The sequence below is a fragment of the Zea mays genome, chromosome 7 (genome assembly GCF_902167145.1).
Source record: "Zea mays cultivar B73 chromosome 7, Zm-B73-REFERENCE-NAM-5.0, whole genome shotgun sequence".
NCBI lineage: Eukaryota > Viridiplantae > Streptophyta > Magnoliopsida > Poales > Poaceae > Zea > Zea mays.
The window spans coordinates 181,163,345-181,234,370 of NC_050102.1; the positions used below are offsets into that span (position 1 = coordinate 181,163,345).

At 48.0% G+C, this 71,026-nt stretch overlaps 3 protein-coding genes across 20 annotated transcripts; 1 reads left to right on the forward strand and 2 right to left on the reverse strand.

The window, feature by feature from the left end:
* Positions 1–31,459: 31,459 nt before the first annotated feature.
* On the reverse strand, positions 31,460–33,165 carry LOC100193688 (Zinc finger CCCH domain-containing protein 54). The gene is given in 2 exon segments (NM_001138780.1): positions 31,460–31,820; positions 31,969–33,165. A coding segment is annotated over 1 exon segment (957 nt). The 5' UTR covers positions 32,956–33,165; the 3' UTR covers positions 31,460–31,820; positions 31,969–31,998.
* A 1,949-nt stretch (positions 33,166–35,114) lies between these two features.
* LOC100280204 (uncharacterized) lies at positions 35,115–42,494 on the forward strand. 17 transcript variants are annotated; one of them, XM_035960544.1, is made up of 11 exons: positions 35,115–39,006; positions 39,226–39,340; positions 39,795–39,910; positions 39,999–40,064; positions 40,179–40,226; positions 40,368–40,435; positions 40,550–40,622; positions 40,715–40,876; positions 40,978–41,172; positions 41,257–41,333; positions 41,928–42,494. In XM_035960544.1, the coding sequence occupies exons 4-11, from the start codon at positions 40,005–40,007 to the stop codon at positions 42,139–42,141; spliced, it is 897 nt and encodes a 298-aa protein (XP_035816437.1). In that variant the 5' UTR covers positions 35,115–39,006; positions 39,226–39,340; positions 39,795–39,910; positions 39,999–40,004; the 3' UTR covers positions 42,142–42,494. The 17 variants fall into 17 exon arrangements, with proteins under 17 accessions (XP_035816437.1, XP_020396064.1, XP_035816438.1 ...); XM_020540475.3 differs by having other exon boundaries at positions 39,795–39,874; positions 39,999–40,079; XM_035960545.1 differs by having other exon boundaries at positions 39,229–39,340.
* Positions 42,495–43,217: 723 nt separating this feature from the next.
* Positions 43,218–48,205, reverse strand: LOC100279284 (uncharacterized). 2 transcript variants are annotated; one of them, NM_001152305.2, is made up of 5 exons: positions 47,895–48,205; positions 45,772–45,971; positions 45,432–45,621; positions 44,778–45,160; positions 43,218–44,672 (listed from the first exon to the last, which is right to left on the reverse strand). In NM_001152305.2, the coding sequence occupies exons 1-5, from the start codon at positions 47,989–47,991 to the stop codon at positions 44,157–44,159; spliced, it is 1,386 nt and encodes a 461-aa protein (NP_001145777.2). In that variant the 5' UTR covers positions 47,992–48,205; the 3' UTR covers positions 43,218–44,156. The 2 variants fall into 2 exon arrangements, with proteins under 2 accessions (NP_001145777.2, NP_001347888.1); NM_001360959.1 differs by having other exon boundaries at positions 44,778–45,166; positions 47,895–48,126.
* Between the last annotated feature and the right edge of the window lie 22,821 nt (positions 48,206–71,026).

The following is a 71,026-nucleotide window of genomic DNA, read 5'->3' on the forward strand; positions in this document are numbered from 1 at the left end:
GAAGGAATGTACTTCATGAGGACTCCCGATGCACCTCTTCTATACAGTGTGTCCCCAATGAGGGTGTAGTGTGCTGACTGTCTTGCAATGTGTTCTGCCGCAGCTTTATCATCCGGCTCCTCTTCATTCTTTATATACATAATAATAGGCTCCCTCCAGTCATTAGAGTCTGACTGTGGCTGGCTTAAAACATTGCACTCTTCTACCCGATCTGAGGAAATACTCGGGTGTGGTACCTCTTGGACGAAAATTCCGGGTGGAACCTAAGTCCAACTGGATCCTAGCTTTGACAATGCGTCTGCCGTAGCGTTGTGTTCTCTTTCCACGTGATGGAACTCCAGCCCTTCAAATTTGTCTTCCAGTTTTTGGACGGCTGTGCAATACTTGCCCATGGAGTCATTCGAGCAATCCCATTCTTTATTTATCTGACTTATGACCACCAGTGAATCTCTGTATACCATCAATCTTTTAATGCCCAATGATATAGCAATGTTCAATTCGTGGATCAAAGCTTCATATTCTGCTGCATTATTGGATGCTGGGAATAATAATTGGAAAGCATATTTGAGTTGATCACCTCTAGGAGCAATGAAGAGGATTCCTGCGCCTGCTCCTTACAATTTCAGTGAGCCATCAAAATACATCCGCCATACTTCTGCAGTCTCCGGGTTATCTGGTACTTGTTGCTCGGTCCATTCTGATATGAAGTCAACTAGTGTCTGAGTCTTTATTGCAGTGCGAGGCCGAAACTCGATGTTGTGAGCCCCCAGCTCGCAGGCCCACTTGGCTATTCTTCCAATGGCTTCTTTGTTGTGGAGAATATCCCCTATTGGAAATCCAGTGACTACTATGACTTTGTGGTCATCAAAGTAGTGACGGAGCTTGCGCGTAGTTAGAAGTACTGCATACAATAGTTTTTGAATTTGAGGATACTTCTTCCTTGATGGTCCCAGAACTTCACTGATGAAATAAACTGGGTGCTATACTGGATACTGAAAGGGAAATGTGCCCTTGGGCCATTTCTAAGTATTTTGGTGATTGAGCGCCAACACAAGTGCTTAAGTGTTAATCTATGCCAATTGATGGACAAAGTGCAAATCAAGAGTAAAGGTATGTTTCTAAGACTTAGTACATTGTTTTGGAGACTAATGTATAGTGTCTAAGTGCTAGAGATAGGAAAAGACCAATTTGGAAAAGACTTGGCTATGCAGCCAAAACTCTGCGCAGTCTGGGTGCACCGGACTGTCCGGTGGTGCACCGGACAGTGTCCGGTGCGCCAGACTGGCGACTATCAACTGGCTGCTCTTGGGAAGTGGTTAACGGTGTACGACTATAAATCACCGGACTGTCCGGTGGTGCACCGGACTGTCCGGTGAGCCATTCACAGGCGAAGTCGTCGCTCTCGGAAAGTGATTAACGGCGTATGGCTATAAATCATCGGACTGTCCGGTGGTGCACCGGACTGTCCGGTGAGCCAACGATCGGCCGCGTAATCCGCGCACGACGCGTGGCCGAGCCAACAGTCAGAAGGGGGCACCGGACTGTCCGGTGTGCACCGGACAGTGTCCGGTGCACCAACGGCTCTGAATCTGCAACGGTCGGCTTCGCCAAATAAGGAAAGAGATCCGCACCGGACAATGTCCGGTGGTGCACCGGACTGTCCGGTGCGCCAGGCAACAGAAGGCAAGAATTGCCTTCCTGGAATGCTCTCAACGGCTCCTAGCTGCCTTGGGGCTATAAAAGGGACCCCTAGGCGCATGGAGGAGTACACCAAGCATTCTCTAAGCATTCCTAAGCACCAAGACTTCAATTCCGCACATTTGATTCTTTGTGATAGCAACTAGAGCTCCGTTTGAGTAGAGAACTCTTTGAGTTGTGTTGAGAGCTCGTGTTGTAACTTGTGTGCGTGTGTTGCTCTGATTTTGTGTCTTGTGTGCGTTGCTCATCCCATCCTTACTTCCGTGCTTCTTTGTGAACATCTTTGTAAGGGCGAGAAGCTCCAAGTTGTGGAGATTCCTCGCAAACGGGATATAGTAAAGTGAAAGCAAAACACTGTGGTATTCAAGTAGGTCTTTGGACCGCTTGAGAGGGGTTGAGTGCAACCCTCGTCCATTGGGACGCCACAACGTGGAGTAGGCAAGTATTGGACTTGGCCGAACCACGGGATAAACCATTGTGCCATATCTGTGTTGATCTCTTTGTGGTTATTGTGTGTTGCTAAGACTCCTCTCTAGCCACTTGGCCTTATTGTGCTAACTCCTAATCAAGTTTTTGTGGCACTAAGTTTCAAGTTTTACAAGATCACCTATTCACCCCCCTCTAGGTGCTCTCAATTGGTATCGGAGCGATTCTCTTCAAGAAAGGGACTAATCGCCCGAAGAGATGGATCCTAAGGGCAAGAGGATGGTGGTCAATGATAAGGAGAAGGAGTGCTTCGTCAATGATCCAAAGGATGACAAGCCTACTAACTCGGGGTCGGGCCACAAAAGAAAAGACAGGAAGAAGAAGAAAACGAGGCGCATCAAGGAGATCATCTACTACGACAACAGCGACGAGTCCTCTTCTTCCCAAAAGGACAACGACGACAACGACTACGAGAAAAAGAAAACGGTCAATTCGAACTTTTCTTTTGATTACTCTCGTATTCCGCAAAGTACCAATGCTCATTTACTCTCTATTCCACTTGGTAAACCTCCTCACTTTGATGGAGAGGACTACGGATTTTGGAGTCACAAAATGCGTAGTCACTTGTTCTCTCTCCATCCAAGCATATGGGAGATAGTAGAGAGTGGAATGAAATTTGATAGTACTGATAGTCCCATGTTCATTAATGAGCAAATTCACAAAAATGCACAAGCTACTACTGTTCTTCTAGCTTTATTGTGCAGGGATGAATACCATAAGGTGAGCGGCTTGGATAATGCCAAGCAGATTTGGGACACCCTCAAGATCTCACATGAGGGGAACGACGTCACCATGCTCACCAAAATGGAGTTGGTGGAGGGCGAACTTGGGAGATTCACAATGATCAGGGGCGAGGAGCCAACCCAAACGTACAACCGGCTCAAGACCCTCGTCAACAAAATAAGGAGCTATGGAAGCACACGATGGATGGACCACGACATCGTCTGCCTAATGCTAAGGTCTTTTACTGTCCTCAATCCACATCTTGTGAACAATATTCGTGAGAATCCTAGGTACACCAAGATGTCGCCCGAGGAGATACTTGGAAAGTTCGTAAGCGGGCGGATGATGATCAAGGAGGCTAGATACGTTGATGATGCGTTGAATGGCCCAATCCAAGAGCCTCAAACCATTGCTCTCAAAGCAACGAGGAGCAAGGATGCACTACCTAGCAAGGTGGCACAAGTTGAGGCGGTCGGGCTTAATGATGAAGAAATGGCCCTCATCATCAAGCGGTTCAAGACGGCGCTAAAGGGTCGCAAGGGGCATCCCAACAAGAACAAGACAAAGGGGAAGCGCTCATGCTTCAAATGTGGTAAGATTGGTCATTTTATCGCTAATTGTCCCGATAATGATAGTGACCAGGAACAAGGGAACAAGAGGGGAAAGAAGAAGACTTACAAGAAGGCTAAGGGCGAGGCACACCTTGGCAAGGAGTGGGACTCGGATTGTTCGTCGTCCGACTCCGACAATGAAGGACTCGCCGCCACCGCCTTCAACAAATCGTTCCTCTTCCCCAACGAGCATCACACCTGCCTCATGGCAAGGGAAAAGAAGGTAAGCACTCGTGATACTAGTACTTACGCTTCCTCAAGTGATGAAGAATCTAGCGATGATGAAATAGACTATTCAAGTTTATTCAAGGGCCTAGATAGAACTAAGGTTGATAAGATTAATGAATTAATTGATGCCTTGAATGATAAGAATAGGTTATTAGAAAAGCAAGAGGATCTTTTGTATGAAGAACATGATAAGTTTGTAGAGGCACAAAAATCCCTTGCTTTAGAAATTAAAAGGAATGAAATGCTCTCTTGTGAATTGTCTACATGCCATGACTCTATTTCTAGCTTAAAGAGCACAAATGATGATTTGAATGCTAAGTTAGAAATAGCTAATAAATCAACATCTCGTGTAGAACATGTTGCAATTTGCAATAGGTGTAAAGATTTTAATGTTGATGCTTGTAGTGAACACCTAGTTTCAATTTCTAAATTGAATGATGAAGTGGCTAGTCTTAATGCCCAACTTAAGACTAGCAAAAGTGAATTTGATAAGCTAAAATTTGCAAGGGATGCCTACACGATTGGTAGACACCCCTCAATTAAGGATGGTCTTGGCTTCAATAGGGTAGTCAAGAACTTAACAAGCCATAAGGTTTCCATCTCCGCCAAGGAGAAAGGGAAGGCCCCTATGGCTAGTAGTGCTCAAAATAACCATGCTTTCATGTACCATGACATGAGACATTCTAAGAATGCTTATAGAAGTTATGATAATTTTGATTCTCATGCCATGATTGCTTCTAGTTCTTCTATTATGCATGATAGAAATTTGGCTAGGAAAAATGCTATGCCTAGAAGAAATGTTGTTCATGTTACTAGGAAAGTAAACAATGAACCTTCTACAATTTTTCATACTTGCAATGCTTCCTTTGCTATTTGTAGAAAGGATAAGAAGGTGATTGCTAGAAAGTTAGGGGCAAGATGCAAGGGAGATAAAACTTGCATTTGGGTCCCTAAGACCATTGTGACTAACCTTGTAGGACCCAACAAGAGTTGGGTACCTAAGACCCAAGCCTAAATTTGCCTTGCAGGTTTATGCATCCGGGGGATCAAGCTGGATTATCGACAGCGGATGCACAAACCACATGACGGGGGAGAAGAAGATGTTCTCTTCCTACGTCAAGAACAAAGATTCCCAAGACTCAATCATATTCGGTGACGGGAATCAAGGCAAGGTGAAAGGGTTAGGAAAGATTGCTATTTCATCCGAGCACTCCATTTCTAATGTATTTTTAGTTGAGTCGCTTGGATATAATTTGTTATCTGTTAGTCAATTATGCAATATGGGATATAATTGTTTATTCACAAATGTAGGTGTGTCTATCTTTAGAAGAAGTGATGGTTCATTAGCTTTTAAGGGTGTATTAGACAGCAAACTCTATTTAGTTGATTTTGCAAAAGAGGAGGCCGGTCTAGATGCATGCTTAATTGCTAAGACTAGCATGGGCTGGCTGTGGCATCGCCACTTAGCACATGTGGGGATGAAAAACCTTCACAAGCTTCTAAAGGGAGAACATGTGATAGGTCTAACTAATGTAACTTTCGAAAAAGATAGACCTTGTGCAGCTTGTCAAGCAGGTAAATAGGTGGGAAGCTCTCATCATACCAAAAATGTGATGACCACATCAAGACCTTTGGAGTTGCTTCATATGGACCTCTTTGGACCCGTCGCCTATCTAAGCATAGGAGGAAGTAAGTATGGTCTTGTTATAGTTGATGATTTTTCCAGCTTCACTTGGGTATTCTTTTTGCAGGATAAATCTGAAACCCAAGGGACCCTCAAGCGCTTCCTAAGAAGAGCTCAAAATGAGTTTGAGCTCAAGGTGAAGAAGATAAGGAGCGACAACGGGTCCGAGTTCAAGAACCTTCAAGTGGAGGAGTACCTTGAGGAGGAAGGGATCAAGCACGAGTTCTCCGCTCCCTACACACCACAGCAAAATGGTGTGGTAGAGAGGAAGAACAGGACACTCGTAGACATGGCGAGGACGATGCTTGGAGAGTTCAAGACCCTCGAGCGGTTTTGGTCGGAAGCCGTGAACACGGCTTGCCACGCCATCAACCGGGTCTACCTTCACCGCCTCCTCAAGAAGACTTCATATGAGCTTCTAACCGGTAACAAACCCAATGTGTCTTACTTTCGTGTATTTGGGAGCAAATGCTATATTCTAGTGAAGAAAGGTAGAAATTCTAAGTTTGCTCCCAAAGCTGTAGAAGGGTTTTTGTTAGGTTATGACTCAAATACAAAGGCGTATAGAGTCTTCAACAAATCATCGGGTTTGGTTGAAGTCTCTAGCGACGTTGTATTTGATGAGACTAATGGCTCTCCAAGAGAGCAAGTTGTTGATCTTGATGATGTAGATGAAAGTGACATTCCAACGGCCGCAATACGCACCATGGCGATTGGCGATGTGCGACCACAGGAACTCGAGGAGCAAGATCAACCTTCTTCCTCAACAATGGTGCATCCCCCAACTCAAGACAATGAACAGGTTCATCAAGAGGAGGCATATGATCAAGGGGGAGCACAGGATGTCCAAGTTGAAGAGGAAGAAGTACCTCAGGCCCCTCCAACTCAAGTTCGAGCGACGATTCAAAGGAATCATCCCGTCGACCAAATTTTGGGTGACATTAGCAAGGGAGTAACTACTCGTTCTAGATTAGTTAACTTTTGTGAGCATTACTCCTTTGTCTCTTCTATTGAGCCTTTCAGGGTAGAAGAGGCCTTGCTAGATCCGGACTGGGTGTTGGCCATGCAGGAAGAGCTCAACAACTTCAAGCGTAATGAAGTTTGGACACTGGTGTCGCGTCCTAAGCAAAATGTTGTGGGAACCAAGTGGGTGTTCCGCAACAAACAGGACGAGCATGGGGTGGTGACAAGGAACAAGGCTCGACTTGTGGCAAAAGGTTATGCCCAAGTCGCAGGTTTGGACTTTGAGGAGACTTTTGCTCCTGTTGCTAGGCTAGAGTCCATTCGTATTTTGCTAGCATATGCCGCTCACCATTCTTTCAGGTTGTTCTAAATGGATGTGAAGAGCACTTTCCTTAACGGGCCAATCAAGGAGGAGGTGTACGTGGAGCAACCCCCTGGCTTCGAGGATGAACGGTACCCCGACCACGTATATAAGCTCTCTAAGGCGCTCTATGGACTTAAGCAAGCCCCAAGAGCATGGTATGAATGCCTTAGAGACTTTTTAATTGCTAATGCTTTCAAGGTTGGGAAAGCCGATCCAACCTTATTCACTAAGACTTGTGATGGTGACTTATTCGTGTGCCAAATTTATGTCGATGACATAATATTTGGTTCTACTAACCAAAAGTATTGTGAAGAGTTTAGCAGGGTTATGACTCAAAAGTTTGAGATGTCGATGATGGGCGAGTTGAACTACTTCCTTGGGTTCCAAGTGAAGCAACTCAAGGACGGCACCTTCATATCCCAAACGAAGTACACGCAAGACTTGCTAAAGCGGTTTGGGATGAAGGACGCCAAGCCCGCAAAGACTTCGATCGAAACTGACGGACACGTCGACCTCAACAAAGGAGGTAAGTCCGTTGATCAAAAAGCATCCCGATCCATGATAGGTTCTTTGCTTTATTTATGCGCTAGTAGACCGGATATTATGCTTAGTGTATGCATGTGTGCTAGATTTCAATCCGATCCAAGGGAGTGTCACTTAGTGGCCGTGAAGCGAATTCTTAGATATTTAGTCGCTACGCCTTGCTTCGGGATCTGGTATCCAAAGGGGTCTACCTTTGACTTAATTGGATATTCAGACTCCGATTATGCTGGATGTAAGGTCGATAGGAAAGAGTACATCAGGGACGTGCCAATTCTTAGGAAGGTCACTGGTGTCATGGAGTTCTAAGAAACAAACTTCCGTTGCCCTATCCACCGTTGAGGCCGAGTACGTTGCCGCAGGACAGTGTTGCGCGCAACTACTTTTGATGAGGCAAACCCTCCGGGACTTTGGCTACAATCTGAGCAAAGTCCCACTCCTATGTGATAATGAGAGTGCTATCCGCATAGCGGACAACCCCGTTGAGCACAGCCGCACAAAGCACATTGACATCCGGCATCACTTTTTGAGAGACCACCAGCAAAAGGGAGATATCGAAGTGTTTTATATTAGCACCGAGAACCAGCTAGCCGATATCTTTACCAAGCCTTTAGATGAGAAGACCTTTTGCAGGCTGCGTAGTGAGCTAAATGTCTTAGATTCACGGAACTTGGATTGATTTATAGCATACATGTGTATTATGCTTTGATCATGTTCCCCTATGCATTTTGTTTATTTATGGTGCTCAAGTTGTACAAATGATCCCCGGACCTCACAAGTCCATGTGTGAGTAATGCACATATTTAGGGGGAGATGTGCTACAACTTGACCCTTTGAGACTAACCGTGTGCTTGAGTTTGCTTGATTTAGTCTCAAAGGTGGATTGAAAGGGAAAGGTGGACTTGGACCATGAAAGACTTCCACTGCACTCCGATGAGAGGGTAACTTACTCCAAGTCCATCTCAATATCCTTATTGCCTTGGTACTCTTATTTGAAGACTTTGGTGAGGCAATGGGGTTTAAGGGCCAAGATTGATCCTGTTTTGGTGCTTGATGCCAAAGGGGGAGAAAATAAGGCCAAAGCAATAAATGGATCAGCTACCACTTGAGAAATTTTGAAAATGGTAGAATAGAGCTTTTGGTTTGTCAAAACTCTCTTGTTGTCTCTTTTGTCAAAAGTTGGCCTCTTGTGGGTAGAATAGTTGACTATGGGAAAAAGGGGGAGTTTTTGAAATCTTTGATCAATTTCTCTTGGAACAACTCTCTTTGTGTCTCAACAAGTGTGTTTGACCTTGAGATAGGAAATTGAGGTTGATTTGCAAAATCAAAACCAAGTGGTAGCAAAGAATGATCCAAATATGCTAGATATGAATCAAAACAAATTTGTGTTCTCATTTGCATTGATGTTGCACTTCTTTAGTTGCTTTTTGTTGTGTTGGCATAAATCACCAAAAAGGGGGAGATTGAAAGGGAAATGTGCCCTTGGGCCATTTCTAAGTATTTTGGTGATTGAGTGCCAACACAAGTGCTTAAGTGTTAATCTATGCCAATTGATGGATAAAGTGCAAATCAAGAGTAAAGGTATGTTTCTAAGACTTAGTACATTGTTTTGGAGACTAATGTATTGTGTATAAGTGCTAGAAACAGGAAAAGACCAATTTGGAAAAGACTTGGCTATGCAGCCAAAACTCTGCGCAGTCTGGGTGCACCGGACTGTCCGGTGGTGCACCGGACAGTGTCCGGTGCGCCAGGCTGGCGACTGTCAACTGGCTGCTCTCGGGAAGTGGTTAACGGCGTATGGCTATAAATCACCGGACTGTCCGGTGAGCCATTCACAGGCGAAGTTGTCGCTCTCGAGAAGTGATTAACGGCGTACGGCTATAAATCACCGGACTGTTCGGTGGTGCACCGGACTGTCCGGTGAGCCAACGGTCGGCCGGGCCAACGGTCGGCCGCATAATCCGCGTGCGACACATGGCCAAGCCAACGGTCAGAAGGGGGCACCGGTCTGTCCGGTGTGCACCGAACAGTGTCCAGTGCGCCAACGGCTCTGAATCTGCAACGGTCAGCTTTGCCAAATAAGGAAAGAGATCCGAACCGGACAGTGTCCGGTGGTGCACCGGACTGTCCGGTACGCCAGGCGACAGAAGGCAAGAATTGCCTTCCTGGAATGCTCTCAACGGCTCCTAGCTGCCTTGGGGCTATAGAAGGGACCCCTAGGCGCATGGAGGAGTACACCAAGCATTCTCTAAGCATTCTCTAAGCATTGCTAAGCACCAAGACTTCAATTCCGCGCATTCGATTCTTTGTGATAGCAACTAGAGCTCCGTTTGAGTAGAGAACTCTTTGAGTTGTGTTGAGAGCTCGTGTTGTGACTTGTGTGCGTGTGTTGCTCTGATTTTGTGTCTTGTGTGCGTTGCTCATCCCATCCTTACTTCCGTGCTTCTTTGTGAACATCTTTGTAAGGGCGAGAGGCTCCAAGTTGTGGAGATTCCTCGCAAACGGGATATAGTAAAGTGAAAGCAAAACACCGTGGTATTCAAGTGGGTCTTTGGACCGCTTGAGAGGGGTTGAGTGCAACCCTCATTCGTTGGGACGCCACAACGTGGAGTAGGCAAGTATTGGACTTGGCCGAACCACGGGATAAACCACTGTGCCATCTCTGTGTTGATCTCTTTGTGGTTATTGTGTGTTGCTAAGACTCCTCTCTAGCCACTTGGCCTTATTATGCTAACTCCTAATCAAGTTTTTGTGGCACTAAGTTTCAAGTTTTACAGGATCACCTATTCACCCCCCTCTAGGTGCTCTCAGATACGCGTGCCCTTCCTCTGCCCGCTCGACTACCAACGTGATGCTCACCACGTGAGTCGTGCAAGAGATGTATAATAGCAGATCTTCAGCCGGTTGATTTGGCATAGCTCGACGTGGCGGCTTTAGCACTGGTGGCATGGTCAAGAACCTTTTTAGTGCATCAAGAGCTTCCTGTGATTCTATGGTCCACTGGAACTTGTCCACCTTCTTGAGCAATTTGTAGAATGGCAAGCCTTTTTCTCCTAGTCTTGATATGAATCTGCTCAGAGCTGCCATGCATCCAGTAAGCCTCTGTACTTTTTTCTGTGATCGTGGTGCTTCTATTCTCATGATAGCTTCGATTTTCTCTAGGTTGGCTTCAATTCCTCGGTGGCTGACAATGAATCCTAGCAGCTTCCTAGCTGGCACTCCAAAGACACATTTTTCTGGATTGAGCTTCCACCGATACCGCCTCAGACTGTTGAAGACCAGCTGCAAATCTTCAATGAAGTTTTCTGAGTTTTCTATTTTGATTACCACATCATCAACATAAGCTTCCACTCGCTTGCCCTAGTGATCGGCGAAGCATGTTTGAATAGCTCTCTGGTAAGTCGCTCCAGCGTTTTTGAGGCCGAACGACATGGAGGTATAGCAGAAAGCTCCAAATGGGGTGATGAATGCAGTTTTTTCCTCATCTTCTTTTGTCAGGCTGATCTGGTGATACCCGGAGTAGCAATCCAAGAAGGACAACATAGAACACCCGGCTGTCGAGTCTATCACCTGGTATATTCTAGGAAGCCCAAAGGTATCCTTCGGACAGTGTTTGTTAAGATCTGTGTAGTCGACGCACATGTGCCAATCCACTTTATTCTTTTTGAGTACAAGAACAGGATTTGCTAACCACTCAGGATGTAGTACCTCTCTAATGAATCCCGCTGCGACTAGGTGAGCTAGCTCAGCGCGGATGGCTTTTCTTTTGTCGGGTGTGAAACGACGCAACTTTTGTCGGATCGCCCTCGCCTGGGGATAGACCTTCAGTTTGTGCTCGGTCAGTTCTCTCGGGACTCCCGGCATATCCGTAGGTTGCCATGCGAATACATCTCGGCTATCTTGCAGGAACTGGACGAGCGCGCTTTCCTATTTGTCATCCAGGGTGGAGCTGATGATGGCAGTCTTGCGTTCATCAGCGAACCCGAGGTTGATTCTCTTGGTTTCCTCAGTCGGCCGCATAGAGGTCGCGGCTTGAGCTTCATTCGCAGGTACTGAGAGGTCCTCCTGAGGCTTTGAGTTCGCCTGCGCAGAAGAAGTCGTCGATGGTTTGGTGGTGAGGACCGCCTGAATGTCCACTCGGAAACACTCCACGACGCCTTGGAAGTCAGCGCGTACAGTGATGATTCCTTGTGGTCTCGGCATCTTTAATATCATGTACGTATAATGCGGGATGGCCATGAATTTTGCCAACCCCGGTCTACCAATGATGGCGTTGTATCCACAGTCGAAACTCGCCACTTCGAACCTCAGGTACTCGGTTCTATAGTTGTCCGGAGTTCCGAAGGTGACTGACATGTAGATGTGTCCGAGTGGGTACTCTCCTTCAGTCGGCACGATGCCAAAGAAAGGAGTGTCTGACTCTTGGAGCTCTTTGAGTGCAACCCCCAAGCCACGAAGTGTCTGGGGGAAAGTGACATTGGTGCTGCTTCCCCCGTCCACTAACACCTTTTTTACCCTACTCTCTCGGATCACCGGGTCGACGAGGAGTGGGTACTTACCTGGATTGTCGAAGTTGAGCCACTGATCCGCCCGAGTGAAGGTGATCGGGTGTTTGGACCATCGATACGGGGCGGGAGGACCGGTGGTCGCCACCAATATCTGACGGTTGTTGAGCTTCTGTTGCCTCTTGCTCTCTTGAGATTCGTGTCCATCGAAGATGACATTGACTTCTCCATCGACATGGGGGAATACCCCACCTCCTCCCCCTTCCTGCTGTTGAGGTCGCCAAGGTTCTCCGGGTCCTCCTCGTGGCAGGGGAGGTGGTAGAGGCTGGAAGGGGCGGCCGTTCCCGACGAAATGCTTGAAATCTCTGCAGTTCCGGAGGGTGTGGCGCATGTCCTTATGGTATGGACATTGGGCGTCGAGGATGTCGTGCAACGTTCGCTCGCCTCCACGGGGTGCCCCTTGGGCGCGGGAGACGGGTGGTCCGGCGGCGTGGACTTTGTCGCGAGGCCTCTTCTCCCAATGTTTGTCGAGTTGCTGGTTTGCGTCGCGCCACGGTTCCGGTGGTGCAGGCTTTGTTCCCCCGATGAGGTCCTGAGCCCGCTCGTCGGTGGTGATGTAGAGGTCCGCCTCCCTGAACAGCTGATCGGAGGTAGTCGACACCTTTTGAAGTATGGCTCGGACGAAGGCCGAGTCATTGGATCCCCGATAGAAGTCCTCGATCACCACTGCTTCCGCAACCTCGGGGATACGATTTCTGATGGTCTGAAATCTTTTGAGGTACGACCGGAGAGTCTCATCTCCTATGTGCCTGATGGATTTGAGGTCCCATGGCTATGTCGGTTTGTCGGAGAGAGATTGAAAGTTGGCGATGAAGCGCCGACTGAAGTCGCTCCAGTCGTCGATGCAGTGTCGGGGTAGGTGTCGAAGCCATTGTAGCACATCCTTCCTGAGGACGATGGGCAAGTACGCAGTCATCACATCTTCAGTCACCCTGGCGGCTTGGGCAGCGGTGGTGTAGATAGCCAACTAGCCTCCTGGGTCCTGCTTAGGTTCGTACTTGTCGACGCTGGAGACTTTGAAGTTAGGGGCCACTGAATGGCCCTAAGACGAGGGGTGAGCGCCGATACTCCAGACATATCCTCTTGTGGATGATGGTGTTGTTGGTCCCGGGGAGGGGAGTTGTCGACGTGCTGCCTCGACCGTCCCCGGGTGGTGCCGCCAGTTGAAGCTGTTGCCGACTCAACCCTGGTGGCTTGACTTCACACAAGGATGTCGTGATCCCGGTCATACTCTTCTCGACGCCGGATCTTGTTCTCGTGTCATCGTTCGCGCAAAGCATTAATGGAGCTCTGCGCGTCCCGCCGACAATTGATGGCGTGTCGTAGGTCGCTCGGAGGGTGAGTGAGAGGTAGAAGATGATTAGCGGCCCGATTGAGCAGCCACCGATAGCCCTCGGTGTCTGGAGTCCGGGGAGGCCATCGGCTATCCGAGCCAACACTCCACCGACTTCACTCGGTGTGTTCATGGCTCGGGCGAAGTCGGGGTTCAGGTTTCGTCCGAGAAGAGGGTTCTCTCGGCGTTGTCTCGCCTCCTATTCGACCTGCTCTTGAGTTTGCCGACGATCATGTCGTCGGGAATTCCTTCTTTCTCTGAAGACCCGTTCTTCTAGGGTTTCTCCCATCTCTAAGATCTCATCTCGTGATACAGGCTGCGCCGGGTCCCGCTCTCCGGCTTCGTGATGTCGCCGAATATTTCGACGTCGGTTCCTTCATCGGCAAGATTCCCGCTAGAGAGGTTCTTCTCCCGGCGCGGTTGGTTCATCGTCAGAGACGGGAGTCGATTCCACTCTTCCCTCGATGAAGAGGACGTCGGGGTAGAAAGGAACTGTCGTAGCGACGAGCTTCTTTCTGTTCTCCTTTGAGGGCGGAGGTATTAGAAGAGCAGCTCGATGAGCCTTCACCTCATTTGTTTCCTTTTTCCTTGTGATTCGCATCCATCTTTCCATAGAAGAGGTGGACAATGGGGTTCTTCGAGCAGATCTCGGTTCCTGGCTTGCAGGAGGTAGTTTTCGCTCGGAGCATTGGAGGTTGCGCTTTTTCCTGCTTCGCTCTGACTTTTCTGGAGATTGTTGAGGAAGGTTCTCTTCGGCGGGTCCGCAATGCGATGTAGAGTTCCCTCCTTGTCTACCACGGATGAAATGGTTCCAAAGTGGAATACGGATCCAGGGTGGAGGATGATCTTGTGCTGGAAGGTGACGGCCATTGAGCTAGCTTAGATCAGTGACACACCCCCTACCTGGCGCGCCAGCTGTCGGTGTTTTGGGTCCGACCGCACACCTGGGGTTACCCCTCGAGGTGCTTTTTGAAGTAGGACGGTGTACCCGACTGTAGCTCAATGGTTCGTGCTAGATGCACGAGAGACAGTAGACAATTTTGCACAGGTTCGGGCCGCTTTGAGACGCATAACACCCTACGTCCTGGTGTGGATCTTTTATGGGGTAGGTTACAGAGGAATTCTCTAGTAGGAGGGATGCTAGAGAGCTAAGTGGATGACTAATGAATAAGATGAAGATGATTCTTTTTGATGGGGTGCCCCTAGGCCTTATATACTCGACCGTGGGGCGATACATGCGGATATGATAACAACGTGCGCCTAAGCAATAGTGAACCGACTAAACTTATCTTCCTATGATCCTGCCGACTTATCATCGATTAGTTCTGACGTCTGAGGGTGCTGTGCGGGAGAATCGGATCACTGCTGCAGATAGCGCTTGAATCCAGCGAACCACATGGGCTTGAGTTGATCCGATCTCGTGTTGATCCAATCTGCCGAAAGTTCCTCCCCTAGCCCACGAAGGGATGGCCTTGCGAAATAATGGGCCTGAGGCCCTTCGCGAGGCCTTCTTGCCTTCTAGTGGACCCGGGGGATATCTGTCCCCCACACCAACCACCGGCGTGTGTGACAAGGAGCATCTAAATCTAGCCTCCTTTATGCAACATTGATCTTCGGTTAGAGGCACACCCCTGTCACTTGGCCCTATTACGACACGTGGTCAAGGCTCGCGTGCGTGAACCACATAGGAGGGGGACCATAAAAGTTGGTTCAAGTGTGGAGATTGGTTTGTAGGTAATTTTTGTTCTATAATTTGAAGAAATTAATTTAATATCAAAGTTAGGCATTTCTAAACTAAAAAGGTTATATTGATGGCACAATTATATACTCTCTGTTCACTGCAACATGAGGAACAAAATCCATAGATTTAGCAATCACTTATCCTGATTGGGTAGAAGCCATAGATGTAGAGCTTGAAGCATTGAACAAGAACAAAATTTGACACCTTGAGTTTCCACCAAAAGGGAATAATATCACTGACTATAAGTAGGTCTACAAAGCTAAGAAAAGAGCATATGGGTCTATAAACAGATACAAAGCATGATTAGTTGGAAAAGGGTTTAAACCAAAATATAGCATTGATTTTGAGGATACTTTTAGTATTGTTGTTACAGTTGCTATTGTATGACTTATTTTTTGTCACTTACAATATCTCAAGTCATGTTGTCACTTACATGCACGATGGTGTTCTAGAAGAGGAAGTGTACATGAGACAACCTCGTGGGTGCGATGACAAACAAAATCCATTCCATGTTTGCAAGGTTGATAAAAGCATTTTATGGATTAAAACAAGTGCATAGGGCATGGTATTCAAGGTTGAGCAGTAGTTTGCATGAATTTAACTTTGTCTCATTTAAGTTTGATGCATCTTCTTTCATCCATCAAAGATCAGACATTACTATGTATATGCTCATTTATGTAGATGATATTATTGCTTTTAGGTCTTCTAATGAGGTAATAACTATATTATTAAAATATTTGAAGGATAACGTTCCTTTAAAAGAAATGTGTTACTTGTATTATTTTATTGGCATATAAGTTAAGAAATCAGATCATCATGTCTTAAGAGAAATGTAACCATGAATAATTGCAACATGCTAACATGAGTGTGAACACAAGGTTGACTTGTCTCTTGTGGTTTGGGTTGATGATGAGTGATTGTCAACGCATAGCACTCTAGGGTAGTTAGTCAATTGACCAGAGTGTGAGATTATATATGTGCAACCATGTCGGCCGATTTGTGGTGTGCAAGTGTGGAGCATAGGGACAGTGGTCGACAGTTGAGGTGAAGGTCATGTGGGCTCATGCTAATGGACCGGGAGCGGTGACAGAGGAGTCCTGGGTCTTGGCTGATGGATCAGAGCAGCGGGGTGACCAGTCGTGGTGGCTGACACCTGGGACATGTAATCGTGTGAGGACATGGTGGAGTGGACCGTGTTGTTGGCTCGGTCGAGGACTAGCAAGACACACGTTTGGTCGTGGAGGACGCGCACGCGGTGCGATACTCACAACGGTTTGGTGGTTGAACCTCAAAACCACCCTATGCTACGGATGTCAGGTTTTTGCTGAGTTTGGGCCACAAAACTCGATGGCGGCACTTCCGGAGGGAACCAGCGGCGACACTTGGCGTCAGCGAAGGGTGCGTCAAGGCGAAGCAACTTCGTGTGGAGCGCATGGCCATCAGATCGAAAACCTAGGGGTTGGTCTATTTTGCCCATGACGGAGTGGATTGTCACACCCGGTTTTAGAAGGCAAACCGAATGCGAACCATGTACGTGCCATGATCAAAAACTCAAGTACACAACGATTACACAGTTGGACATCATCACCCATTGCTCAAAATAACATCGGAAATAGTACTTTATTACATCAAGATGTCCAAGACATGCATAGAGTCATTATCCTAAGTCATAATCATAATCAAAGTGCGAATATGAAACATAGTATGAGAAGGCCTTCACAAGCAGCTGACTGGGGGTTTGCCACTAAACAAAATTAGAACTTAACGAAGTCCTGAAACTCCTGAAAGTCCTCCATGTTGCCTTCATCTTTCCTGAGCACTGATTGCAATGGGTACAACCTGGGGCTGGGAGTTTTTAAGCAAGGGTGAGTACACATCAACCTATTTTTCTAAATAAACACAACCCCGGGGTTCCCTCTGCAAGAAACCAGGGCACGACTATAAGAACTAATGACAGAGGGTTCTATTTCCAGGGAACTGAGGGTTCCTTTTACAAAACGACAATCTGAAGGGGTATCGGGTTTCCTTGGCTGTTGGATCTCGGATCAACGGTTCAGAATTGAAATTGTGGGCGAGCGCACGGGCGCGCGGGTGTCTAACGTGCGGGGCCCTGTCACACCCGGTTTTAGAAGGCAAACCGAATGCGAACCGTGTACGTGCCAGGATCAGCAATTCACGTACACAGCAGTTACATAACATGGACATCATCACACAGTGCTCAAATAGTATTAAAAGGGGAAATAATAGTCGATTACATCATACGTCTGAGACGTCCACATAGTCTTTACAATAAATCAAAGTGCGAAAACGAAACGTAGATAACCGCGGCCTTCATAGGCAGCCGACTGGGGGTTGCCGCTAACCCACACCTAGAACTCGTCGTAGTCTTGGAACTCCTGGAAGTCTCCTTCCACAGCTTCATCTTCGCCTGAGCAGTGGTTGCAATGCTGACAACCTGGGGATGGGGGGGTTTGGTGTGTAGAGCAAGAGTGAGTACACATCAACATACTCAGCAAGTATCCTGTTTGGTTGTAGTGGACTAGCTTTATGTGGGGGGGGGGTAAGTCAAGCAGTTGCTTTTAGTTGGTCAGATTATTATTTACTAGTAGAGAAAGCCAAGTTTTAGAATTAACCCACGTTATTAACCCAAACGTACTCTTTCCAAATGGAAAAAATACCACTTACCATTACCATAGTCAATACTAGAAACCATCGATCTCATTGCCATCTGTAAACCAAAATGTCTCTGATCAAGTACCACTAATCATTGGAGCTCCCTTGGCCGCTCATAACCGCGAGCACGGCTGATATATCAGTTTTCAAACACTCTGCAGAGGTTGTGCACTTTACCCACAAGCCGTGATTCCCTTTCTGCCCAGAGAGAGCTACTCCCCATTGACCACTACCTAGGTGGTCCAGCAGGGCATCACTACGTAGCCTTTACAAAGATTCCCCGGGGCTGTAGCCGCCCATTAGGTTTCCTAAATGTACCGCACTCCTCCCCAAGGGACAAATCAACCTTGGCAGAGCGAGCCGCATACACCGAGCCCCATTGACGACACAACGGCTAAGCGAACTACGCCCCGGTTCCTCTAATTATTCAGCTAAGGGCGTCCCACTCCACCCTCATGGTTGTACTGTTTTCCCGGGCGGTCATCCATCGAACAGGTCCTTACGGAGAGGCACTCGAGAAACCACTCGAGCCCCCTTGAAGACCACAACTACAACATCATAATAAGAGAAGGGAAAACAGCGTATCATATATAATCTCATCATGTTCATTGATTAGAGTTTGAGCAATAGCATAGAGCTAAATAATACTAATCCGACCCAACTAGGTAAACAAGGACATGGATAACAAAAACTAGTCAATCCTTAAGTATAAATGTGTAATGCGGGAGGTGAATTAAAGAATGAATAGGACAGAGATAGGTCAAAGGACACTTGCCTCCACCAACCGACTGCTGCTCAGGGGCTTCTCCTGCGAGCTCTTCGGGTTCCTCGACCAGGTCGCTCTCTATGCGAACACAATCATACATTCACATTTTAAAACAGAAGGGTAAACAATACACCATATAAGAAGGTGAAACCCATAATCATACACACGACATATGGCTTAGCGCTAACGACCATTTGAAGTAGTGAAAATAACATAACCCTTACCGTTCTCGACAACTCGCTATATTCATGTTAAGGGAAAGAACGAACTCAGCCACTACATTTCATGTAGTCATACTAACAGATATTTAATATAGGTGTAAGGATAGCTATTATCTAGGCATAATTAACCCATGCCTAATTATTGCCGCTTCTTGACACAGTTCAATTAGTACTAACACTTTTAATTGGCGAAGAACATCGTAGCGCGACAATTCGCACCTAAAAGATAAATGACCAAGCGTGATGGTTAAGCGTTGTACGGGCGAGCAGACTACGCGGGTGAGCGAGCGGGGCCGCGGACCACTGCCGCACACACGAGCGAGTGAGCGAGGCCGCCACGAGCAAGTCGCGCGGGCTGCCGCAAGCGAGCTGGGACGCCCGGGGGCACGCCACGCCGCGACGTCGCGGCCGAGCCACACGAGCAAACCATGCCGGGCGGGGCTGCGCAGGACGTCGGGCGTTGGCCGGGTCGGGCCGCGGTCGCGGACGGGCAAGCCACGCCGCGACGTCAGATAGGGCGGGCGCAAGGCCGCGCCGAGCCGCAGGCAGGCGGGGCGCCGCGCGGGCGGGGCGGGGCGTCGTGGCCGAGCTCCAGCCGCCACGGCCGAGCTGGGGACAGGCGAGCTGCGCCGCCACGCCATGCCGCGCGCAAGGCTGGGGCCAGGCCGACCACGGGCGGGCGAGCCGCCATGGCCGCGCGCAAGGCCGAGCCGGGGCCGCGGCGGGCATGCCGCGCTGGGCCGCGCCAGCCGGACGGGCGCGAGGGAGAAGGGGGAGGGGGGGTCGGGGCGAGCGCGCCCCGCGCCGAGGCCGGGATGCCGCGCCTCCATGGCCGAGCGCCAGAGGCCGGGTCGGGGGAGCGGGCAGGCGAGCGAGCCACGCGCCGCCACGCCGAGGGGAGCGGGCGGGCGCGCAGGGGCCGCGCCACTGCGAACTCGCCTGGCTGGGCGCAGGGCAAGGGGGAAGCGGACGCCAGACCAAGCCGGGGAAGCGGGCGGGCGAGCCGCGCGCCGCCACGCCACGACATCCGCCGCGCCGAGCACGCCGAGGTGAGGAACGGAGGGGGAAGGGGACGGGGCGAAGGGAGCAAGACGGGCTCACCGTGGGCGAGGGCGCATGCGGACGGCGGTGGTTTTCCTGCAGCCGGGCGATGGAGGAAGAGGGGCGTCGGGGGAGCGATTTGCGCGCGAGAGAGAGAAAATCGCGAGTTCGTGGGAGAGAGGAGATGAACAGGGGGCGACTACGGAGACTTACAGGCGGGCCCCACGGGGAGGGCGGCGGCGGCTGGGCGATTGCTCAGCGCGCACGCGCGCGACGGATGCGGGCAAGCCGCTAGGCAGCTGGGCCGCGAGCCAGCCGGCCTGTGGGCCGCGCAGGGGAAGAAAACGGGGGCCGACTGGGCCACACCAGTCGTCGAGTTGGGCCGCCAGCCGGCCCAGGAGAGGGGGCGCGAGGGGGGGGGCGCGGGAGAAGAGGGGGGCGTGCCAGATGGGCCGCAGGAGGAGAATGTCGGCCCAAGGGAGAGAGGGGAGAAAGGGAAGGGAAAAAGAAAGGGTCTTTTTCCCATTTTAATCATTTTTCTAAAAGCAGGATTTCACAAATTCAATCCACACCAAAAAAAATATGCAGGGACCGGCATGGTGCAACAATCCAAATAAAATACTCCTAGGGTTTATTATTATTATACGATTTGGAGTTTTGGAAATAGGTAGGGTCTTTGCGAAAAGAAATGGGAAGCGATAGAGAAAAGAAAAAAAATTCAACTCAAAAATTCGGGGCGTTACAAACCTATCCCCCTTAAAAGAATCTCGCCCTCGAGATTCAAGGTTGGCTAGCAAAGAGCTCAGGGTATTTAGCCATCAGATCATCTTCACGCTCCCAGGTTGCTTCTTCCTCTGAATGGTGATCCCACCTGACTTTGCACATTCTGATGGTCTTCCTTCGGGTGACTCTGTCTGCAACCTCAAGGATTTGCACTGGCTTCTCAACATAGGTCAAGTCCTCCTGGACTTCAAGACCTTCCACTGGCAACTGCTCTTCTGGCACACGCAAGCACTTCTTCAACTGAGACACATGAAAGGCATCATGCACTACGGACAAATTCTCTAGCAGACTGAGCTGATAGGCCACTTCTCCACGCTTTGCGAGAATCTGGTACGGACCAATGTAGCGGGGTGCTAGCTTGCCTTTGACTCCGAATCTTCTGACTCCTCTAATCGGTGACACTTTCAGATAGACAAAGTCTCCGACTTCAAAACTCAGCTCTCTTCTTCTTGTGTCTGCATAGCTTCGCTGCCTCGATTGCGCTATCTTCAGGTTTTCTCGAACCATCTTGATGTTCTCTTCGGCTTCAAGCAAAATGTCTGGCCCGAACACTTGCTTTTCCCCAGGCTGATCCCATTGCAACGGAGTTCTACAACTCCTCCCATAGAGCGCTTGAAATGGTGACATCTTCAAACTGGCCTGGTAACTGTTGTTATAGGAGAACTCTACATAAGGCAATCGCTTATCCCATCCGGACTGATCTTGCAGCGCACAGGCTCTCAACATATCTTCGAGAATTTGATTGGTCCTTTCGGTCTGGCCATCTGTCTGCGGATAATAAGCTGAACTGAAATTCAGATGTGTACCCAAGGCTTCATGCAACTGCTGCCAGAAATGAGAGGTGAACTGCGTTCCTCTGTCTGACACTATCTTCTTTGGCACACCATGAAGACAAACGATCCGAGACATATACAACTCTGCCAATACTGCACTGCTATAGTTGGTCTTGACAGGTATGAAGTGGGCTGACTTGGTCAAACGGTCCACTACTACCCAAATAGAATCGTAGCCGGCTCGAGTGCGAGGCAATCCAACTATGAAATCCATATCGATTTCATCCCATTTCCACTGAGGAATTTGCAACAGTTGCAACAATCCAGCTGGTCTTTGGTGCTCTGCCTTAATTCTTCGACAACTATCGCACATAGCCACATGCTCTGCGATTTCCCTCTTCATTCCGTGCCACCAGAATTTCTTCTTCAGATCCTGATACATCTTCTCACTACCAGGGTGAATCGAATAAGCAGTCTCATGAGCTTCCTTGAGAATCAACTCCCGAATGGATTGGACATTGGGAACGCACAAGCGGTCTTTGAACCATATCACACCTTCTGCATCTTTACGAAAATCTTTGCCTCTGCCATCTAGAATCAGTCGCCGAATCTCACTGATCTTTTCATCATTCTTCTGCGCTTCTTTGATTTCTCGCTCCAAGGTAGGTTCCAACTCAACTGTGACTCCTCGCGAATTGTTCAGAAACCCGAGACTCAACCTGTCAAACTCCTTGGCCAACTCATAAGGTATCGGACGAGCGACCATCAGATTGACTTGACTCTTTCTGCTCAAAGCATCTGCCACTACGTTTGCTTTGCCTGGATGGTAGTGAATCTCCAACTCATAGTCTTTGATCAACTCTAACCATCTTCGCTGCCTCATATTCAACTCTGACTGAGTGAATATGTACTTCAGACTCTTGTGGTCTGTGTAAACATCACATTTCTGTCCATACAGATAGTGCCTCCATGTCTTCAGTGCGTGAACCACTGCTGCCAGCTCTAGATCATGGATTGGGTAATTCTTCTCATGAACCTTCAGCTGTCGGGACGAGTAAGCCACAACTCTTCCCTCTTGCATCAACACACATCCCAAACCTGTGTAACAAGCGTCACAATACACCGAGAAGGGCTTGTGCACATCAGGCAAGACTAGGACAGGCGCTGTTGTCAGCTTCTCTTTCAGCGCTTCGAAGGCCTCTTGGCATCTCTGAGTCCACTTGAACTCAACCTTGTTGCCTAGCAACGCTGTCATTGGTTTCGCAATCTTCGAAAACCCTTCAATGAATCGCCGATAATATCCGGCCATTCCAATGAAACTCTTGATTCCTCGAGTATCCGTTGGCGCTTTCCAGTTCAAAATGTCTGCCACTTTCTTTGGATCCACAGCCAATCCTTCTTCATTGATTATGTGACCCAAGAACAGGACTTCATGGATCCAGAATTCACACTTGCTCAACTTTGCATACAACTGGTGCTCTCGCAATCTCCGCAATATCATCCTCAAGTGATTTGCATGTTCTTCTTCGCTTTGGGAATAAATCAGAATGTCGTCGATGAATACCACCACAAACTTATCGAGATAGTCCATGAATACACTGTTCATCAGATTCATGAAGAACGCTGGGGCATTGGTCAAACCAAAAGACATCACTGTGAACTCATACAACCCATACTTGGTAGTGAATGCCGTCTTCGGAATGTCCGAAGGTCGGATCCTGAGCTGATGATAACCTGATCTCAGATCAATCTTGGAGAACACACTGGCTCCTCTCAACTGGTCGAACAGATCTTCTATTCTGGGCAAAGGGTACTTATTCTTGATCGTGACTTCATTCAAAGCTCGATAATCGATACACATCCTTTTGGTGCCATCTTTCTTCTCCACAAATAGGACAGGGGCGGCCCAAGACGAGGTGCTTGGCCGGATGTAACCTTTCTCTGACAGCTCATCAATCTGCTTCTTAAGTTCAACCAACTCTGGTCCAGATATTCTGTAGGCTCTCTTAAAGATAGGGGCGGTTCCAGGAAGAAGCTCTATGGCAAACTCAACTTTCCGCTCCGGTGGCATACCCGGTAAGTCCTTGGGAAACACATCTGGGAACTCGGACACAACCCTGATACTCTCAATTGGGTCTACTTCACTGCTATCGACAGCTATCTGATAACAACTTCCTTTCTTTGGCTCAGGCGGGACTAACTCGGTCACCACTTCCTCTCCTAGTGAGGACACCAACTTGATGGTCCTTTGATCACAACTGATAACTGCCTGATACTTATCTAGCCAATTCATCCCTAGGATGACATCTATTCCCTGAGTACCCATTACTATAAGGTTGGCGGGAAACGCTATCTCCCTTATTTCCACACATACATTCAAACAAATGCTATCGGCTCGAATCCTACCACCGGCTGAGTCAATTCGAATGGGGGTTGACATGGTAGTAATTGGAAGATTATGTGCTTCTACCCATGATGCAGTAATGAAAGAATGCGTTGCTCCAGTATCAAATAACACTTCTGCAATATGGGAGTCGACTGGGAACATACCTACTATCATGCCGGGGGTCTCCTGAACTGCTTCAGCCTCCAAGTGGTTCAGCCTTCCATGATTATAGCGCGGCTGAGAGCGATTGCCTGCTCCAGGCTGAGACACGTTCTGCTTTGCTGGGGCATTGGGGCCTGACTGCTGCTGGGCTGCCTTCTTCGGACATTGCATCACCCAGTGGCCTTGCTCTCCACAGTGGAAACATGCTCTGTTTCCAACCTGAGCTGGTGCTGCTTGGCTGTTCTGCTGGGCTGCTGGGGCAGGAAGACAAGGTGCCTGCTGATTCTGCCTCTGAAACTGACCTCCTGACTGATTTCTCTGACGGTTCTGATACTGGTGCTGAGGATACTGCCTTTGGAATTGCTGATGCTGCTGAGGTGGACGTTGGTTCTGCCTGAACTGCTGAGGTTGATTGCCTGAGAAACGAGGACGATTGCTGCTTCCAGGCTGGGGTCCACTGATCTTGCGCTTACGATCCTCCATCTCTTTACGCTTCCTTTCTGTCATGATTGCTCTGTCAATCAGGTGATGGAACGTCGAGAAGGTGTGATTCATCAGCTGATAATGCAGAGGGTCAACCAAGCCTCTCAGGAAACGGTACTGCCGCTTGGCGTCGGTGTTGACATCTTCAGGAGCATAGCGAGACAGCTGCAGAAATCTGTCCCGGTATTCACTGACAGACAATGACCCTTGTTTGAGAGCCAGGAACTCCTCCTTCTTCACTGTCATCAGACCTGCAGGAACATGGTACTGACGGAAGCTACCCCTGAACTCTTCCCAGGTGATGGCGTCAGGGTGGGCATGGGTGGCGAGGTAAGACTCCCACCATGACTGGGCTGCTCCTCTCAACAGACGGGGACCATACAGGACTTTCTCCCTGTCATCGCACTGAGCGGTATGCAACTCCCGCTCCACAGTGCGCAGCCAGTCTTCAGCATCCATGGGGTCAGAAGAGTGAGCAAACGTCGGTGGATGACCTCTCATGAACTCAGCACGCTTGTCTCTGGGCATCTGAGGCATCTAAGGCTATGGTGGGGCCTGCTGCTGCTGCTGCTGAATGGCGGCCAGAGTCTGACCGATGGCTTGAACTGCCTGAGTCTGCATCAGAAACATCTGCTCGATCGACATCGGGGGCGGGGGCGGCAGGTGCTGTTGCTGGGGCACCTCTTCCTGCTGAGCACGCCTTCCTCCTCTGCGCCTGTTCTCTGACATCTGCAGAATGCAACCACACATCAGAACTGATCTGGCAAATCCTGCAGCATAAGAAAAGAGTATAGAATCCTTCAACAGCACTGAACAGATGAACATCTTCACTGATCTCCAACACAGACCACACAGCTTCTCAGATAAAGAGGAAAGTGGAATAAAAGGTTTCCCAACTATATAACTAACTCCATTAACATGATAGGTAAACCAAAATGCAGGGGATACCCACACTCTGGTGACAGTCATTACAAAGATCCAAACCAAACATAGTTCATCATGACAACCATAAATGCACAGGATATAGCAAACTACCCTGTCTAACTAAGACTAACTAAGAGCGAGACTAACGTTAAGACTGAGACTAAGACTAAGAGTAAAACTTCTATATTAATCACTTATTACAAGACTCCACACTGACAATCTATGGTTCCAAGTCTATCTTGGTCTTGCAGTCGGGGTTGCCATAAGACTGGTGTCCACGCCGAGGGGAGCGGTACGGGTGCTGAGTCCCAACGGGAGCGGGGGAACCACCATCCAGGTGACGACGCTCCGCGCGCTCAGCCCGCAACAGGGCGATCTCAGCACGAGCCCTACTCAACTCGTCTAATGCATGGTCCAGCTCCGTGTTCAGCATGGCGGCTAAGTTGACTATGCTGCTCAACCTAGGATTGTCCTCACCGACAGGTGAGACAATCACGCCTCCTGTGCTGCCAGATGGATGGCAGGGGTAATACTTCAGGTCAAGACCGTCAGCTACCCCACCGAGAACCGAGCAGTAGTGCGAAAGCGCACGTCGTGCAGCATCTTGCATGGCCGCCTCAGCCGAGTCCCGCTCAGAGATAGAATAGTGCTCTGAGCAGGCCTCCGCACCCTGGAGACTGTTCTCCGGACGGCGCACCAAGCAGGTCGCCTCCCAGCGGTCCGGGTAGACCCCGCGACTGTGCTGGTAGACCACACAGCGATACTCGATGGACCAAGTACACCGGTTAAGTGCCCGACGTAGCAGGGCGTCGAGCGCATCGTGGAAGTGACACCCGCGAGCAGCGTCGCGAGTGATGGGTCGAGCAACCCATCCTTCCAGCTCATGGTCAGCAGAGAAGTCGGTGTCGTGGCTCGAGCTGTCGTCGCCACCTCCGTCGTCTGGGTCTCCTCCAGCAGCTACTCCAGAGGCTGGGGCGCCCAGTGGTGGTGCAGGGGGCGCCTCCAGGGGAAGCACAGGGGAGCAGCTCCTCACGGACTCTATCTCCTGTTGGAGCGAGAAGGAAGAGCCCTGCTGCTCCTGTCGTCGACGTTCCTGCTCCTCATGCAGGCGGTGGTGCAGTCTCTCCAAGCGGCTGGACTGTCCGGCCACGGGACGGCAAAGCGGGCGCTCAGCAAGGCGGGAGGGTAAGAAGGGGATGACGGACTTTCGTGCAGTGTGTCTAAGTCGAGCCATCTACAAAAGACATCGCAAGCAAAAGAGTGAGAACAGAATTAATATGACCAGCAAATAATGAATCATAAATAAATGAAGAATTAGAATAAAACACAATTTTTCAGCAAGGTATAATATATAGTAGAACATAGGTTTGGTCGGTATGACCAACTTTTGAAGGGATATCAAAGTCAAGGCAGGGACAGAGGTCTATAGTCCTTAGAACGACCATTCTATTCTAGGTTAGCGGTCCTACAGTCAGCCTGGCTTTGATACCACTTATGTCACACCCAGTTTTAGAAGGCAAACCGAATGCGAACCGTGTACGTGCCAGGATCAGCAATTCACATACACAGCAGTTACATAACATGGACATCATCACACAGTGCTCAAATAGTATTAAAAGGGGAAATAATAGTCGATTACATCATACGTCTGAGACGTCCACATAGTCTTTACAATAAATCAAAGTGCGAAAACGAAACGTAGATAACCGCGGCCTTCACAGGCAGCCGACTGGGGGTTGCCGCTAACCCACACCTAGAACTCGTCGTAGTCTTGGAACTCCTGGAAGTCTCCTTCCACAGCTTCATCTTCGCCTGAGCAGTGGTTGCAATGCTGACAACCTGGGGATGGGGGGGTTGGTGTGTAGAGCAAGAGTGAGTACACATCAACATACTCAGCAAGTATCCTGTTTGGCTGTAGTGGACTAGCTTTATGTGGGGGGTAAGTCAAGCAGTTGCTTTTAGTTGGTCAGATTATTATTTACTAGTAGAGAAAGCCAAGTTTTAGAATTAACCCACGTTATTAACCCAAACGTACTCTTTCCAAATGGAAAAAATACCACTTACCATTACCATAGTCAATACTAGAAACCATCGATCTCATTGCCATCTGTAAACCAAAATGTCTCTGATCAAGTACCACTAATCATTGGAGCTCCCTTGGCCACTCATAACCGCGAGCACGGCTGATATATCAGTTTTCAAACACTCTGCAGAGGTTGTGCACTTTACCCACAAGTCGTGATTCCCTTTCTGCCCGGAGAGAGCTACTCCCCATTGACCACTACCTAGGTGGTCCAGCAGGGCATCACTACGTAGCCTTTACAAAGATTCCCCGGGGTTGTAGCCGCCCGTTAGGTTTCCTAAATGTACCGCACTCCTCCCCAAGGGACAAATCAACCTTGGCAGAGCGAGCCGCATACACCGAGCCCCATTGACGGCACAACGGCTAAGCGAACTACGCCCCGGTTCCTCTAATTATTCAGCTAAGGGCGTCCCACTCCACCCTCATGGTTGCACTGTTTTCCCGGACGGTCATCCATCGAACAGGTCCTTACGGAGAGGCACTCGAGAAACCACTCGAGCCCCCTTGAAGACCACAAGTACAACATCATAATAAGAGAAGGGAAAACAGCGTATCATATATAATCTCATCATGTTCATTGATTAGAGTTTGACCCAACTAGGTAAACAAGGACATGGATAACAAAAGCTAGTCAATCCTTAAATATAAATGTGTAATGCAGGAGGTGAATTAAAGAATGAATAGGACAGAGATAGGTCAAAGGACACTTGCCTCCACCAACCGACTGCTGCTCAGGGGCTTCTCCTGCGAGCTCTTCGGGTTCCTCGACCAGGTCGCTCTCTATGCGAACACAATCATACATTCACATTTTAAAACAGAAGGGTAAACAATACACCATATAAGAAGGTGAAACCCATAATCATACACACGACATATGGCTTAGCGCTAACGACCATTTGAAGTAGTGAAAATAACATAACCCTTACCGTTCTCGACAACTCGCTGTATTCATGTTAAGGGAAAGAACGAACTCAGCCACTACATTTCATGTAGTCATACTAACAGATATTTAATATAGGTGTAAGGATAGCTATTATCTAGGCATAATTAACCCATGCCTAATTATTGCCGCTTCTTGACACAGTTCAATTAGTACTAACACTTTTAATTGGCGAAGAACATCGTAGCGCGACAATTCGCACCTAAAAGATAAATGACCAAGCGTGATGGTTAAGCGTTGTACGGGCGAGTAGACTACGCGGGTGAGCGAGCGGGGCCACGGACCACTACCGCACACACGAGCGAGTGAGCGAGGCCGCCACGAGCAAGTCGCGCGGGCTGCCGCAAGCGAGCTAGGACGCCCGGGGGCACGCCACGCCGTGACGTCGCGGCCGAGCCACGCGAGCAAACCGTGCCGGGCGGGGCTGCGTAGGACGTCGGGCGTTGGCCGGGTCGGGCCGCGGTCGCGGACGGGCAAGCCACGCCGCGACGTCGGATAGGGCGGGCGCAAGGCCGCGCCGAGCCGCAGACAGGCGGGGCGCCGCGCGGGCGGGGCGGGGCGGGGCGCCGTGGCCGAGCTCCAGCCGCCACGGCCGAGCTGGGGACAGGCGAGCTGCGCCGCCACGCCATGCCGCGCGCAAGGCTGGGGCCAGGCCGACCACGGGCGGGCGAGCCGCCATGGCCACGCGCAAGGCCGAGCCGGGGCCGCGGCGGGCACGCCGCGCTGGGCCGCGCCAGCCGGACGGGCGCGAGGGAGAAGGGGGAGGGGGGGTCGGGGCGAGCGCGCCCCGCGCCGAGGCTGGGATGCCGCGCCTCCATGGCCGAGCGCCAGAGGCCGGGCCGGGGGAGCGGGCAGGCGAGCGAGCCACGCGCCGCCACGCCGAGGGGAGCGGGCGGGCGCGCAGGGGCCGCGCCACGGCGAACTCGCCTGGCTGGGCGCAAGGCGAGGGGGAAGCGGACGCCGGACCAAGCCGGGGAAGCGGGCGGGCGAGCCGCGCGCCGCCACGCCACGACATCCGCCGCGCCGAGCACGCCGAGGTGAGGAACGGAGGGGGAAGGGGACAGGGCGAAGGGAGCAGGACGGGCTCACCATGGGCGAGGGCGCGTGCGGACGGCGGCGGTTTTCCTGCAGCCGGGCGATGGAGGAAGAGGGGCGTCGGGGGAGCGATTTGCGCGCGAGAGAGAGAAAATCGCGAGTTCGTGGGAGAGAGGAGATGAACAGGGGGCGACTACGGAGACTTACAGGCGGGCCCCACGGGGAGGGCGGCGGCGGCTGGGCGATTGCTCAGCGCGCACGCGCGCGACGGATGCGGGCAAGCCGCTAGGCGGCTGGGCCGCGAGCCAGTCGGCCTGTGGGCCGCGCAGGGGAAGAAAACGGGGGCCGACTGGGCCGCGCCAGCCGTCGAGTTGGGCCACGAGCCGGCCAGCCGGCCCAGGAGAGGGGGCGCGAGGGGGGGGGCGCGGGAGAAGAGGGGGGCGCGCCAGATGGGCCGCATGAGGAGAATGTCGGCCCAAGGGAGAGAGGGGAGAAAGGGAAGGGAAAAAGAAAGGGTCTTTTCCCATTTTAATCATTTTTCTAAAAGCAGGATTTCACAAATTCAATCCACACCAAAAAAAAATATGCAGGGACCGGCATGGTGCAACAATCCAAATAAAATACTCCTAGGGTTTATTATTATTATACGATTTGGAGTTTTGGAAATAGGTAGGGTCTTTGCGAAAAGAAATGGGAAAGGGAGGTAACGCCCGAATTTAGCGAGCGATAGAGAAAAGAAAAAAATTCAACTCAAAAATTCGGGGCGTTACAGGCCCACAGGCCAGCGGCTCGGGCAGGGCAGGGGAACGAGCGACGGGACGCCAGGGCGCGGGTGCCTGACGGGTGGGGCCACGGCAGGGCCGGGCTCGCTGGTCAGTGTCACAGAGAGGGGAGAAGAGGTTGGCGTCGGGGAGACTGCCAGTGGCCCCCGGGTGTCGGGGTCATTGTCTTCCTTGGCCATGAACAAAGCCCTTGTCGTTGGCCGTGGCCAAAGGTGACGCAGGGAAGGAGGGGCATCAGGCGCCGGTGGTTAGTTGAAGGGACGCGGCACGACGACGAAGCACCACCGCCAACCCTCACCGGCGAACACGCAAAGGCGGAGAAAAAAAAGATGGCCGACGATCCTTACCTCGGGCGGTGCTGGTGGGCTTCGGGCGTGGATGCAACGGTGACTCCAGGCGAGGCGGTGATGGGACTCCAGCGTGGTGCGGTCACAAGGCCCAGCGTGGTGCGAGGTCGTGGCGGAGCTCCGGCTCAGCGCGGGAAGTTCTCCAGGCGGTGCTCGAGCACGGGCAGGTGAGAGTGGGTGAGCTAGGTGTGGTTTGCAAATGGAGGTGGCCAAACGGGGGGAGCAGGGGGTGAATATAGGACGAGCGCGCGGGCGGTTGCCGAGGGATGCGCGTCGTGGGCGCATCCACGACAGCGCGGGGGGGGGGGGTACGGGGTATTGGGCGAAGGGCGGGTGCGGGCACGCGGCTGGGGCTGGCAAGCCGGGCCCACGGGCAAAGGGAGTGCGGGCGCGCGCGGCTGCGCTGACAGGGCAGGCCCGCCTAGCAGAGAGAGCGAGGAGGGGAAGCGGGTGTGGGGGCTAGGTGGGCCGCATGGGCCAAAAGGCCGAGGGGGAAGGGGATTCGGGCTTCTTTGCATTTTCTTTTTATTTCCGAATTTCTAATCCTTTTTATTTATATATTCTTCTTTTGAATTCAAATCCAATGAAACCACAAATACAAATTTGAATATTTCAAACATGTGCACCAACAAAAAAAAGTTTAGGCTCGGCATGATGCAGCATTTCACATCCCTTTAGGGTTTAATTACTCTCCTAGAGCATTAATACATCTTTAGTATCGGTTCTTGGCTAGAATCGCTACTAAAGATTTCATCGTTACTGACGGTTCTATACAAGAATCGGTACTAAAGTAAAGACATTCAGTAACAGTTCTATCTAGGAACCGATCCTAAAGTAAAGTCTGTAGTAACGATTCTAGCTAGAAACCGATACTAAATATTATACCTTTAGTAATGGTTCTATGCAGGAACCAATACTAAAGATGATAAATTTGGTAATGGATTTATTCAGGAACCGGTTCTAAGGTACTAGCTTTAGTACCCGTCTTTTCAACCGACACTAAAGTTGTAGACTTTAGTCTTAGATGCAAAGTACCGAATCCGGTACTGTAGCAGTATAGCCAGTTCCCAACCGATATTGATTGTTTCTTCCCAGTAGTGTTTGTACCCAAAGTACGTAAACATATTTGTTAATTCACATATTATTCATCATTCCACAAAATTCATACAAGCCCACAAATAGCTACAGACACATATATAGATCCATCACATATATAGCTAGACGGATCCAACACCACAATACATGTCCAAAACTCCATCTGGTACTAATCCAGTTAAGTTCAAAATAAAGGACATGACACCTTACATTATACTAGTATAATAATATGTATTATACGATACTGCCGTGCCAGTGTATACTAGCTAGCTAGGGGCACGAGGCGATGATGCTTGCTGCTGCGGCTGGCGTCCCGTCCCTCCTTTCGGCGGCGCCTCCTCCACCTGTCGCGGCGCCGAACCATCCAAGCGCACGCATGGACGCCATGCACTGCGCCGCCGTCACATGTAACATAGTAGCAGTAGCAATGCAGACAGAAACAAATGAAAACAACGTCAGAAGCTATATACCCGGCCGGCCGTGAGTGTTCGTTCGTATACGTGTGGACGAAGACGAACGCACTGTGCTTGATCCTTACCTGGCAGGTATATCTTTAATTTGTAGCTATCTAGTTCATCCTCACGATGTCCATGATGAGGTTGAGGTCCAAGTGCGGGTAGTCGCCGCCGCCGGCAGCCTTAGATTCTTCCTCGGAGGCGAGGCAGCAGCCGGTGACAATGGCGACGATGTCGATATCCTCGTCGTCGCCCGGCGCCGTGGCCACAGCAGCATTACTAGCAGGGGCACGGGAGGAGGAAAAATACGACGACGACGACGAAGCGGCATCGGCATCGGCGCGCGTAAGCAGGCGCACGCTGCGGCCCTGCTGCATGGCCTGCGTGACGCGATCAACCTGATGGGCGACGACCGAGACCGAGCGGGGGCAGGGGAGGGCGGGTGGTACGGGCGGCAGCGGGTTGTTCGGGACAACGAAGGCCAGCGGCGGCAGCGGCAGCGGTAGCGGTAGCGGGGGCGGCATGGTGATGGCGGGGAAGACGACGAGCGGCAGGACCAGGTCGTCCTCGCGCCTGCGCTGCGCGAGGCAGTGCGCGAAGAAGCAGACCCGGCGGCTGCACCCGGCGCCGGCCTCGCACATGCGGGTGCGGAACCTGGTGGGGTGCAGCCACGTCTCGAAGACGCCGTGCGCGAAGCCGCAGCGGAGGCCGCGCGCGCAGGTGGGGGGCGCGGTGGACCCGGCCAGGCGGTTCCGGCGCTTGGAGTCGGCGTAGTCCGGGCACGTCGCGGCGGCGTACGCGTAGCGGCTGGGGTCGCGGCGGCGCGCGCGCTCCCCCCAGTGCGCGTACGGGCACGTCGTCCACACGTGGTTGCCCCGGAACGGGCACCGGTCCACCTTGTACGTGTACACCCAGAAGGAGTCCGGCATGGCCACCCACAGGCGGTGCCCCTGGTGCGCCCACGCGCACCACTCGGTCGGGTCCTCGCTCTGCAGGACCACCCTCGGCGACTGCTGCTGCGGAGGATGGCGCAGCCCAGTGGTGACCAGGGGCAAGGAGGAGGCCATCATCAACAACTGAACACTCTACTGATGATATATCTAGTAGCTAGCTAGCTTCTTCATTCTCGTCCGTCTATCTATCAGTCAAGAAACCATGGAGGTGGTACTGGTGATAGTGGTGTAGCTAGACGAGCGATCGACCTTAGATTGCTATAGTTTTACCATGTACCAACCATTATGCATGTGTCTGTGTGTGTGTTGTAGCAGTATAGGGTTGTCTGTTTGATCAGTTGATGATGGTTTGAGGCCCCGAGGCGTCTGTTTTTATAGTGACCGGCGGCGAGGCGGCTTGTGCATCACTGCGGCTGGCCTGCGTGTGTTGTGCTTGTGCCTCAACACTCCCAATGCAGGAGGCTTTTGGGTGGATCATGTATCTCCAGTGACATGTCCATGACAGATTCCTCGGCCGCTTCTCCCAGAAGCTAAGACGCGCTGTGTCTGTGTGCAAAGAAAGACGATGCCGTATATATCTGTCCATTCATCGTCCAGGTCACTAGGGGTGTGCAGTGCAGGCCATGCACGAGGAGCGGTTTGTCCCCATGCCAATGCGATAGGGATCAACCCGGGAGTGATGATGTGTGTACACCCTGTCGCACGCACTTGTGTCATGTCATTCGTGTGTGTGCAGCTGCGGTTTTTTCCTTCCTTCCTTCTTTCCGACGAAAAAACCGCGCGCGTACATTGTTTTCAATTACACATCTCGTCAAGTCTAAATCAATCCATGAAATCAGGCTTGTAATTAATTAATTAATATGTAAGAATATTCACTCCACATCCGAACTAATGTGATTTCAGGGGATAACATGAACAACAATGTTTTTTTTTTTTTTTGCATCAAATAGCCTCAGCATGTTTCATTCGTGCAAACGAAAGAACAAAATTAAACCGAAGTAGAAAAGGGTACATAAGGGCTAGTCTGGGAACCACATTTCCTAAGGAATTTTCATTTTTTTAAGGAAAAATAAACTAATTTTCCTTGGAAAAATAAAAATCCCTTGAAAAAAATTCTCAAACTAGCTCTAAATATGGGAAAACGTAGAAGATATATGATATATCTGACTTGGTATAGAAGAAGGTCGATTAGAAATAGATTTGCCTTAATGGCTGAGCTTCAGATATGACCTAGCTAGGGTTGGGGGGGGGGGGGGGGGGGATCAATTAAGCGTAGTAATAATATTTAACAACAGCATGCTACAAGCTTGAAATTCCTAAGCATGTCGCAATAATACCTGAACGGGAGAGCGAGCAGGGAGGAGATTGGCATCAAAAGAAAGAGACGATGATGGAAGAGTGCTACGATATCTACTCGTTATTAGAACGACTTATGATCGGGGACGATCGTCGGACAAGCGGCTATTTATAGCCGCGGGCGAAACATCTTGTGTGTCGCTACCGTATTGACGTGTCGGTGCGTGTGTCGTTATCGAGAAGAGAGTTCGCGTGTGCCGCACCGCATTTTCGCGGCGCCCATTGTTATATATGGTTGTAGCAAAAAAAATATTACCATAAGGTGTCTTCTTTTTTGTGGTCATATTTCAATGCAAGCATTTGTTTGCCATAGTATCATTGTTTTGTATTGACATTTCTATCTATCTTGGTGTATGCCTACATTTTATTGTTTTTTTTTACCTTTCCTTCTTTTTTTACCCAGTTTCCTTTTCTGTATTTGGAAAGTAAATATGCCACAACTGTGCGTGGTAAATTAATTATTAATCGCTTTGATTTGTATCCCTTGATCGGCTGCACTGCACTAAGCCTAAAAACTAATAGAGGAAATGCACATGGATCGAAATTTACACACGTACATACGGCTAAGGGTCAATCGTTCGTTGTTGCTACTTGTCATCATCCACAAACTAAGGGTCCATTTAGCAGAGCTCTGGTTTTGGCTTTTTCCGAAAAAAAATAGCTTTTGGGTAGAGTTGAAGCCATTTCGTAAATTGTTTGGTATAAACGACTTATCCTAGAGACAGAGTCATTTTCCTGTATTAAAGTGCCAGAGCTAGAGTTAATGGAGTTACTATTTGTGACTTCTTGCCTACAGTAAAAAAATATATTTGATAGGGCTCTAACTTTTTTCTAGAGAAAATTAAAGCTAAAGCCAAATTCCTTCCAAACAAGCTATAAAACTACAAAGCCGTGTGCTGTGTGCACGCGGTGTGCGGAGATCGCAGACGACAAATTACACCAGCAACTAACTGCCTTCTCTTGCGATGTCTTACATATACTACATCACAACCATGCACCTAATAATGCGTGCAGTGCAGACTGCAGTGTATATTCAGCTATACCATCCAGAGTATCTTCAACTACAAGATCGTTATCATTATTGTCGTCGTGTACATATCTCTATTCCTATCTCTCTTTATGGCTAAGTATTATTATATCTCGTTGCTAAACACCGCAAGTCATATAGCCTGCCGTTTCACGACGATCTCTCTCTCTCTCTCTCTATCTGCTGATTAACCGGCGAAAAGCAAAGGAACGATTAATATATACTATTATTTTATTATTATCTAGCTAATTGCAATATGCTCCCCATTGCTTGCCGGCAACCTAAAGATATACAAGATGGGCTGTTATTAGGCGTTTCTCATCTCTTAGCAGACTTTTAATTTCGATACAAGCGACGTCCCCGTGTGAGGACTCGGCAGCGTCCGCAGCAGGGTCTCCCCTGCAAGGCGCGCGCGCGCGGCGACGGACGACGCGAAGCCAGATCATATCCATGGCGGCGCCGTCCGTCAGCACACCAAGTCAGATATCAATACCTTGCTTTGCATGACCTGCCGCCGCCTGTAATGGCGTTGGCGGTTTTCTGGTTTCCCCGTTGGGGAAGCGGAAGTCGACAGCAGATGAGAATGAGATCCCACGCCGTACCAGATGCACTTCCGCGCAGTAATCTAAATAATTCTTCGCGGATAATAGGATCTTAAATAAATTTTACTTTAAAAATGAATAGAAACAAGATATGGTTCTAATCCGATCCAATATTTAAATGTTATAGCGTAAAATTTAGAGTCTATTGTCACTCATACTTTCGCGCGCCGGATGCATGTGACGGGGTGATTATTTTTGGATCTCTCCGGTTCGGCTTTTTTCTACGACTTTTATGAGAATCCAGTTGTAGGGAGAATCTAAGAATCATAGAGATGTTTAGGATATAGAAATCGCGACGACTCGTTCGATTATGTGTTCACGTTGATTTTAGATGGTTTTTCACCGAACCGATTCTCGTAGAAGCGGACTGAAAAGCTAGACGTTTGGTAGTCCACAATAGCTTCCGTGTGGTCACAATCAGTAAAAAAGTTGAAACAAACACGACCTAAGTCGTCCAACTAATCGTGATTTTCGTATCGGATTTTTAAACTTAATATATAATTTGATACGACGTGATCTGACTTAATACCGAGTTATCCGATTAATCGTCCGACTCAAGCAACTAGTTGCGGTTTTGAGTCGTGGATGACTTAAATAAAAAAAAAGACTTGGGCTTCAGCTCTCAGTCATCCCATTAAGTTTTAGGGTTCCAGATAGAACCACTTTTAGTCCACCTATTCTCCTCCCTTCTCTCCAACCCCTCCACTCCTAGCCACCAGCAGCCACTGCTCCTCTACTCCAGTTTTGTTGCTCCTCTGCTCCAATTCCAACCACCGACAGCCATTGCTCCAGTTACAAACGTCGGTAGCCACTGCCCCCACTGCTCTAATAAGTTATCAACTATATATATATATGGACAAGTAAGTCACTTTCTTGATTATAAGCATTTTTTGTGGAATCATTATCTTTTTACACAGAAAAACAAGGTAAGTTGTCTTGTATCGGGTTTTAAGGTCTGGACGACTTAGTATCGATTAGTCGTCCGAGTTGTCGATAAGTCGACTAGATTGACTTCGTCTCAATGACTTAAAAACATTGATGTGACGTCATGCCTCATGCGCACAGGTTTTAGGCGCGACAACTGACGTACGTCGCACAAGCACTAAACGTAAAATCGGTCCGGCCCTATCCAAACCAGGAGCAACCTCTCCCTCAAAGGTATCGTCGTCGACGTGACATACGTCGAACGACGCCTCTCACGTCCCATTCACTGCTCGTTCCCGCGCTACTTCTAGCGCCTCCTCCACGTCTCGGTGCTGGACAACATCTCCATGGCGACACTAGACCACTTGTGCCCCCCGTCACGCTCCTGTTCTCCCAATTGGCCACCTTCGCTTCTTTGTTGTTGGCTTGATCTATAAACGAAATTTTGCCTTATGTTGAACAAGGTGCACTCCTCCCTTGCGTGATCTTCAACAGGGTGCACTCCTCCCTTGCGGAGCTCCTTCGACAATACAAGGATGAAAGCATTATTTGGCGTTGTCGGTTGCGGCGTCACGACCACTGGTGTTGTCCTCTCAACGATTCTCCGAGCACCACCCCGTAAACTCCTCAACTTTTGCCTTATGAGGCCTAAATGATGATCAATATTTCTTCCATCCCAAAATAGTATTCTCTTTAATTCTTGGTTTTTTTATGCCTATATTCAAATGAGTGATGATGAATCTAGACATATATCTAAAAACACATACATCAATTATTGTATGAATCCATTAAAAACCTAAGATGAATTTTAGTTTGGGACATATGAAGTATATCTCAGGTGGGGATCCCCTGGTGGTGACAGTAGAAAAAACGTAAATCGGTCTGAATTTTTCAAACCGTGATTGCCTGTCAAGACGTTACTGCAAAGACACCAACAACAAATCACCACTGAAATAAAAATGAATCGACAGCAAAGGCGTAAGTCAAAACAAGACAAACAAGAGAGATAAAAAAAAGATCAAAATATCAGTAAAGATTCAACCTGCCGTAGCACCAGCGAATGGAAGCTCAAGACTGAAATTCCGGAGCGGCACGATGAAATCCATGCCACCGTCGACTACAAATTAGAAACGGCCCAAACCGAATCTCAAACATCAAGCAACAGTAGCTGACCGCAAACAAGAACATCTCAAAGCATGATTCAATAGACAGAAACTTAGATGTACGTATCTCTCTAGGGGCTATTGCAACAGTCTAACTTCCTTTCTCCAACTTGAAAATGGGGCCTACTTTATACGGAATTGGGCGATTTTTAAAAAAACAAGACTTGTTAAATCATCAAGTCTGTGGTTGATCCCTTGTTCTAGCAGAAGAAAACTTCAAGATGTGGAAATGGTATTCTAGCTCTAGAACTAGGAGAGGGAAATCTCAGCTCCATGCTTCATGGCAGGTGAGGTACGATATGAGTACAATATTCACGGTGCGGACTCCGCGTGTCCCGTTGCGGATTCTTGCAGGTAACTCTCACAGTTGCATTCAGATTTCGATTACTTCCCCTGCCTGCCGCGCTGCTCCCGAAGCCACCACGTGCATCAACCCAACCCCGGTGCCGCACTGCCGCTAGACCGGCACCGATGGCGCGCCGCCGGCCACCGACGACTTTGTCGTTTCCACCGTAAAGAGACGTCTCCGACTTGACTGTTCTGTTCAGGATTGTGAAGCCTGTGCGCGCCCATGTTCTCCACGAAAAGACGAACTCGTTCTCCTTCACGATTTCGACAGCATTGACACGAAAACAGTTGTTAATCCCTAGCCTAGGTATCCATAGATCCAACCCAGATGCTGATGCGGGGGTGCAACAGTGCAAGAACAACTCTGGATTCCTCCGGATGATGCCATGCCACCAATCCTCACTAACCAATTATTATTATCCAACAAATCCACGAGAAAAGGACGTCCTTTTTTTCTCTCTGAAGAGTGGGAGTGTACCCGGCGGCCTGGCCTACCGCCTTCATTTCTTGGCACAACCAACCGGGGGCTCGGAAGAGGAGAAGAGCCGACCAGCCGGGCATATTCTCTCTTCCTCCCTCCGGTGCTCTCTCCAGCGGTCCAGCCGCAGCGCCCTGAAAGAGGGAGGCTTCCACTCTTCTTTCTCCCCGAGCACCCGCCGTACGTCTCCTGCACCTTCTTCCAGTTTCTCCCATTTCAGTTTGTCCACTCCCTGTCATTCCTGCCGCCTCGACCTCCCCGCTCTGGAAGGTCAAATCCTTCGCCCCTAAGCTTTTATTTCTGTTTGTATTTGGTTCTGGAATCGTTGCCTGCTGGCTGCTGCTGCTGCACATTACCCCCGTATTCTGTGCTCCGGCCGTGGGATTGCCCTGCTCGCTTTCTTTCAAAAAAGAAAAGGAAAAGGAGCAATTGCTCTGCTCGCTTTCAGTTTGTGTGGTTGACGTCTCTCTCTGAGTCTCTGTGCTTCAGCAGGTTCAGATTTAGCCTGGGTGCGTCTGCAGGTTCCGGTTCATGGAGAGATGGAGCCTGGGTGCCAAAGTGGTAGCTCTCGCACTCCTGCTGTCTGCTGCTTCTCATGGAAGAGGTAGTTCCGTGCGATTCTCTGTTGGTTGCTGGGTTGCTGTTTTATGTAAATTGGCACCAAAGGGGTCCCCGACAGCAAGCTAGCTTAATAGTAACAAACAAGATAAGTATCGAGTTTTCATCGATTGTGCTAACATCTAGGAAAAGCTCTGCGTTGTGGAGGAGGGGGGAAGTAGGTGACAGGTGTGTATCAGTTGCTGCCATTTGCTAGTTCCTGCTACAGGACTTTGTTGTTCATATCGTGGTGTCCTGTCCTGATTGCTAGAAAGGAAGCCATTATTGGTGGCCCTACAAAACAAAACAAGTTAGGAAATTGCAAAAGTAGATGGTTGATGAACCGTAACTGCACAGAATCGTTACAAGTTGTTTTTTTAAGTTGACATTGCACTCAGGATTCTAGTCGCTGGCCGCATCCCTAATATTCAGTCTGCCATATTTTATTTCCCTTATCACAGAGTTGCCTGTCAAGAGTAGTGACCGCAGTTTTATCTACAATCATACTCTTGCAAAGACGCTTGTGGAATATGCATCAGCGGTAGGCTACAACTTTCCCTAATTATCTTTTTGACAGGTTGTTTTCTGCTGAATAGCCAGTTCCCGAGTATTTCCACCTTTTGTGTCAAAGTGAGCTTAATCTCATGATTTTCTGTTGTCTCTAGGTGTATATGACAGATTTAACCGCTCTGTTTACGTGGACATGCTCAAGATGCAATGACTTGACTCAAGTAAGAGACCATCAAGTTTGTTCTCTTCAGCTTAATGAAATTCTTTAAAACAAAAAGTTGTTCTTTAGAGTGGCTGGCTTCTAGTTTTGATATGGTTTCATATTGTTGAAATAGGGATTCGAGATGAGATCTCTAATTGTTGATGTGGAGAACTGCTTGCAGGTACCTATGCCTCGGCATTTTGGATTAACTTATCATAATTTTTCAGTGAAGTTGTATGACTCTTTGCTATAAAACTTTATCAAGCTTTTCAAGATATATTCTTCCCTTCACCTACTGTTCTTTGGATGAATAATGTAACAGGCATTTGTTGGTGTAGATCATAGTCTGAATTCGATAATTGTTGCAATCAGGGGAACTCAAGAGAACAGGTACTGAGCTATTTGCTATTGCTTCCACTGTACTATTCTCTGTTTAAACAAATTTTGCTTTGCATTTACTGTTGTCGGTTCAGATGTGATTTATGCTTAGATTTGGTTAACCAGTGTACAGAATTGGATAAAAGACTTGATATGGAAGCAGCTTGATCTAAGTTATCCAAACATGCCAAATGCAAAGGTTAATGCCAATGAAGTTTATGTCATATTCTCTTTAGAAAAGAAAAATAAATCGAAAGCGTTATTCATTTGTTTGTATTCCTCTGGTTAAAGGTGCACAGTGGATTTTTCTCCTCGTATAACAATACAATTTTGCGTCTAGCTATCACAAGTGCTGTGCACAAGGCAAGAAAGTCATATGGAGATATCAATGTCATAGTGACAGGCCACTCGATGGGAGGAGCTATGGCTTCTTTTTGCGCGCTCGATCTTGCTGTGAGTACTCCAGGCCCAAAGGATATACTTAACTGTCCTCTCTTATATACTTTTTGATTTGTAATCCTGGAACCGAATTTAAACAGAATATTTCTCCATAGATGAAGCTTGGAGGTGGCAGTGTGCAACTCATGACTTTTGGGCAGCCTCGTGTTGGCAATGCTGCATTCGCCTCATACTTCGCCAAATATGTACCCAACACAATTCGAGTGACACACGGGCATGATATTGTGCCACATTTGCCACCTTATTTCTCCTTTCTTCCCCAGCTGACATACCACCATTTCCCAAGAGAGGTATACCACATGAACTCCACAAAGCTACTCTCTTTGCATTTTTCGTCCTGTGCCTGTATGAATGGCATGCCTGTGAAATTTCAGGTATGGGTCCAGGATTCTGATGGCAACACAACTGAACGGATTTGTGACGACAGCGGTGAAGACCCAGATTGTTGCAGGTTTGTCTCTCGATAGCATTGTGGGAGCAAGGTTGTTAGAATCAGGATACTAGGTAGTATTGTTTTTCGCTGATAGTATTGTATTGTATTATCAGGACACTTATCGAATTTTACAACTGTAACATGTTATATAGTTTGAAGGTTATAGTGTTGATTCTGATTAGTTTATTTAACTGTTTGTATATTAAAGCACGTTTTGTTTTATTTCAACACCTCTTAACTTCTAAATAATACTTTATCATAGCTAAATCATTTAAGAAGTCATTTATGTCAGTTACTGCATGGTATCATAAGATCGTAATATCGGGATACTATGTAATTTTATGATCTTGTGGAGACTTAAAGTAGAGTCGGGATACTACAAAATTCAAGATGTTGCTATGAAATTTATGTAGGATCATGTCGAGAATTCAAGTAGAATCGGGATACTACAAAAAAATAATATACTAGAGAGGGTCGTATCGTTTGAACTTGGTAGGATCGCAGTATCCTAAGGTACTAGGATACGGATCGGGGATACTAATAACCTTGCGTGGTTGCTCTAGGTTGGTTTCTCATCAGTTTTTGTTCTGACATTCGCCTCCATGATGCTAGGTGCATCTCCATGTTCGGCTTGAGGATTCAGGACCATTTCACTTACCTAGGAGTTGATATGGAAGCGGACGACTGGAGCACCTGTAGAATCATCACAGCTCAAAGGGTTCAGCAGTTCCGACTGGAGCTAGCGGGCAACATCATGATGACCAAGCACGATATCGACGTCTCCATCGTTGAACCTAGTGTACAAAACAGATTGGAGCAGTTCTAGATAGGCGGAACATTCGTTTTGTCCAGATTCAGAGAAGCAACAGCCTCTTGTTAATGCAGTGGAAATTGTTCAGAGACGAAGGCGACCCTTGTTTTCTCTATTAGTTCGGTCAGAATGGGATGTTCTTTCAGATCAAGGAAATAAATCGGGAGTCATCTCTTGTAACAAAGAGAATCAGAGCATGATGTACATAAGGAAAAATCATAGGCACGGTTTATGCTGGATATGGTAGGGATTGCTTCTGTGTAAATATATGTATACAATGTAAACTTGCAATGGCTATATTTGCAGCAACATAAGCACCAAGCTAACTGAAAAATATCAGTTAACCGAATGAATGAGGCGTATCTATATATACATGATGTGAGCTTGCAATAGCGTATATAATGTGGCTGTACAGGTAGATATACAGACGGACCTGATCAAAGATGGCGCGGCAGTCGTACGCAGAGACCAAAAACGCGCTCTGCTATGGGCCGTTGTGGAGCAGCCCAACGTAGCTTATGGCGTTGTTGTGCAGTCCATATAAACAAGACTACCAGTTAGGCACTTAAACAGGGCAATGACTAATATGCAAGTAATCATTATGTGCAAACCTACAAGCAGGTCTTGGTCTATTAATCTAGATTTAATCATATGCTATATTTAGCATTTAAATCCTTCCACCACCACCTTGTGTAGCTTTATAAAAAACCCTAACAAACCATGATTACACATACGATTGCATCTAGATCCAACGGACTAAAAGAACTGTTTGCACGCTTGCATCTAATGACTGTTTGCATATTAGTCGTTGCCCTTAAACAGTTCTATCAGTGGTTGCTGTGTTTATCTAGATGGGTACTATCTATCCTAAATTATAGTTTATCGTTTTGTTTTGTTTTGTTTTTCAGATCTATAGTTTTTGTACACGTCTTTATATACTATAGATCTAGATATATAATTAAAACTATGTATTTAGAAATGTCAAAACACAGCTTCGATTGGTTTGTAATTGCTCACAGCCTGTGCCATGAGATGGCAGATATTTCTGGCTGCTATGTGACGCTGAGCAGCCAGTTCAGACAGAAGAAACTCTTGGGGGGTTTCCCCTCCCCTCTTCCTCATTCCAATTCGCTCCAGTTCAAACCGAAGAGAAGCAGCACCTTACCCAAAGGATCAGTGTTCTTCCCCATTTGTACAATAGTATATGACGAGTCAATGTTACATACAATACCAAGCAAACAAAAAAGCAAACCTTCTTTTTCTGTACAGACTACAGAGCTACGCCTGACATGTTGTCTGCAAATCACCCCATTACACAATACCGACGAAGAAGAAAAAATAAATATATGAACAGCTCTACTTACAAACAAGGGAAATTTGGATCCATACCATTAAAAGATCACCACTTTAGATCCATACCATTACTATCTCACTTACATGTGGGTCCACATGAGTCAATGACATATGAGGTCCATGGTATATATCTAAAGTTTGGATCTTTTAATGGTATAGATCCAATTGTTCCTACAAACAACCCATTAACATGTACAGACACAGCCCTGTCGGCACGTGGTTCCTACAAGAACAGAACAAGGAAACTCAACCACATCCTTCAATGACACATTACTGCAGGGTTCGTTAGTCAGCACAGGTGAAAGCTGTGGTGTGGGTGACATTCAGAATGTAGCAGATTCTCATCGAAATGCACACTCTAAAGAGTCTAAGCTCTGAATCTCAGCGACAGAGTAGTTCTTCCTTTCATCAGCATGAGACTTCATGTAAAGCCTGGAGGAATTGTTGAACTGTTCCGTGGAGGCAACCAAAAACCAACCGTGGAGCATGAGGCTATCCGGGTCTGCAAAACCAAACCTGTTGCAGTGGTAGTACTCAACTCTCGACAACAGTCCCCTTCAGAAAGACTCACGCCAAGCGACGAAGATTCCTCGCAAAATTGACAGCAAGCATGGAAAGAATGGTCTAATCCATGCATCCATTCAAAGATGCCTGCAGAATTTGGCCGGCTCTGTATTCTAGTTCTCACGGGCACCAACCTTAACAGTGGACTTCTGAATGTTATTACCTTCACCGCAAACTTTGCCGTTAGGAACGGATAGAAGTCGCGGGACATCCAGGCAATCGTTCCTTCCAGAGCTACTGCTGCTGCCAGAACCTTCAGTACGATCCTTCTCGAATTCCCCTCCTCTGACAGTCTCCTTCCTCATGTCTGGGAAGTTCAAAATAAGCGACTCAGCAGCATGTTGAGCATCAGGAACACTGGTGGTTCGTCGGTGTGTCTTTGCCCTTGGGGTAGACGGGCAGGTCTTAGAATCCTTTGTGGAAGGCGCATTTGGATCATAAGGATGTGCAGCTAGGTAAGACAGTGCAGTGACAACGTCTCCTATCAGCGGCCGGGATGCTGCTTGCTCCTGCAAACACATAGCTGCAACAGCTAAGGCCTGGTACAAACCCCTTTTCGGGTAGCCGCCATGCAACAATGGATCAGCAAGCTGGCAGAACTTCCTTCGGTCTCTGAAAAGTGGACGAGCCTGCAAATTTTGTGGAGAACAGACACTTAACACGTGTGAAGAAGTAACAGGGCCTTTGCCTCCCTAAACCAAATGAATAGAATAACTCAGTGCAGTTAAACCTACCCATGCGACAAGGTTTTGCTCCCCTGAAGGCTGGGTGTGATCGATTGCTTTGCGGCCTGTAATAAGTTCAAGGAACACAACACCAAAGCTGTAAACGTCAGACTTTAGCGTCAACTGCCCTGTCATGGCATACTCAGGAGCGCAATATCCATATGTTCCCATAACTCGTGTTGATACATGGGTTTTGTCACCAACTGGACCAAGTTTTGCAAGCCCAAAATCAGACAGCTTAGGGTAGTAGTCTTCACCCAGAAGAATGTTTGATGATTTGAAGTCTCTGTATATGACTGGTGGATTTGCCTTGTCATGAAGGTACTCCAGACCCTTCGCTGCACCAGCAGCAATCTTCATCCTTGTATTCCAGTCAAGAGGTTCCTTGCCTGCTGGACCTACCAAGAAAGTGACGTCATGAGTTACAAAAGAAGAAATATGGATGGCAATGTCTAGCTATTACTGCGGACGGCGTCAGCAGTCACAAAGCATTGACGGTAGAGAATACTGTAGCTAGGATATTTCAAGTTTGAATGTAACAAGTTACAAATCAATTCTTTTAAAAAATGTAAACTGAAGCCAAGAGAAATATTAGCATTTTGGATCCTAGGGAAATCTTCAATTTTAGCAATTGCTATACTATGGTGTAAGTGTGCAACTTACCAAACAGACGATTTTCCAGTGATCCCAACAACATGTATTCGTAAACTAAGAGGCGCTGGTCACCATCGGCACAATAGCCAATTAATCTGACCAGATTAGGATGGTGCAAGAGACTTAGCATGAGAACCTCCACAAGAAATTCACGATTTCCTTGAAAACCATTTCTATCAAGTTGCTTCACAGCAATGACCTATGCAAGATAGAAGATGAAAAACGAAGGTGTCAGGCAATCAACCAATTAGAACACTCAGGGGACTTCTCCCTTTTCTTCTTAATGAGACTTTATATCCAAATTTGCAGTGTACAGAAATTACAACACAATCAGCAAATGTTAGCAAACCTGCCCATTTTCCATATGTCCTTTATACACACGACCAAAGCCACCTTCTCCCAACAGGCAATCTCTTCTGAAATTTTTGGTGGCAACAGCCAACTCCCGGAAACTGAAAATCTGTGCCGGGCCATGTGCAGCGTTTCCTCCTCTGCGAACAGGTACAGAATCTTCCTTCCTGGAGCTCGAAGCACGTGAATTTGATCGAACTGATCCATTGGAAAGATATAAGTTAGCATATGCATCCTCACTAATGATGCTTATGCTTTCATCAATACAGATAAATCACACAGCTCAGACATACAGAAAAATAGGGACAAAAGCATGGAGCAGGATGCTACTTGCGAGATTTCTAGAACCCATCACAACATTCAATCTGTTATTTGTTACTCCCTGTTGCATCCGCGCATTCTGCATGGTATTAACACACTGTATAGTGAAGTTGGTGGAGAAGGCATGGTACTACTACAGGGTTGCACCCACACATTCAGTGTGATATTTATAACACTCCTAACATATTCCAACTCTCCTACCTAGCTTTAAATTGCTAATACTTGAGCCTGACAAGAAAATATCAGCCAGTTGACTCATAATTCATAACCTTGAGAATTAGGGTTATTTCGTAACAATAGGACTCTCATATCAACATAAGTTTGCTGCCTTATGCCTTGATTTGCAAATTGCAATATGAACTCGAGACACCCATTGTTCATGGTAAAAATTTGGAGACTAACAATATAATCACTTAGGCCCCGTTTGTTTCCCTTCATTTTGAGGAATTGAAATCTAACTAATGGATTAGGCTATTTTTTAGAATGTGACATTCCACAACTTTCCAAAGTTTATATATAAGTCTGCCTCAAATTCATAGGGTGAGAAATGAAAAATAATTTTATAGATTTCCATGCTACTTTTCTAATGTATAACTTATAGCACAATTTTCTACTTGCTTCTCTATAGCATAAGTGTAGTGTATAGCTATCTCCCTCATATGATTTAGGATAATATACAGATATATTTAGTTTGTGTCTAAATTATGATTATTAGAATGGAATTTAATTCCAACAAAACAAACAGGGCCTTATAGAAATTTGACCAGCGCCTTCATTAGTTCTGCATTTCAATGCGACTGGGAAAAATTAACCCAAGTGGACCATCAAGTGCCCTTGGCAAGTTGGCATTGAAAACTTCCATCAATTTTTCTGACAGTTATTTAATGTAACAGATATCCCGGTATGCAGATGTGTAACAAAATGCAGCAGCCACACGGCAAACAAATGAACAATAGCGTGCCTTGAAATCAAGGATAAGACTTGCAAGTAAAGCAACTAAGAACTAAACTTTGATACGTGTGTGGAACTCGTCACTGGCTCCACCAGCCACACAAGGAGTGAACCCGACTTGAAGCAAGCTCAAAGCAAGAAAATTGACACGGCCGAATTCAGTCAGACAACACGTGTACAGAACACATGGAACCATTGCTGTTTGGTTTGCTCGAGACAGAAGTCTATAACGAAATTTATTGTAACTGCAGGCTTCAGCACGGAAATTTCCTTCCCTTTCACCCCCACCTCTCGAGAAAAAGTCAAAAGCCAAATCTGTAAGTGGTGCTTCTATGTCCTTTTCATTCATCACTATCTGAGCAAACAATGGGAGTGACATAGTAACATTCGCGTATGCATTACTTATAACAATCAAATAACAATCGGACTAAGATTCTGCTAACAGAATTGCTCCATGAAAATAAAACGAAGATTTAATACACAACTAGTGAAGTGAATCCTCGCAGCTAAGATCGATAAATCAAAACCGCGAGAAGCAACTATTACACTCAATTCCATGTTCACTTCGTTGAATCAACAGCTCCAGCTGCGTATTACCAGTAAGCATCTACACCTCTGCTGCAAAGTGCAAACAGAAGGGGGGAATCCAGCTTTTATGGCCCTCATAAAAAAAATCCAGTCTTTGTCGCACACAACTACATGCCTAGAGCAGCGAATCAGTCGCCGGCGCAAGTAGTAGAACACCAGTAGCTGACCGAACAGAGCAAGAAGCGGGATCGCAAAACTGTCAGAGCTCTTGCAGTCTCCGCCAAAATCAGGCAAGCGCGCAGCAGAAGAGACTGGTCTTACCTGGTGCCGCCTTGGCCGCAGGCCGGGGGCTCGGCGAGAGCGCCGCCAAGCTCTTGTCCTCCTTCCCCGAGGAACCGGAGCACGGTAAGCAGCTCATCTCCCCGCTCCTGACACACAGTTCCTGCGAATGCCAGCAGCCAATCCGCCAAGAAGTCCAGCTCAAGACTCGTCCTTTCCTCTCCACCGGCCGATAGCTCCCGTGAAACCAGCTGAATTTGGGGGGAGATTTCCGGCCGCCCCGCCGGGAAGAGAGAAAGAGAGGGGAAGTCAAGACTGGAGAGGCGGAATGATAAACAAAAGCGGGGTTTGCGATGGTAGCCAAGGTCCAAACTATTGGGTGGCAAATTTGGGTGTTTTATAGTGCGGTTGAAATGTTCCTCGGGGAAGGAATTTGGGTACTATTGAGAGTCGAGGTGGTTGCGGGGTTGGGCTCGAGAAAACTAACTGTAATAAATAAAGATATATCCGCCCCCTTTCCTTTCCTAATTTTGCCTCTTTACAGATATTTGCATTACTGTATATTTTTGTTGAGCAAGGAGTCCCCAGTATAAAAAGATCGAGACAAACAATTTACGTGAAAATTTTGGGCATTTTATTTTAAAATGGAGATGACATTAGTAACCATATATTTTGTTTCTAGTTTCTAGATAATACAGGCTTATCCTCTTCGTCCGTGTCTACGTAACCGGCTAACCGCGGGTTCACCCTTGTTTGAGATGACAGCGTATGAACAGTGGCAGAGCTGACGCTAGACAAAACCCTATCAAAGAGGGGCTACGACTGCAGCCGGAAGTTAGCGAAAAGTTTGACTTCTCCTAAGATTTTCTAAACCATGCGTTTTAAACAGGATCATAGTAAAACTGTGCAGCACTATCTACGTATCTAGAACATCCCAAACTATATATTACCTCTGTCTTAAAATATAAGTCATTCTAAGATTATTGAAGAGTTAAAGTTTTATCACACGGAATAGATATAATATGAAAATATATTTAATAGAGAATCTAATGGTATATATTTGATAGTGTAAATGTTATTACTTTAGTATATAAATTTGGTTAAATTTTAAAAAAACTTTGACTCTTTAAGAATATTAGAATGATTTATATTTTGAGATGGAGATTTGAAAGCAACGTGACACGCGTGCGATGCAAAAGAGGTTCGAGGTCGCTTTCGAGACGTGAGGATACGACCAGCAGCCAGGCGAGCTCTTCCAGAGTTCACCGGACACCTGCCTACAAGTTGAGCAGGTCGGCCAGCCTCTAGCGTTTGGCTGGCTTCATCATGTGCCTGCCTGCTGTTGCCCTGCCTCCCAGGATCTTGCAGCAGCTAGAGCCCGCGGGATATGCTCATCAGCTCATGACCTGCTGCTAATCACGACGCCATGATTACTATACGTTCTCCTGCTACTATATATATATTAGGTAGTGTTTGGTTACTAGGGACTAATTTTTAGTCCTTCCATTTTATTCCACTTTAGTCTATAAATTGTAAAATATGGAAACTATAACTATATTTTAGTTTCCATATTTGACAATTTAGTGACTAAAGTAGAATAAATTGGAGGGACTAAAAATTAGTCTCTAAAACCAAACACCCCCTTATTATACGTAGTTTTCATGACTATTCGTTATACCATATGCCAGTCCAGCTTGGAACTCCTCACGTACACTTGTATGTGTCTGTGTCTGGAGATGTGTGGATGCTTCGAGAAGATACATACACGTATACACACAATATGCAACCCCTAGACCATACAAAACTTACGATAGAAATTGAAGAGATATATATTTTCCCTTGGAATCGGAAGATATATGTGGGTACTTTTTCTTCTCTATGTATTTATCGCTATCTCTATATTTGAAGAAACTCTAAATTAAGTCACCGTGTACTCGATGATATCAAATCTCGATCTCCATACACACTTGTGGATCTCATACCAATCATTCATTCTCTGTCCGTGTACTCGGTGTTCTATTCGATCCGATACAAATACTAGGTCCACGAGCTCACAACACTCGACTACTAAAGTTTAATTCAAAAAAATTGTCACCCCGCTACAACGCAGGAGTGTATATCTAATACGCCTAAAAAGAGTCTAGCTAGTGTTATCATCTATCCAATGGTAACAAATCTCGATCCGTGTTCCTGTTTTTTACTCGAAGCTCACGCGTTCATATTCTGTCTGGATCCAATACAAAGACTAGATCCATATATATCGAAGTCATTGGACCTCATACTCCTCTATTCCATTAGCGAGTCAGTTAAAAAATGGTAGCCGGCCTTACTTATTGGAATATCAATTTTTGTTGTCGTTTTTATTTGATTATGAATAAATGTTATACAAATTTGTATTCTTGTTTAGTCTGTAAGGATTCATAAAAATAAACCTTAAACTTATCATAGATTTTCTTAAATAATAGATATAAAAATTGGATGCAGATTATGAAACGGATTTATGTGTTCATTCACTTTTTTCATTTGTAAAGAGCAAATAACACATAAAATGATTTATACAAATTTTTTTTATTTATAATGATGTGTTCGATAACGTAAGAAAAATTAACATCAAATTTCATAAATATCTATTTCAAAATTAAATTTGTTCGAGCAATTCGGATATCCACTTTCATCTCATGAAGATATATCCGGTAATAATGGTAGTGTGTAGTGCATATGAGTTTGTTCGTTCTCGATAACATGTTAGAGCATCTCCAAGGAGTCCTGAGCAGAGTTGTATTTTGAGATATAGAACTCTTAGAGCCTATTTGAAAGTAATTTTTATAGTTTCTAGGCGATATCATGGTTTATAAGAATATCAGAGTGTTTTATGTCATAGGGTGTCTGGTTGCGTTCTTAAAACTATGTTTTTAAAACCATGACAAACTAGATAACATGGTATTTTTTGAGTATTGGAAACTTAACTTTAACCAAAAGTTTTCATGGCATGGCAAGTTTTTTTGTCTAAATATCATGGTTTACAATATTTTCAAAACAATGGTGTTGTGGTTTCAGAAACCATGGAACCATAGAATTTGTGATCGGGAGGGTATGCTAGTGTGGATTCACTCCAAATGGTGAACCACCTGGGATTCAAGCAGAGGAAGAAGTCAGGTAGTTATAGTGGTTCAGGCTTTCGCCCTAATCCAATGTAATTCTAAGTGCAGTATTGCTTGAGGACTGTTACAACTGTTGTGTTTGTTGCTTGAATCGCGGAGAGTAATCCCTCAACAGCATCATACTATTACCCTCTACATATTACTGCCTTCGGATCGGAGCTCGGGCATAGGAATCAAGGTTTGTGTGGCCATGGCCTCCGTCGTGGATCTCGTGCGGCGCCGCGGGGCTTACGGTCGTTGGGGGTGCTTAACATGTGGTCGTGGGATCCTTGATGGAGGGTCTAGATTAGATCGGCGTATTGGTTGGAAGTGGAGTGGTTGTGGTCGTTGGATCGTATTTAGATGAATAGGGTCACATCGCACTTAATAAAACCTTGGTCGTTAGATCTCTAGCCTATGGCTGAGATTAGAATCATCACGTAACGCTTCGTGGCTTAATCTAAGCATAGACCTGTGAATGGAGGGCTCCGATTAAGTTGTGCTGACCAACCTTGGTGTTTTTCTTTAAGAGATCCCAAGAATTTCTATTATTAACCAGTCATCATGTGATAGTATTGGAGAGTTAAAAATAAGTCTCTGGATTTCACATTTTAGATCCTGGAGTTCACGGAAATAATGGCCGCAACCCAGCTGTCGGTGGGGAAATCCACCGGACGGGTGGCGGAACGCACCCGCCCTAATCCTAAGATGAGGAGGGGGCCTAAGCGGTTGCCTGTTTGGTGAATTCGGGATGAACACACGAGGACACGAGGGATTATAGTGGTTCAGGCCGCCGGAGCGTAATACCCTACCTCCACTGTGTGTAAGTTGTATTGAGTGTGTGATTGAGTCTGTTCCTTGTAACGTTGTGTGCCTTCCCTTTTATAGTTTAAGGGAGGCACATACAAGGATGTTGAGCCCCGACAAGCGAGCCCAGGAGCATAATGGAAGAAATACATTATGTGGATAACTAATGCTGACAGAGTAACGCATGAGTAATCAGCGGGAGTCATGATGACCGCAGTCCATGCAGCATTGATAGACAGTAACTCGTACGAGTAATGGTGAGTCATTGCCCTCGATATGGTAACGTGTGAGTAACTGCATGGCCCACGTATCGTGGACTGAGCACGCCGTCTGTCAGTGGAATGGACAGACGCATCTCTTATCCATAATGAATGCGAAGGCGCATGTAGCCCAGAGGCGTCATGCCAGGTTCCGCCCGTTGGCTTATGCCGCACGCAGTATGCCACGTGGCAGCATCGGGTCTCTGCTTGAGCGGGGAGCAGGAGTGTATGCGGATAGGTCCGGTTCCCATCAGACCAGGTCTGGACACGTGTCGGTATCGGACCCCCGCCTGGGCCCTGACCAAGGCCCGGGTGTGTTCTGGCCTGTAACCTTGGGACCCTACTGTGGGCGGCCCGGACCCCATACGGGGGTCCGGATCCTAATCTAGGGGTCTGGTCCGTACACGTGGGGGTCCTGGACCAAACTTGGAGGTCCGGACTGCATATCCAGGGGGTCCGGCACTTTCCCATGGGTCCGGACTCACTGTTGATGCCTTGGGGTATATCACTTTTTCTGGACACGTGGCAGCCCCGGAGCCATCCATGTGGTGGAGTCAAGTACTACTGCTGGCCCAAAGTAGTCGCCCGAGGCTGGGGCGAGTTATGGCCTGGTCCCACGTATAACTCCTTTTACCACGCGACTAAAGATAGCCGCGTGGGTACTGCGTCTTCATACAGTAGTAAGGGGTACCCTAGTTTCAGGGTACCGACACCAGCCTCCTGGTTTAATCAGACTTTAATATGAAAAGTGAATATTAGGTACAAAAATAAACCTAAGAACTTAATAAATTCATAGCTTGGTCGTTTTATCCCAAAATTGATCCATTGCAATTGCACTAGGCTCGTATTAATATTCCCTAACAGTTAGTAACCTTATTTTACCATGTAACATAGAGATAAAATCAACCACTCATTTGTTTTAAAATCATAACTTTATAACAGTAACTCCGAATTTAGTGGTCCTCGAACCTAAAGTCTCGTTACGATGCATAGATCATTATTATGTAATATGTTCTCATGATTGTTGTGATGTTAATTTTGCCTATACCATATTTGTCTGTATTGCTACGACTTTTAGTGAGGTCACGAGAAACTTGAAGATCAACTTGGTACCTGTGAATCTCAAGTCTAAGGCAAGTTGTGCACTTGATCACTTTTCTCTCTACCTAATAATGTTCTCTGGTAATCACCGTGACATGCTCAGGTTAATTTGATGGGACCCAATAGTTTTCCCTAGCATTGTTTACCCCACACCTTGCAAACACATGACCTATTGGGTAGATTTGTTATTGCTCTACCTGGTTTTGGGAAATTAATGTTATGATCATGTTCCAAATATGTTGTTGTTTTAATTATTGTTCATGACAAGATCATTGTGTTAATTAGAACATAAGACTTAACTTGAGATAAAAGTGCTACCACAAGGGTGGAATGGGACGCCCTTGGCCAAGTAATTAGGAAAGCTAGGGAGAAAATACCTTACCCGAAAGGGCAAGCGGGGAGGCGTCGCTGCAAAGTATAGGTGTCAGCGTTTCGAGACCGGGGGGTCCCTATGCCGACGAGTGAAATGTCGCCGCGTGCCCCAGCCCAGATGGGTCGGCGCGAGACGGAGCGCGAAGGGGGGAAGACGGTGGCCGGAGCGAGCGAGAGAGAGAGAGAGGTGGAAATCCCGCGGCCTTCGTGTTTGTCCCGCGCCCGGGTCGGGTGCGCTTGTAGTAGGGGGTTACAAGCGTCCACGCGGGAGAGGGAGCGAGCGGCCTCACGCGAGCGCCTGTCCCGTCCTCTTCCCCGCGCGGCCAACCTTCTGTAAGAGGGCCCTGGTCCTTCCTTTTATAGGCGCAAGGAGAGGATCCAGGTGTACAATGGGGGTGTAGCAGAGTGCTAACGTGTCTAGCGGAGGAGAGCTAGCGCCCTAAGTACATGCCATCGTGGCAGCCGGAGAGGTTTTGGCACCCAGTTCATGTGGTGTCGTGGCCGTCGGAGGAGCACTGGAGCCTGGCGGAAGGACAGCTGTCGGGGCTGTTGAGTCCTTGCTGACGTCCTCTTGCTTCCGTAAGGGGGCTGAGAGCCGCCGTCGTCATAGAGCGTGCGGGGTGCCATCATTACTTGTCTGGCGGAGCGAGCCAGATGGGACGCCGGTCTTGTTCCCCGTAGCCTGAGTCAGCTTGGGGTAGGGTAATGATGGCGCCTCCTATTGACGTGGTCAGTCCGCGCCCTAGGTTGGGCGATGTGGAGGCTCCTCCGAGGTCGAGTCCGAGCCCCTGGGTCGGGCGAGGCGGAGACCGTCGGCTGAAGCCAGGGCTGAGTCCGAGCCCTGGGGTCGGGCGAAGCGGAGTTCGTCGTCTTCCGGGGCTGAGCCCGAGTCCGAGCCCTGGGGTCGGGCGGATCGGAGTTCGCTGTCTTCCGGGGCTGAGCCCAAGTCCGAGCCCTGGGTCGGGCGGAGCGGAGTTCGCCGTCTTCCGGGGCTGAGCCCAAGTCCGAGCCCTGGGTCGGGCGGAGCGGAGTTCGCCGTCTTCCGGGACTGAGCCCAAGTCCGAGCCCTAGGTCGGGCGGAGCGGAGTTCGCCGTCTTCCAGGGCTGAGCCCAAGTCCGAGCCCTGGGTCGGGTGGAGCGGAGTTTCCTATGGTGCCTGAGGCCGGGCCTGACTGCCTGTCAGCCTCACTCTGTCGAGTGGCACAGCAGTCGGAGCGGCGCAGGCGGCGCTGTCCTTCTGTCAGGCCGATCAGTGGAGCGGCGAAGTGACTGCGGTCACTTCAGCTCTGTCGACTGGAGGACGTGCGTCAGGTTAAAGGTGTCAGGCCGCCTTTGCATTAAATGCCCCTGCGATTTGGTCGGTTGGCGTGGTGATTTGGCCAGGGTTGCTTCTTGGCGAAGACTAGGCCTCGGGCGAGCCGGGAGTTTGTTCGTCGCTGGAGGGGGGGCCTCGGGCGAGACGGAGATCCTCCGGGGTCGGTTGCCCTGGCCCGAGGCTGGGCTCGAGCGAGGCGTGATCGAGTCCCTCGAATGGACCGATCCCTGGCTTAGTCGCACCCATCAGGCCTTTGCAGCTTTGTGCTGATGGGGGTTACCAGCTGAGAATTAGGAGCCTTGAGGGTACCCCTAATTATGGTCCCCGACAGTAGCCCCCGAGCCCTCGAAGGGAGTGTTAACACTCACTTGGAGGCTTTTGTCGCACTTTTTTGCAAGGGGACCAGCCTTTCTCGGTTGCATTTTGTTCCGGTGGGTGCGCGCGAGCGCACCCGCCGGGTGTAGCCCCCGAGGCCTCAGAGGAGTGGTTTGACTCCTCCGAGGTCTTAATGCCTCGCACGATGCTTTGGCTGGTCTGGTTGTTCCCTCATGCGAGCTGGCCGTAGCCCGGGTGCACGGTCGGGTCCCAAGTTCTCGGGCTGGTATGTTGACTCTGTCAACGGTTTGGCCGGAGCCGGGTTTGCGAGAGCAGCCCCCGAGCCTCTGCACAGGGCGAGAGGACGGTTAGGGACAGACTCGACTTTTTTACATACGTCCCTGCGTCACCTTTCCGCAAGGAGGAGGGGGGGAAAGCGCCATGTTGCCCTCGGAGGGCGCCGAACATGGTGTCTCCGGTGAGCTGCTGGCGGGTAATCCGAGTGGACGCCCGTGCCCCATTTGTTAGGGGTCGGGTAGAGGCCCGGAGGCGCGCTCAAAAGTACCTGCGGGTGATCTGCCGGACCCGGTCCCCTGTCGACGGGGTCCAAGGGCTCGATGCTTCCCTCTGATGGGATTCTGTTACAAGATCGTTCCCGCTGGTCTCGGAAATGTCCTAGGGTACCTCGGGAGCGTAGCCCGAGCCTTGGTTATGTATCGAACGTACCCATGGTCATCCCTCGCTCTGTGTCTGAGGCGACTGTGAACCCTTCGAGGGCCAGCCTACGAACCCCTGATCAGTAGTGGGCGCGGAGCCCGAGTGGCCTAAGGCAGCCGTTGAACCCTTCCGAGGGGCCGTCCTTCGAACCTCTGACCAGTAGTGGGTGTGGAGCCCACGCGCTCTGAGGCGGCTGTTGAACCCCTCCGAGGGGCCAGCCTTCGAACCCCTGATCAGTAGGGAGGCTCGAAGCCTGTTTCCTTCATGGAGAAGGATCCTTTTCGGGGTATCCCCCTTTCCCGTCCCTGTTGTAAGAGAGAGAAAGAGGAAAAGGATACGAAATCGAATGACGTGGCGTACCTTTTTTGACGCGGTCATTATGGCGAAGGCGAAGCGTCGCTCGCTTCCCCTGCCAGAGGCGCCGCCTGTCCCGCCGCGGAGTTAATGCGACGGGGCGAGTGGTTCGCGGGGCGGCTGTTGTGTGCGCGAGCCATTCGAGGAACGGCCGTTTCGCTTTGAGTTTTTGAATCCCGCGGCGGGTTCGGGCGAAACGTTGAACGGGTCTCGCCTTGGTCTTTATATACTCGGGGGAGGGTCTGGCGACGGTTCTTTGCTCCGCTTCTCGCCTCCTTCTTAGGTTTTCGCAACCTGAGAGGTTTAGCCAGAGAAAAGGAAACCGCCCACCCAGTCCTTTCCGCCGCCACCCCTTTTGCTCAGTGATGGCCGACCGGGTGACTGTCATCTCGCCGCGCGACCCATGGCCTTTCTCCACAGTCACGGCGGATGACCTGGAGGATCTTGTTGCTGAGGGTTTACTTCGCCCTCTCTCTGATGAGAGGCAGCCGGAGTGGATTCCTCCCGCGAGTGGAGCCGCCCCGTCCCCGCCGCTGGGGTACGTCGTGAGCTTCGTCTCCTTCCATGAGCGGGGGTTCGGTGTGCCGGCAAGCCGCTTCATGCGGGCGATCCTGTACAACTATGAGGTGGAGTTGCACAACCTCAGCCCCAACTCCATCTCGCAAGCCGCCATATTCGTAGCGGTGTGCGAAGGATACTTGGGGATCACCCCCCACTGGGACTTGTGGACTCATCTCTTTTCTGCAGAGCTTTTTGCTTCGCCGACGGGGGAGAGAAGGGTCCACGCGGCAGTGCGGGCCGGCGGTTGCATCCTCCAGCTGAGGCAGTCGTGGGCGTCGCTGTACATCCCTGCCATCCTTGCGTCCTCGAATAAAGGGTGGTAGCGCCGGTGGTTCTACCTCCGGAATGACGGCGAGATGCTCCCGCCGTTTTCCCAGCGAGTGGTTGAGAGCACCTAGAGGGGGGGTGAATAGGTGATCCTGTGAAACTTGAAAACTTAAGCCACAAAACATGGTTAATCGTTAGCACAATAATTGCCAAGTGGCTAAAGAGATGTCTTAGCAAAACACAATAACCACAAGAGAACAATCACAGAGATGACACAGTGGTTTATCCCGTGGTTCGGCCAAGACCAACGCTTGCCTACTCCACGTTGTGGCGTCCCGACGGACGAGAGTTGCACTCAACTCCTCTCAAGTGATCCAATGATCAACTTGAATACCACGGTGTTTTGCTTTTCTTTTCTTATCCCGTTCGCGAGGAATCTCCACAACTTGGAGCCTCTCGCCCTTACACTTTTGATGTTCACAAAGAATCACGGAGTAAGGGAGGGATGAGCAACTCACACAAGACTCACAAATCAGAACAACAACACGCACACAAATCGCAACAAGAGCTCGCAACACAACCCAATGAGTTCACAACTCCACAAGAGCTCTATATGCTATCACAAAGAAACAAATGCGCGGAATCGATGACTTGGTGCTTAGGAATGTTATAAGTATGCTTGGTATACTCCTCCATGCGCCTAGGGGTCCCTTTTATAGCCCCAAGGCAGCTAGGAGCCGTTGAGAGCAATCTAGGAAGGCTGATCTTGCCTTCTGTCGACTGGCGCACCGGACAGTCTGGTGCACACCGGACACTGTCCGGTGCCCGATTTCCTTCCTTAAATGGCGAAGCCGACCGTTGGTAGACTTTGAGCCGTTGGCGCACCGGACATGTCCGGTGCACACCGGACAGTCCGGTGCCCCCTTCTAGCCGTTGGCTCGGCCACGTGTCCCGCGCAGATCGCGCGGCCGACCGTTGGCCCTGCCGACCGTTGGCTCACCGGACAGTCCGGTGCACACCGGACAGTCCGGTGAATTTTAGCCGTACGTCGCCGGTGAATTCCCGAGAGCGGTCACTTCGCTCGAGCCAGCCTGGTGCACCGGACACTGTCCGATGCAACACCGGACACTGTCCGGTGCACCACCGGACAGTCCGGTGCTCCCAGACTCAGCAAAGTCTTGGCTGCTCGAGCCAAGACATTCTCAATTGGATTTTTCCTGTTTCCAGCACTTAGACACAATACATTAGTCCATAAAACAATGTACTAAGTTTGAGAAACATACCTTTATCCTTGATTTGTACTCTGTACACCATTTTATACTTAGGCACCTGTGTTGGGCACTAAATCACCAAAATACTTAGAAATGGCCCAAGGGCACATTTCCCTTTCAATCTCCCCCTTTTTGGTGATTTATGCCAACACAACATAAAGCAAGTGGAACAAATACAAAATCAATTCAAATAAGAACTCAAATTGTTTTGATTCAAATTTGACATATATGGATCACTCTTTGCCACCACTTGGTTTGTTTTTTGCAAATCAAACTCAAATTTCTATCTCTAAGTCAAACACACATGTTAAGACATAAAGAGAGCCATTCCAAGAGAAATTGATTAAGATTTCAAAAACTCCCCTCTTTTTTTTCATAATCAACACTTCTCCCCACAAGAAGCCATCTTTTGACAAGAGAGACAATAAAAAGTTTTGACAAACCAAAAGCTCTATTCTACTATTTTCAAAATTTCTCAAGTGGTAGCTGATCCATCTATTGCTTTGGCCTTTATTTTCTCCCCCTTTGGCATCAAGCACCAAAACGGGATCAATCTTGGCCCCGTAACCCCATTGCCTCACCAAAATCTTCAAATAAGAGCACAAAGGCAATAAGAGTACATGATATGAACTTGGAATAAGTTACCCTCTCATCGGAGTGCAGTGGAAGTCTTTCATGGTCCAAGTCCACCATTTCCCTTTCAAACTTCCTTTGAGACTAAATTCAAGCAAACTCAAGCAAACGGTTAGTCTCAAAGGGTCAAGTTGTACCACAACTCCCCCTAAATATGTGCATCACTTGCACAAGGACTTGTGAGGTCCGGGGATTGAGTATACAACTTGAGCACCACAAGTAAGCAACAAAATGCAGAGGAACATGATCAAAGGCATAAACACATGTACGCTACAACTCAATCCAAGTTCCGCGAATCTAGGATATTTAGCTCACTTCGCAGCCTGCAAAAGGTCTTTTCATCTAAAGGCTTAGTGAAGATATCGGCTAGCTGGTTCTCGGTGCTAACATGAAACACTTCGATATCTCCCTTTTGCTGGTGGTCTCTCAAAAAGTGATGCCGGATGTCAATGTGCTTTGTGCGGCTGTGCTCAACAGGATTTTCCGCTATTCGGATAGCACTCTCATTGTCACATAGGAGTGGGACTTTGCTCAGATTGTAGCCAAAGTCCCGGAGGGTTTGCCTCATCCAAAGTAGTTGCGCGCAACACTGTCCTGCGGCAACGTACTCGGCCTCAGCGGTGGATAGGGCAACGGAGGTTTGTTTCTTAGAGTTCCATGACACCAGGGACCTTCCTAAGAATTGGCACGTCCCCGATGTACTCCTCCTATCGACCTTACATCCAGCATAGTCAGAATCTGAGTACCCAATCAAGTCAAAGTTAGACCCCTTTGGATACCAGATCCCGAAGCAGGGCGTAGCGACTAAATATCTAAGAATTCGCTTCACAACCACTAAGTGACACTCCTTTGGATCGGATTGAAATCTAGCACACATGCATACGCTAAGCATAATATCCGGTCTACTAGCACACAAATAAAGTAAGGACCCTATCATAGACCGGTATGCTTTTTGATCAACGGACTTACCTCCTTTGTTGAGGTCAGTGTGTCCGTCAGTTTCCATTGGCGTCTTCGCGGGCTTGGCGTCCTTCATCCCAAACCTATTTTGCAAATCTTGTGTGTACTTTGTTTGGGAGATGAAAGTGTCGTCCTTGAGTTGCTTCACTTGGAACCCAAGGAAGTAGTTCAACTCGCCCATCATCGACATCTCGAATTTCTGTGTCATCACCCTGCTAAACTCTTCACAAGACTTTTGGTTAGTAGAACCAAATATTATGTCATCGACATAAATTTGGCACACAAAAAGGTCACCATCGCAAGTCTTAGTAAAGAGAGTTGGATCGGCTTTCCCAACCTTGAAAGCATTAGCAATTAAAAAGTCTCTAAGGCATTCATACCATGCTCTTGGGGCTTGCTTAAGTCCATAGAGCGCCTTAGAGAGCTTACACACGTGGTCGGGGTACCGTTCATCCTCGAAGCCAGGGGGTTGCTCTACGTACACCTCCTCCTTGATCGGCCCGTTGAGGAAAGCGCTCTTCACATCCATTTGGTACAACCTGAAAGAATGGTGAGCGGCATATGCTAGCAAGATACGAATTGATTCTAGCCTAGCCACAGGAGCAAAAGTCTCCTCAAAGTCCAAACCTGCGACTTGGGCATAACCTTTTGCCACAAGTCGAGCCTTGTTCCTCGTCACCACCCCGTGCTCGTCCTGTTTGTTGCGGAACACCCACTTGGTTCCCACAACATTTTGCTTGGGACGAGGCACCAGTGTCCAAACTTCATTGCGCTTGAAGTTGTTGAGTTCCTCCTGCATGGCCAACACCCAGTCCGGATCTAGCAAGGCCTCTTCTACCCTGAAAGGCTCAATAGAAGAGACAAAGGAGTAATGCTCACAAAAGTTAACTAATCTTGAACGAGTAGTTACTCCCTTGCTAATATCACCCAATATTTGGTCGACGGGATGATCCCTTTGGATCGTTGCTCGAACTTGGGTTGGAGGTGCCTGAGGTGCTTCTTTCTCTTCAACTTGATCATCCTGTGCTCCCCCTTGATCATGCGCCTCCACTTGAGGTACCTGTTCGTCATCTTGGGTTGGGGGATGCACCATAGTTGAGGAAGACGGTTGTTCTTGCTCCAATTGTTCCTGAGGCCTTACATCTCCAATCGCCATGGTGCGTATCGCGGCCGTTGGAATGTCTTCTTCATCTATATCATCAAGATCAACAACTTGCTCTCTTGGAGAGCCATTAGTCTCATCAAATACAACGTCGCTAGAGACTTCAACCAGACCCGATGATTTGTTGAAGACCCTATACGCCTTTGTATTTGAATCATAACCTAATAAAAACCCTTCTACAGCCTTGGGAGCAAATTTGGAATTCCTACCCTTCTTCACTAGAATGTAGCATTTACTCCCAAATACACGAAAGTACGATACATTGGGTTTGTTACCAGTTAGCAGCTCATATGAAGTCTTCTTGAGGAGGCGGTGAAGGTAGACCCTGTTGATGGCGTGGCAAGCCGTGTTCACGGCTTCCGACCAAAAGCACTCGAGGGTCTTGAACTCTCCAAGCATAGTCCTCGCCATATCTATGAGCGTCCTGTTCTTCCTCTCTACCACACCATTTTGCTGAGGTGTGTAGGGAGCGGAGAACTCGTGCTTGATCCCCTCCTCCTCAAGGAACTCCTCCACTTGAAGATTCTTGAATTCGGACCCGTTGTCGCTCCTTATCTTCTTCACCTTGAGCTCAAACTCATTTTGAGCTCTCCTTAGGAAGCGCTTGAGGGTCCCTTGGGTTTCAGACTTATCTTGCAAAAAGAACACCCAAGTGAAGCGGGAAAAGTCATCAACAATAACTAGACCATACTTACTTCCTCCTATGCTCAGATAGACGACAGATCCGAAGAGGTCCATATGTAGCAGCTCCAGAGGTCTTGACGTGGTCATCACATTCTTGCTGTGATGTGCTCCTCCCACTTGTTTACCTGCTTGACAAGCTGCACAAGGTCTATCTTTTTCGAAATGAACATTGGTTAGACCTATCACGTGTTCTCCCTTTAGAAGCTTGTGGAGGTTCTTCATCCCCACATGTGCTAAGCGGCGATGCCACAACCAGCCCATGCAAGTCTTAGCTATTAAGCATGCATCTAGACCGGCCTCTTCTTTTGCAAAATCAACTAGGTAAAGTTTGTCGTCTAGTACACCCTTAAAAGCTAGTGAACCATCGCATCTTCTAAAGACAGACACATCTACATTTGTAAATAAACAATTATATCCCATATTACATAATTGACTAACAGATAGTAAATTATATCCAAGACTCTCAACTAAAAATACATTAGAGATAGAGTGCTCATTAGATATTGCAATCTTGCCTAAACCTTTCACCTTGCTTTGGTTCCCATCACCGAATATGATTGAATCTTGGGAATCCTTATTCTTGACGTAGGAGGTGAACATCTTCTTCTCCCCCGTCATATGGTTTGTGCATCCGCTGTCGATAATCCAGCTTGAACCCCCGGATGCATAAACCTGCAAGGCAAATTTAGGCTTGGGTCTTAGGTACCCAACTCTTGTTGGGTCCTGCAAGGTTAGTCACAATTTCCTTAGGGACCCAAATGCAAGTTTTATCACCCTTGCATTTTGCCCCTAATTTCCTAGCAACTATCTTCCTATCCTTTCTACAAATAGCAAAGGAAGCATTTAAAGCATGATAAATTGTAGATGGTTCATTAATTTTCCTATGAACATTAGCAACATTTCTCTTAGGCATATTGTGAACAACATTTTTCCTACCAACATTTCTATCATGCACATAGGAAGAACTAGAAGCAAACATGGCATGAGAATCAAAAGCATCATATGCATTATAACTCCTATAAGCAATTCTATATTGTCTCTTGTCATGATACATAAAAGCATGGTTCTTTTTAGTGCTACTTGCCATAGGGGCCTTCCCTTTCTCCTTGGCAGAGATGGGAGCCTTATGGCTTGTTAAGTTCTTGGCTTCCCTCTTGAAGCCAAGCCCATCCTTAATGGAGGGGTGTCTACCAATCGTGTAGGCATCCCTAGCAAATTTTAGTTTATCAAAATCACTTTTGCTAGTCTTAAGTTGGTCATTAAGACTAGCTACTTCATCATTTAATCTAGAAATTGCAACTAGGTGTTTACTACAAGCATCAATATCAAAATCCTTACACCTAGTACAAATTATAACATGTTCTACACAAGAATTAGATTTATTTGCTACTTCTAATTTAGCATTTAAATCATTGTTAACACCTTGTAAAGTAGAAATGGTTTCATGACAAGTAGATAGTTCATAAGAAAGCATTTCATTTCTTTTAACTTCTAAAGCATAGGATTTTTGTGCCTCTACAAATTTATCATGTTCATCATATAACAAATCCTCTTGCTTTTCTAAAAGCCTATCCTTTTCATTCAAGGCATCAATCAATTCATTGATTTTATCAATTTTATTTCTATCCAATCCCTTGAACAAGCTAGAGTAATCTATTTCATCCTCATCACTAGATTCGTCCTCACTTGAAGAAGCATAAGTAGAGTTTCGAGTACATACCTTCTTCTCCCTTGCCATAAGGCATGTGTGACGCTCGTTGGGGAAGAGGGATAATTTGTTGAAGGCGGTGGCGGCGAGTCCTTCATTGTCGGAGTCGGACGAAGAGCAATCCGAATCCCACTCCTTGCCAAGATGTGCCTCGCCCTTTGCCTTCTTATAGTTCTTCTTTTTCTCCCTCTTGATCCCTTGATCCTGATCACTATCATTGTCGGGACAGTTAGCAATAAAATGACCAAGCTTACCACATTTGAAGCATGAGCGCTTCCCCTTTGTCTTGGTCTTGCTTGGTTGCCCCTTGCGACCCTTTAGCGCCGTCTTGAATCTTTTGATGATAAGGGCCATTTCTTTATCATTAAGTCTGGCCGCCTCAATTTGTGCTACCTTGCTAGGTAGCGCCTCCTTGCTTCTTGTTGCCTTGAGAGCAAGGGGTTGAGGCTCGTTGATTGGACCATTCAATGCGTCGTCCACGTACCTTGCCTCCTTGATCATCATTCGCCTGCTTACGAATTTTCCAAGGACTTCTTCGGGCGTCATTTTGGTGTACCTGGGATTCTCACGAATATTATTCACCAAATGAGGATCAAGAACGGTAAAGGACCTTAGCATCAGTCGGACGACGTCGTGGTCCGTCCATCGCATGCTTCCGTAGCTCCTTATTTTGTTGATAAGGGTCTTGAGCCGGTTGTATGTTTGGGTTGGCTCCTCGCCCCTTATCATCGCGAATCGTCCAAGCTCGCCCTCCACCAACTCCATCTTGGTGAGCAAGGTGATGTCGTTCCCCTCATGAGAAATCTTGAGGGTGTCCCATATTTGCTTGGCGTTATCCAAGTGAAAGGGAAATGTGCCCTTGGGCCATTTCTAAGTATTTTGGTGATTTAGTGTCCAACACAAGTGCTTAAGTGTAAAATAGTGGACAAAGTACAAATCAAGGATAAAGGTATGTTTCTCAGACTTAGTATATTGTTTATGGACTAATATATTGTGTCTAAGTGCTGGAAACAGGAAAAATCGAATTGGAATTGTCTTGGCTCGAGCAGCCAAGACTCTGCTGAGTCTGGGAGCACCGGACTGTCTGGTGGTGCACCGGACAGTGTCCGGTGCGCCAGGCTGGCTAGAGCGAAGTGGCCGCTCTCGGGAATTCGCCGACGACGTACGGCTAAAATTCACCGGACTGTCCGGTGTGCACCGGACTGTCCGGTGAGCCAACGGTCGGCCGAGCCAACGGTCGGCCGCGGAATCCGCGTGCGACACGTGGCCGAGCCAACGGTCGGAAGGGGGCACCGGACTGTCCGGTGCGCCAACGGCTCCAAGGCCGTCAACGGACGGCTTCGCCATTTAAGGAAGGAAATCGGGCACCGGACACTGTCCGGTGTGCACCGGACTGTCCGGTGCGCCAGACGACAGAAGGCAAGAATGGCCTTCCAGATTTGCTCTCAACGGCTCCTAGCTGCCTTGGGGCTATAAAAGGGACCCCTAGGCGCATGGAGGAGAAAACCAAGCATTACTTGAGCAATCTTGATCACTCACACATTATTCTTGCGCACTTGTTCGACATTCTAGTGATTTGAGCTCCGTTCTAGTGTGCTAGTCTCTTGAGCTCAAGTCTGGGTTTTGTGTGTGCGTATTCGCTGTGATCTTTGTGTCTTGTGTGAGTTGCTAATCCCTCCCTTGCTCCGTGATTCTTTGTGAATTTCAAGTGTAAGGGCGAGAGGCTCCAAGTTGTGGAGATTCCTCGCAAACGGGGTTGAGAAAAAGCAAGCAAAACACCGTGGTATTCAAGTGGGTCTTTGGACCGCTTGAGAGGGGTTGATTGCAACCCTCGTCCGTTGGGACGCCACAACGTGGAGTAGGCAAGCGTTGGTCTTGGCCGAACCACGGGATAACCACCGTGCCATCTCTGTGATTGATCCTTATTGGTTATAGTGTTTTGTTGAGGATTCCTCTCTAGCCACTTGGCAATTATTGTGCTAACGATTAACCAAGTTTTGTGGCTTAAGTTTTCAAGTTTCACAGGATCACCTATTCACCCCCCCCTCTAGGTGCTCTCAATTGGTATCAGAGTCGTTCTCTTCAAGAAAGGGACTAACCGCCCGAAGAGATGGATCCTAAAGGCAAGGGGATGGTGATCAACGACAAGGAAAAGGAGTCCTTCGTCAACGAGCCCAATGATGACAGGCCCACCGACTCAGGCTCGGGCCACAAAAGAAAAGACGGAAGGAAGAAGAAGACAAGGCGCATCAAGGAAATTGTCTACTACGACAGCGACGAATCTTCCTCCTCCCAAAAGGACGACGACGACTACGATAGACGAAAGACGGTTAACTCAAACTTTTCTTTCGATTATTCGCGCATCCCGCATAGCTCAAATGCTCAATTGCTCCCCATTCCACTTGGCAAGCCCCCTCACTTTGATGGAGAGGACTACGGATTTTGGAGCCACAAAATGCGTACTCACCTGTTTTCTCTCCATCCAAGCATTTGGGAGATTGTGGAAAGTGGAATGAAATTTGATAGCTCGGATAGCCCTGTGTTTATTAATGAACAGATTCATAAAAATGCACAAGCTACTACTGTGTTGCTAGCCTCTTTGTGCAGGGACGAGTATCACAAGGTGAGTGGCTTGGACAATGCCAAGCAAATCTGGGACACCCTCCAAGATCTCTCATGAAGGGAACGACGTCACCTTGCTCACCAAAATGGAGTTGGTGGAGGGCGAGCTTGGACGGTTCGCGATGATAAGGGGCGAGGAGCCAATCCAAACATACAACCGGCTCAAGACCCTTATCAACAAAATAAGGAGCTACGGGAGCACGCGATGGACGGACCACGACGTCGTCCGCCTAATGCTAAGGTCATTTACCGTTCTTGATCCTCATTTGGTGAACAATATACGTGAAAATCCCAGGTACACCAAGATGTCGCCCGAAGAAGTTCTTGGGAAGTTCGTAAGCGGGCGAATGATGATCAAGGAGGCAAGATACGTGGACAACACGTTGAACGGTCCTATTCATGAGCCTCAACCCATTGCTCTCAAGGCAACAAGGAGCAAGGAGGCGCTACCAAGCAAGGTGGCGCAAGTTGAGGCGGCCGGGCTCAATGATGAGGAGATGGCCCTCATCATTAAGCGCTTCAAGACGGCGCTTAAAGGTCGCAAGGGGCAGCCAAGCAAGACCAAAGCCAAGGGGAAGCGCTCATGCTTCAAATGCGGTAAGCTTGGTCATTTTATTGCTAACTGTCCCGACAATGATAGTGATCAGGACCAAGGGAACAAGAGGGAGAAGAAGAAGCATTACAAGAAGGCCAAGGGCGAGGCACATATCGGAAAGGAGTGGGATTCGGATTGTTCCTCCTCCGACTCTGACAATGAAGGACTCGCCGCCACCGCTTTCAACAAGTCATCGCTCTTCCCCAACGAGCGTCACACTTGCCTCATGGCAAGAGAGAAGAAAGTAAGCACTCATACTAGTACTTATGCTTCTTCAAGTGAGGATGAGTCTAGTGATGATGATGAGATAGATTACTCATGCTTATTCAAGGGATTAGATAGAACCAAGGTAGACAAAATTAATGAACTAATTGATGCCTTGAATGACAAGAATATGCTTTTAGAAAAAACAAGAGGATTTGTTGTATGAAGAACATGATAAATTTGTAGAAGCACAGAAATCTCTTGCTCTAGAAATTAAGAGGAATGAAATGCTCTCTAGTGAATTATCTTCTTGTCATGAAACTATTGCTACGTTAAAAAGTTTTAATGATGATTTACATGCTAAACTAGAAATAGCTAATAAATCTAATTCGTGTGTAGAAATTGTTGAAACTTGTAATAGGTGTAAAGATTTTGACATTGATGCTTGTAGTGATCATTTAGTTTCAATTTCCAAATTAAATGAGGAATTAGCTAGTCTTAATGCTCAACTTAAAACTAGCAAGAATGAATTTGACAAGCTAAAATTTGCAAGGGATGCCTACACGATTGGTAGACATCCCTCAATTAAGGATGGACTTGGCTACAAGAGGGAAGCCAAGAACTTGACAAGCCATAAGGCTCCCATCTCCGCCAAGGAGAAAGGGAAGGCCCCTATGGCTAGTAGTGTGCAAAAGAACCATGCCTTTATGTACTATGATAGGAGACAATCTAGAAATGGTTATAGGAGTTGTAATGCATATAATGCCTTTGATTCTCATGCCATGTTTGCTTCTAGTTCTTCTTATGTGCATGATAGAAATGTTGGTAGGAGAAATGTTGTTCATAATATGCCTAGGAGAAATGTTGTTAATGTTCCTAGGAAAGTTAATGAACCTTCTACAATATATCATGCTTTAAATGCTTCGTTTGCTATTTGTAGAAAGGATAGGAAGATAGTTGCTAGAAAATTAGGGGCAAGATGCAAGGGAGACAAAACTTGCATCTGGGTCCCTAAGGATATTTGTGCTAACCTTGCAGGACCCAACATGAGTTGGGTACCTAAGACCCAAGCCTAAATTTGCCTTGCAGGTTTATGCATCCGGGGGTTCAAGCTGGATTATCGACAGCGGATGCACAAACCATATGACAGGGGAGAAGAAGATGTTCACCTCCTACGTCAAGAATAAGGATTCCCAAGATTCAATAATATTCGGTGATGGGAATCAAGGCAAGGTAAAAGGGTTAGGTAAAATTGCAATCTCAAATGAGCACTCTATCTCTAATGTGTTTTTGGTAGAGTCTCTTGGATATAATTTGCTATCTGTTAGTCAATTATGCAATATGAGATATAATTGTCTATTTACAAATGTAGATGTGTCTGTCTTTAGAAGATGTGATGGTTCACTAGCTTTTAAGGGTGTACTAGACGGCAAACTTTACTTAGTTGATTTTGCAAAAGAAGAAGCAGGTCTAGATGCATGCTTAATGGCTAAGACCTGCATGGGCTGGTTGTGGCATCGCCGCCTAGCACATGTGGGAATGAAGAACCTCCACAAACTTCTAAAGGGAGAACACGTGATAGGTCTAACCAATGTTCATCTCGAAAAAGATAGACCTTGTGCAGCTTGTCAAGCAGGTAAACAAGTGGGAGGAGCACATCACAGCAAGAATGTGATGACCACGTCAAGACCTCTGGAGCTGCTGCATATGGACCTCTTCGGACCCGTCGCCTATCTGAGCATAGGAGGAAGTAAGTATGGTCTAGTTATTGTTGATGACTTTTCCCGCTTCACTTGGGTGTTCTTTTTGCAGGATAAGTCTGAAACCCAAGGGACCCTCAAGCGCTTCCTAAGGAGAGCTCAAAATGAGTTTGAGCTCAAGGTGAAGAAGATAAGGAGCGACAACGGGTCCGAATTCAAGAACCTTCAAGTGGAGGAGTTCCTTGAGGAGGAAGGGATCAAGCACGAGTTCTCCGCTCCCTACACACCTCAGCAAAATGGTGTGGTAGAGAGGAAGAACAGGACGCTCATAGATATGGCGAGGACTATGCTTGGAGAGTTCAAGACCCCCGAGTGCTTTTGGTCGGAAGCCGTGAACACGGCTTGCCACGCCATCAACAGGGTCTACCTTCATCGCCTCCTCAAGAAGACTTCATATGAGCTACTAACCGGTAACAAACCAAATGTATCTTACTTTCGTGTATTTGGGAGCAAGTGCTACATTCTAGTAAAGAAGGGTAGAAATTCTAAGTTTGCTCCCAAAGCTGTAGAAGGGTTTTTGTTAGGTTATGACTCAAATACAAAGGCGTATAGAGTCTTCAACAAATCATCGGGTTTGGTTGAAGTCTCTAGCGACGTTGTATTTGATGAGACTAATGGCTCTCCAAGAGAGCAAGTTGTTGATCTTGATGATGTAGATGAAGAAGACGTTCCAACGGCCGCTATGCGCACTATGGCGATTGGTGATGTGCGACCACAGGAACAATTGGAGCAAGATCAACCTTCTTCCTCAACAATGATGCATCCCCCAACTCAAAACGATGAACAGGTTCATCAAGAGGAGTGTGATCAAGGGGGAGCACAAGATGATCATGTGATGGAGGAAGAAGCACAACCGGCACCTCCAACCCAAGTTCGAGCAATGATTCAAAGGGATCATCCGGTCGACCAAATTCTGGGTGACATTAGCAAGGGAGTGACTACTCGATCTCGATTAGTTAATTTTTGTGAGCATTACTCCTTTGTCTCTTCTATTGAGCCTTTCAGGGTAGAGGAGGCCTTGCTAGATCCGGACTGGGTATTGGCCATGCAGGAGGAGCTCAACAACTTCAAGAGAAATGAAGTTTGGACGCTGGTGCCTCGTCCCAAGCAAAATGTTGTGGGAACCAAGTGGGTGTTCCGCAACAAACAAGATGAGCACGGAGTGGTGACGAGAAACAAGGCTCGACTTGTGGCAAAAGGTTATGCCCAAGTCGCAGGTTTGGACTTTGAGGAGACTTTTGCTCTTGTGGCTAGGCTAGAGTCCATTCGTATTTTGCTAGCATATGCCGCTCACCATTCTTTCAGGTTGTTCCAAATGGATGTGAAGAGCGCTTTCCTCAACGGGCCAATCAAGGAGGAGGTGTACGTGGAGCAACCCCCTGGCTTCGAGGATGAACGGTACCCCGACCACGTGTGTAAGCTCTCTAAGGCGCTCTATGGACTTAAGCAAGCCCCAAGAGCATGGTATGAATGCCTTAGAGACTTTTTAATTGCAAATGCTTTCAAAGTTGGGAAAGCCGATCCAACTCTTTTCACTAAGACTTGTGATGATGATCTTTTTGTGTGCCAAATTTATGTCGTTGACATAATATTTGGTTCTACTAATAAAAAGTCTTGTGAAGAGTTTAGCAGGGTGATGACGCAGAAATTCGAGATGTCAATGATGGGCAAGTTGAACTACTTCCTTGGGTTCCAAGTGAAGCAACTCAAGGACGGCACCTTCATCTCTCAAACAAAGTACACGCAAGACTTGCTGAAGCGGTTTGGGATGAAGGATGCCAAGCCCGCAAAGACTCCGATGGGGACCGACGGACACACCGACCTCAACAAAGGTGGTAAGTCCGTTGATCAAAAGGCATACCGGTCAATGATAGGGTCGTTACTTTACTTATGTGCTAGTAGACCGGATATTATGCTTAGCGTATGCATGTGTGCTAGATTTCAATCCGATCCTAAGGAGTGTCACTTAGTAGCAGTGAAGCGAATCCTTAGATATTTAGTTGTTACGCCTTGCTTCGGGCTCTGGTATCTAAAGGGGTCTACCTTTGACTTGATTGGATATTCAGATTCCGACTATGCTGGATGTAAGGTCGATAGGAAGAGTACATCGGGGACGTGCCAATTCTTAGGAAGGTCCCTGGTGTCATGGAACTCTAAGAAACAAACTTCCGTTGCTCTATCCACCGCTGAGGCCGAGTACGTTGCCGCAGGACAGTATTGCGCGCAACTACTTTGGATGAGGCAAACCCTCAGGGACTTTGGCTACAATCTGAGCAAAGTCCCACTCCTATGTGATAATGAGAGTGCTATCCGCATGGCAGAAAATCCTGTTGAACACAGCCGCACAAAGCGCATTGACATCCGGC

Bases quoted from the DNA above. Each gene is read 5' to 3' on its own strand.
- LOC100280204 (XM_035960540.1), top strand. From the start codon at position 39,268: ATGGAGAGATGGAGCCTGGGTGCCAAAGTGGTAGCTCTCGCACTCCTG. The intron at 40,080-40,178 runs GTTTGTTCTCTT...TTGTTGAAATAG, and splicing joins CTCAAGTAAGAGACCATCAA to GGATTCGAGATGAGATCTCT. The intron at 41,334-41,927 runs GTTTGTCTCTCG...CCATGATGCTAG, and splicing joins GAAGACCCAGATTGTTGCAG to GTGCATCTCCATGTTCGGCT.
- LOC100279284 (NM_001360959.1), bottom strand. From the start codon at position 47,991: ATGAGCTGCTTACCGTGCTCCGGTTCCTCGGGGAAGGAGGACAAGAGC. The intron at 45,972-47,894 runs GTAAGACCAGTC...CCAATGGATCAG, and splicing joins TGCGGCCAAGGCGGCACCAG to TTCGATCAAATTCACGTGCT. The intron at 45,622-45,771 runs GTTTGCTAACAT...TATCTTGCATAG, and splicing joins GACATATGGAAAATGGGCAG to GTCATTGCTGTGAAGCAACT.